The sequence below is a fragment of the Macrobrachium nipponense genome, chromosome 21, assembly GCF_015104395.2.
Source record: "Macrobrachium nipponense isolate FS-2020 chromosome 21, ASM1510439v2, whole genome shotgun sequence".
NCBI classification, from domain to species: Eukaryota; Metazoa; Arthropoda; class Malacostraca; order Decapoda; family Palaemonidae; genus Macrobrachium; species Macrobrachium nipponense.
This window is the reverse complement of record NC_087212.1, coordinates 44,482,935-44,555,023: the sequence shown is the minus strand read 5'-3', so window position 1 is coordinate 44,555,023 and position 72,089 is coordinate 44,482,935. Positions and strand designations below refer to the sequence as shown.

At 38.9% G+C, this 72,089-nt stretch overlaps 2 protein-coding genes across 6 annotated transcripts in view; both read left to right on the top strand.

The window, feature by feature from the left end:
- Positions 1-30,781: 30,781 nt before the first annotated feature.
- On the top strand, positions 30,782-54,944 carry LOC135197988 (uncharacterized). Of its 3 annotated transcripts, none has more exons than XM_064225311.1 (5): positions 30,782-30,803; positions 40,487-40,594; positions 40,995-41,189; positions 41,693-41,839; positions 50,171-53,481. In XM_064225311.1, the coding sequence occupies exons 2-5, from the start codon at positions 40,493-40,495 to the stop codon at positions 50,408-50,410; spliced, it is 684 nt and encodes a 227-aa protein (XP_064081381.1). In that variant the 5' UTR covers positions 30,782-30,803; positions 40,487-40,492; the 3' UTR covers positions 50,411-53,481. The 3 variants fall into 3 exon arrangements, with proteins under 3 accessions (XP_064081381.1, XP_064081382.1, XP_064081380.1); XM_064225312.1 differs by lacking the exons at positions 30,782-30,803; positions 50,171-53,481 and adding exons at positions 31,403-31,553; positions 54,854-54,944; XM_064225310.1 differs by lacking the exon at positions 30,782-30,803 and adding an exon at positions 31,403-31,553.
- Positions 54,945-60,912: 5,968 nt separating this feature from the next.
- Positions 60,913-72,089, top strand: part of LOC135197987 (protein O-linked-mannose beta-1,2-N-acetylglucosaminyltransferase 1-like) — a 29,161-nt gene continuing 17,984 nt past the window's right edge. For 2 of the 3 annotated variants that reach the window (XM_064225307.1, XM_064225306.1), the window contains exons 1-3: positions 60,913-62,389; positions 62,495-62,648; positions 63,298-65,057. The gene's annotated coding sequence lies outside the window, so the exon portion shown is untranslated. The remainder of the gene's footprint in view (positions 62,390-62,494; positions 62,649-63,297; positions 65,058-72,089) is intronic. The other variant, XM_064225308.1, reaches the window with a different exon arrangement.

Here is a 72,089-nt window from a genome sequence, read left to right as displayed (position 1 = left end):
CGTCGTGACGGGATCGTGAGCGCGCACCTCTCACGATCACTCCTAGCTACCTCGCTCTTCCCGGTGTAGCCCGAGGAAGTTGAAGGTAGTGGAGAGACAGACCTGACGCTCCCCCCCGCTCGCTGGCAGGACCAGCGTACGTGGGGGGCTGCAGCCGATCACCAACCCGCGGTGGGGATCGATCTGCAGGCCTGGCCGTGCCGCTCACCTGTGGCGAGCGGCTCGACTGAGCACGTCGACCCCGGTCCCGTGCGTCAGACGAGCTGCTGCTGGTCACCGTATTCGCCCGGTCCCTGTGGGAGCGGCGGTCAGGTGACCTGCAGAGCTCGCTTTCGCCGTGAGACCGGTGAGCGTCCTCGCGGCACGTCAAACCGCTGGTACCAGCCGAGGCTGGTACCGTCGGTCGAGGGGACCTGGGGGACCTCTTCCCAGCCTTAAACCGTGGCCGGTCAGAGACCGTCACGTCCACCCGAGGTACCGGCTGGTCGCTGCGAGAGCGGCCGCTGGCCTGGCGAGAGTCACCTGAGCGGCTCTCGACAGTCTTCTGCTCCGTGCCTCGGTCATGACGCTGAGCGAACTCAGGCGTCCTTTAACTTTGGCTGCACGGTACACCCGAAGGAGATCGTACACTCGGACTTCTCGCGGACGAGAAACCGAGCCGGTACCTGGCTTAGCAGCAGAGCTGCCAAGACCAGGCGAGGGTGTACCCCCGGCCCCCCAGCGGTAGCCAGCACACCCTTGGTCCCCGTTCTTCTTCTCTTCTCAGAAGGGGAGACGTTCCCCACCCGAAGGAACAGGAGGACCGCGCAGAAAACCCCCCGTACACCGGAATGTGACGAGCCCTTCGAAGTTCCCGAAGGAGTCTTCTTAGGGGAATAACAAAACCCGGTTACCAGCTGGTCGCTGCGAGAGCGGCCGCTGGCCTGGCGAGAGTCCACCTGAGCGGTTCTCGCCAGCCTTCTGCTCCGTGCCGTGGTCTTGGCGCCGAGCGAACTCTGGCGCCGAAACTTTGGCTGCACGGTCTCCCGAGGGAGAGCGTACACTCGGGATCTCCCGCGAACGAGAGACCGAGCCGGAACCTGGCGTAGCGGCATCGCCGCTAGCACCAGGCGAGGAAGTACCAGAGCTAACCGATACTCCTCTGGTCCCGTCTATCTCTTCCTTACGGAAGGGGAAGACGGGCCCCGCTCCCGAAGGAGCAGGAGGACCAGCAGAAGGACCCCCGTCCCACCGAGGTGGGACGGGCCCTTAGAAGTTCCCGAGGAGACTTCTTAGGGGGGGGAGGCAGCCTTCTTCTTCTTCGGCTTATGGCCTTAGAAGTCAAGAAGAGGCAGCAACAGACGAAGACGAAGATGACACCTTCCTCTTCTTCGTCAGCTTACGCAGGACAGTCGTCAGGTCCTCCATCCAGGCCGGAGTCGGGCCTATTGCCGAAGCAACACGGCCCGACTGCACCTGTCCGGAAGGACCTGGGACTGGGGAAGACACACCATGGGCAGGACCAGCATGGACAGGCGCAGGAACCAGGAGCGACAGGAACAGCAACCAGCTCAGGAGCGGGCAGGAACAGCGGCAGCGGTAAACACAGAAGGGACAGCCAAGCCAGTAGCGGGAACCACATCAGCGACAGGTACGGCAGGCCCAGCCATCGCCTCGTAGAATCATCGGCAGCCAGCGTGGTACTGGCGGCCGGTCCAGGGGCGAGCTGCTGGAACAGCGGAAGTCTGGGGCAGGCAACACGAAGAAAACACAGGCGGCGGCGGCATACCCCTCCTCGGTACGGCGGCGACCGGCCCTAGAAGCGGCAGACGGCGTCACCGACACAGCAGGGGAGTGTAGACCAGCGGGGGGAAGCAGCATAAGCGGCCGTGAAGGTGTAGTGGAGACCACTCCAAGGTCACCGCCCCAGACCTCGCTAGACTCTGCAGCAGATCGTGGATGCTAGGCACGCCCTGCAGCCGCAGTGGTCCATACCTGTCCAAGGTCGTCTCCCACGGCTGTAGCACCTGCGGTAGCACAGACAGATTAGTAAGAGGGGTTCCCTCTGCACGGGGGGGGGGAGACATGCCCCACCCACCCCGAACGGAAGGAAGACCCCAAAAACAAATACGAGGAAGCTGAGCGGGGGGGCAGGAAAGAAGACGAAGAATCGGATACCAAGGGAGTCGCGGGAGAGCTTTCCGACGACTTCCTGGCAGACCTTCGCTTCCCCTACCCCCGCACAGCAGTGAAAAGTAATATGAAAATGAAACAGAATACTGCACTTGCGATTCACTTCATAGAACTTCTTAAAGAGTGAAAAATCAATTCCCGGTAAGAGCGGAAACTTGATCCATAATAATATGATGCTATCATAAATATATATGAAAATGAACAATACTGCACTTGCTATTTTCACTTTCACAGCAATAAATCGTAAGGATTAATTCCGGGTAAGAGCGGAAATTGATCCAAATTAAATTTGATGCAATTAATAAATGAAAATGAAAAGAAAGCTGCATTGCGAATACCACCTCATTGCATTTCGATTCATACACAAAATAAGAGGCTCTTGCCGAGCGCAATCAAGCTTCTCGGAACGAACGCACAGGGCAAAAATATAATGAAAAAGAGTACTTACATCTTTCAATTACACACTTTCGCCCAAAATACATGACTCGGCGCGAGTGCGCCCGCCCTCGGCACCGAGACATAATTCAAGGGTTCAATTCATGAAAAGAGCGGAAATCGCCGTCTCTACGGCGATAGCTCCATGTTGATTCATAATTAAGTAATGAAAATGAAAACAGTGTACTTACAGTTTCATTTTTAAGTCAAACCAACCATTAGTAGAAAACACAATATAAACAAAGCATACGACGATGAAGCGGGCAGAGAGCGATGACGAACACGTCCTTCACACCCTCCGCGGCCGAAAGCAAAAGTGATTCTTCACTCTCGGTGGGCGCGCGGGCGCTCGCACGATCGGACAAGCAGTTAACTACCGTTCTCCCCTTGTTCGAAGCTTACGACCGTCCCAGCTGCCGCTAGTTACCTTCCTATTGTTAAAGGACCGAGGGTTTGTATTACGTATCGGAACAAATTACACATGAAATAGATGACTCAGTTGTCTCAATTAGAATTAAAGAAACTTGAAAACTTGAACGAGGTTGACGACTATTTTCTCTGCAAGGAAAGGGAGTAGGGAAAAAGACCCCATTTCAGCTCAACTTCAACACCCGACCCCCAATTCGGCTCACAGGAGATAAACCCCATAAGCTTGCTTTTATTTAACCTCACGTGTGTTGACCATTAACGACTCCACGGGAAAGCCACCAAATATTTCACTCTAGTTCAGAAAAGAACCCCAAAATCGCTCATGAAGAGAGTAGGGTATATATAACTCCACGGGAAAACCCAAAAATTCTAAGTCCCTTAACCTAACCTAACCTAACTTAACCCACCAAGTGAAAAAATTCTAAGTCCCTAAACTAAACCTAACCTAACCTAACATCTCTATTCAAATTCAGATAAGCAGCTGATAAGCACCCACAACAGTCACCGTTTCTCTGTCACTCATTGCCAGGTGCACAACATGTCATATCATGTGATAGTATGAATGTGAAAAGATTTCTAAACTCCATCCAAATTCAGATAAGCACCTGACAAACACCCACAACAGTCACCCTTTCCCTGTGACTCAGCTGATAAGCACCTTCACCATTTCTCTGTGACTCACAGCCAGGTCCATATGTCATATCATGATGGTGCGCATTCACACGAGACACACAACATGACACGACTATCACAACTCAATAATCCATCTCCATGTCAAGAGAGTTACACACATACACACACATACACACACACACGACACGATATACCTCTTTAGCAGAACCTTATATGAGGGTGATAAAAGACGATTGTAACCACCTGCACACACATGCACAAATAATTCCACAGGTTTCGCTGACATGAGTTAATCCCCAAGACCTGATGTGAAAAGACATTTACGATTGCTACTGCTGGTATATTAACTCGAACAGCAGCAAGACCCACATCAGTTTGCCAACAAGCTGCTCTACTCCACATTTCCCCAAGCAGACATGGGTGATTCCACCAGCAACAGCGGCGATGAAACTACAAGCGACAGCTCCATTGAAATTCCTTTGCCATGGCATATACATACGGCACTGAAGGCTCGGACTAGCCAGAGGACTGCAGAGTCTGCTGTCAATGTAGAAAGAAGAGGAGCAAACAGGGGTGGAAAAAGACCCGACCCGGGACAATCTTTAACAGGAGGTGCAGCAGGGAGCGTCACTCCCCAGGATGGTGAGAATAATTCTTTTTATTTAGAAGTTTGTCGAGATGTGAAGTGCTGTAAAAAGAAAAAAAATGCTCAATGTCACACCACATTTACATATAAAACAGCCAGTTTATTTTGATTAAATTCTATACTTGTTATTCCTATTCTTTTGCAGGTTCCACCATGAAGGCTGTAACAGCACTACCGAATGGGGAAAATGTAAGGGAAACATTGCCAAGAGGAGGTCGCTGTCAAGTAGGAGTGCCAAACAACAGCAGACGCTGCTCAACAGGGAAGGAGAGGCGGCCAACTGAATTGTGAGTGCTATCACTTATTCAACTGCAGTAGGAATGCACATTGATGTGACATTGGCGCTCAGAATTAACAGAACGCAGCTCACCGAGGACGTCTTGCAAACACTCCAGGAGAGGGGTATAAATTCTGTCATGTTATACCTGTGCATCATCATCACCAGGCAGAGAATGGTGGGTGGCGGTGGTACCACCCGTGAAACGGGTTCTTTTAGCGTTAATATGCCACGTTTTAACATTAGTGGACACAGAGTACGAATTGCTAAACGAAGCTATTGAATACGTGGCGAGCAACCTTGAAGACAGGCTCAACTTACGCGAGGGTTCAGGTTGGTGCATCACGTTGTTACACAGTGTACAAATCAACATCTCACAGCGAGAAATGGTGAACATAGCAAACTTTAAAGAGTATACCGCAGGAGTCAGGGGCGGCAGCCAAGTCGTCAACATAGAATCTGGGTACAACTGGGTCGTTACAGCACTAGAAGCATATGTGCTACTCTGGAAGAACTGCAACACACCAGGAAAAACCTCACCAGGGATGTGAAAAACCGGATAAGGACAAATCAGATCAGCATTAAACACACATCCGAGATGCCACTGAACAGCGACTCCTTCCAGACATTGGAATAAGACAACAACCTTAGCATCTATGTGTACAAATTGTGTGAACTGGTCATGGGAAAACATCGGAAAAAATGATGGACTGTGCATCTCGCTAGAAAAGGGGGTAACACGTCATGTCCCCGACTGGTCACTCTACTGCTAATCATGGATGACCACCACACACTCATCAAAGACATGTTCGCTTATGTGAAGGCATTCTGCCATTGGGTAAAGACAACGAGAAGAGAATACACAATTGGCATGTGTGTGTATCACTGTCTAACTTTGTTTAATATCCCCGCCATTCATGATGCCCACACCTGAAGTTATTCAACCCGAACCACAGTTCTATACCCAGAGCCCAACCAATTTCAACAGTTTGAAAAAGTGAAAGCACTGAATAAAGCCTCACACATTGCCTTCTTAGATTTTGAAGTGTACAACAAGCAGCCTGACATGGATGAAGACTAGAGAGTTGTGTCAAAGCAGAAAGCGTACGCATATTGCTACCCAATTGTCGATGGCAGAAACGATGAATACTGTACGTACAGAGTAGGTTAGGTGAACGTTGTGTCGACAATTTTGTGGTAAAAATAGCCAAAGACTGAGCCAGGATACGTGAGATGATGGTGGCACACAGAATCAGCATGACCTCTGAAACAACCCGCCAGTTTGAACAGGCTACACACTGCAAAAGTTGCAACATTAATTTCACCGATAACACTTATCAAAGTGTGGCATCGCGCGCACTACATACCGACGGACAACTATGTGTGTGCATTATGCAGGAAGTGCAATTTTAATTTGAAATATGCAGACAGAGCCCTACCAGTATTAGTACACAATTTGTCTTAAGATGCAGCACTCATCTTGAAAGAAGCGGCTGCCAAGCATAACTTTGAAATCTTCGAAATGTGATGGGGGTACATTTAATTCGCTTAAAACTGGCAACATCAGATTGATAGACAGTGCCCACGTGATCAGAGGATCACTTTCCAGTTTCGCATCGAGTCACATCAAGCAGAAAGGAGCTTTGGAAATTACACGCCAGAGGTTATCTAAATATCCCGACAAGTGCACCAAACTAGTTTTGAGCGCAGGTAAACAGTACTACCCTTACGGCTACGTCACAGGCTTTGAAGTGTTGCAAAAACCCGGCATCCCTCCCAAAGTGTTTCAATTCCTCACTGACAGGGGAAAGCATACCCTGTGAAGGATATGAACATATCTGCAAAGTGTGGAATGCTGCAAACTGTTCTAACTTGCTGGATTACACCATTTTATACCTTCTCATGGACATGGGATTATTGGGGATGTTTACTTAGCTTGGAGGAAGGCTGGTTATACATAGTTTGGACTGGACCCAGTTTACTATTTAACGTCTGCCTCCCTCTCACTAGATGCTTTTCTCCACACTTTGCGAATGCTCCTCCCACTGATTTCCGATGGGGAACTTACCAACTGATCGCTAACAACATCAGAGGCGGTTTCTGCAGTCTAGTCCAAAGGCATGTCATAATGAACAACCCTAAGTTAAACCCACAATTTAAAGCTGGTGACCGACAATCATATATACTGTACATCATTTTTACCAGTCTTTATCCTACGGTGATGAGCAGATATAAAATGCCTTTGGATGAAATAACGGAGCTCTCCCCCACCGAACTAGAGAGGTTTACCGCCAGTGATATCACATCCATCAATTTGCTGGGGGAACACGGTTATTTCATCTTCCTCGATACTAAGAAGGTTAGAGATGATGTCGCTCTCAGGACGGATGAGTTCCCTCTAGCTATACATCACATGAACGTAACCCTCCAGGATCTATCCCATTACACTAAAAGCTTATTGGAAAAGTTTAATGTGAAGCTCCCCCAAAAAAATGTCAAACTGGTAGGCACACACTTGCCAATAAAAAAACCATTTAATTTGCCTTCCCCTATTGCAAACATTAATAAGACTCGGTCTAGAAGTCGACGTTATAAGAAAAGTTTACAAGTACAAACAAGGATTTTATTTAAGGGAATACATCAGAGAGAGTGCAGAGAGGAGAGCGAAAGAATCAGACTATGACAAGAGGAACACCATCAAAATCTTGAAGTACAGTCTTTTTGGCGTGACGATTAAAAACCCTTTGAACTATTCTGCCAGGACAGTTGTCACCACTGATGAACCCTCACTATTTAGAAATGTGTCTAAACATACATACAAGTCCTTTGAAAGGTTGAACAATCAACGATACATTGTGAATTACTGCAGAGAGACCGTTACAGCAGAATCCGCGAGCTTTGTCGGGTTCAGCATATACTGGACCTGGCCAAGGACATGATGTACAAGTTCCGTTATGACGTTCTTCAAAAACTGTATGGTGATAGAGTTAAGCTCCTGTACACTGACACTGACAGTTTTATCTTCTCCCTGGAGACTGACAACCTCGCACACAAATTGAAAGATGTACTTATACCGTATTCGGATTTGAGCAACTTTCCCAAAACTCACGAAGTGTATGAACGATACGCGCAAGGGGGAACTTGGACTCGTCAAAGTTGAAACATGCGTCGAACTTATCAGAGTTCATTGGTGTAAAAATGTTATAGTCATGATACAATAAAGTTTTATACATACTTACCTGGCAGTATGTCCCAGATAGAAATTCGAATTTCGCGGCACACTATACAGGTAGGTCAGGTGATCTACCGCCCCGCCACTGGGTGGCGGGAATAGGAACCATTCCCGTTTTCTAAGACAGATTTTCTCTTACACCTGTCTCCTGACGGGAGGCTGGGTGGGCCATTTAATCGTATATATCTGCCAGGTAAGTATGTATAAAACTTTATTTTATCATGACAATAACATTTTTATACATTCAACTTCCCTGTCAGATATATACTTAGCTGATTGGCACCTTTGGCGGATGGTAAGAGACAGCTAATTTTACTGAATAGACAGGAAACAACATACGTTGTAGGTAATAAAAATAAAAAACCTTGGTTCCTACCTGTGTTAGCGAAAGACTTCATGGCTACTGCCTAGGAGCCTGCATCGCTTCAAGAGCCTCAGCGAGGTACGTAGTGACCTCATGCTAAGAGTTCTTGATGGTCTGACAAAGGGGTCTTACCCACTTACGCGACAGAATCTTAGGATCTTTGTCCATGGGGTCCTATCCACTTACAAGACAAAACACCTTGCCTAATGGCATTAGCATAAAGCACGACACTGATCCCAATCACCTGATCCTATTGTCGGGTTAGTACTACGATTGAAAGGAGTCATCCCCAAACATCCTTTCAAGCAACCCAAAACTCAACACCAAAATTATTACAAATAATCATAAAAGAAAACAAAAACAAAAATTATTTAAGGATCAGCATCTGCTCCATGTCCCAGCATAGTATCCGCCGATACATACGGTCCAAGAGAAAATTTTTTTCGTATGTTACTTTAACATCCTTTAAATAATGGGATGCAAATACAGAATTACATCTCCAATAAGTAGCTGCTAAAATGTCTCTCATTGACATATTCTTAGTAAAAGATAGGGAAGTTGCAACTGCATGGACTTCGTGAGCTTTTACCCTAAGCAGCTTTAAGGAGTTCTCTTGGCAGTGTCTGTGAGCTTCTGTTATCACGTTCCTGACAAAGAACACCAGTGCATTCTTTGACATAGGTCTCTTGGGGTTTCTTACTGAACACCAGAGACTCTGGCGACATCCCTGAAGTTGTGTCTTCTTTTTTAGATAGAATTTCAGGGTCCTGACTGGGCAAAGAGACCGCTCCAACTCTCTACCTACCAGGGAAGAGAGTCCCTTGACTTCGAAACTTCTAGGCCAAGGTTTAGAAGGGTTTTCATTCTTTGCTAAGAATAGATGTTGAAAAGAAACCACAGCAGAGTCTTTCTTAAAACCCACCCGAGAGTCCAAAGCATGCAATTCACTGATCCTCTTAGCAGTTGCGAGGGCTAACAGGAATATACATTTTCTCGTCAGATCTCTAAACGAGATTTTATCTGGAGGTTCGAACCTGTTAGAAGTCAAAAACTTGAGGACTACATCCAGGTTCCAACTCGGGGGAATAGAAGATCTCAATTTGGAAGTCTCGAAAGACCTAATGAGATCATGAAGATCTTTATTATTTTCTAAATTCAGGCCTCTGTTTCTAAAAACTGCAGAGAGCATGCTCTTATATCCCTTGATAGTCGATACAGCCAATTTCAACTCTTCTCTTAAGAAAAGAAGAAAATCAGCGATTTCGGTCACAGAGGTATTGGAAGAGGACAGCTTCTTCGACCTACACCATCTACGGAAAACTTCACACTTCGATTGGCAGACCCGCAAGGTAGAGGACCTGCGGGCTCTAGCAATAGCTTTTGCAGCTTTCTTAGAAAAGCCTCTCGCTCTGACCAGTCTTTCGATAGTCGAAAGGCAGTCAGGGAGAGACTTTGGATGTTTTTGTGAAACCTCTCGAAGTGGGGTTGTCTGAGCAGATCTGTCCTTTCTGGAAGAGAACTGGGGAAGTCCACCGTCCATTCCAGTACCTCTGTGAACCATATTCGGGAAGGCCAGAAGGGGGCAATCAGAATCAGTTTTGTTCCCTTCGATGCAACAAATTTCCTTAGCACTTCCCCCAGCAACTTGAATGGGGGAAAGGCGTAGGCGTCTATGCCTGACCAGTCCATAAGGAACGCATCGATCGCTATGGCTCTGGGGTCTTCTTCTAGAGAGCAGAAGTTGTCCATCTTCCTGGAGAGGAACGTGGCAAAATGGTCGATCTGAGGTTTTCCCCAGAGGGACCAAAGTTCTTTGCAGACTTCTGAGTGGAGCATCCACTCTGTCGGAAGTACTTGGCCCTTCCTGCTCAATCTGTCTGCTCTTAGATTTTTCACTCCCTGAACAAATCTTGTCCGCAGTATTACGCCCCGTTCCTCCGTCCAGGTCAATAGATCTCTTGCGATCTCGTATAGTGAGAAAGAATGAGTGCCCCCCTGATTTCGGACGTAAGCCAGAGCAGTGGTATTGTCCGAGTTGACTTGGACTACCACTCCTCTGACTTCCGCTTCGAAGTACTCCAGGGCTAGATGAATGGCCAGGAGGCAGGCACCTGTTCCTTCGTCCAGGTACCTGCCACTTCCTTTGGACCTAATGTTGCTCCCCAACCTGTTTCCGAGGCATCGGAAAACAACACTAGGAGAGGGTTCTGAATCAAGAGGGACACTCCTTCGTTTCTTCTTAATGGGGTTAACCACCACCTCAGGTTTGACTTTACCTCCTGGTGAATGGGAAACGAGTCTGCCAAATCTCCTGTCTTCTGACTCCACATTCGTTTGAAATAGAACTGAAGAGGTCTGAGGTTCAATCTCCCTAGGGAAACGAACTGCTCCAAAGAGGAAAGGGTGCCCAATAGACTGAGCCATTCCCTCGCCGAGCTCCGTTCTTTCCATTTTCCACAACCTCTTGGGGTATCTGGGGGACGTCTGTTAGGAGATGAGGAAGCGTACTGATTCTGGTAATTCCTTCTGTAGTTACCAAAGGTCTGTTTCCCCTGTTGCTGGTCCTGGTTCTGAAGCTGTTGCTGTTGTTTCTCTTGTTGCTGGTTCTTTTAACGCTTTGGAGTCCTGGGTCTTTGTCGTGAGGAAGGTTGCTTCGTACATGGTCAGCATAGACTTGGCCTGATGATCAGCTTGGGTGACTACTTCCCAGGCATCCTCATGAAAGAGGTCCTTTGAAAGAGGATCTGAGGAGCTTAAATTTAAAAACCAGAGTATTTTCCACAAAACAGCCCGGAAGTGTGAGCTTCCTCAATTCATATTTCTTTCTAGCGAAGATGTTGTAGGGTGTCCACCATGGCTGTAAGGACATCTTCAACCAAGCGTAGAGAGCTGAAGAGATAGGATCTTCTTAAGGGGTTGTCTGGTTAGTACTTCCGCTAGTTTCCTGGTGGACAAGTGGTTTTGTGCTCGGCTACCCATCCGGTGGCCAGAAGTTGATTCTCGGCTCTACCAACGCTAAATCAGAGAAATTTATTTCTGGTGATAGAAATTAATTTCTCGATATACTGTGGTTCGGATCCAGCAATAAGCTGTAGGTCCCGTTGCTAGGTGACCAGTTGGTTCCTAGCCACGTAAAAAATATATAATCTTTCGGGCCAGCCCTAGGAGAGCTGTTAATCAGCCCAGTGTTCTGGTAAAACTGAGATATACTTAACTTTAGTACTTACACTGCGATAGTCATATTCAACAAGCTGAGGAAGTTCAGATGTGCACCCCGCTCGTCTTGAACAGCATTCTTAGGAAGCAGCTGCAATCTGTTGGAGTTAAACAAGGCCAGTTCCGTGGGAACAAAAATTCTCCCCTTTCAAATGTCTTAACGTATTCCGTAGATGTTACGGGAGAAATATTCTTCTTCTTCCCAGCTTTATCCCTATTCGGGGTCACTGTTTTTAATGAGTCTCTTCCGTCTACCTTCGTCCTGTGTTATTTTCTCCCGTACTAGAGACAGGGACGAAATTCCTAGATGCACGACTACTGCCCTTTCACCCCTCGAATCTGGAGGATGGAAGGGGCTATCTGTCCATTCTGAGATAGCAGAAGGATCAGGTGTAAGACGATCAAAAAGGGCCTCATAAGCCGGACGGACTGGGATGATGCCCTTTATTCTTGGAGGAGCCACATCTCTTTTGAACCTGTGCCTCCTGAGAGTTTCTAATTAATGAAATATTCTTCTGGATAGAGGTGGTGCCAGACAAGGAATCATAGTAGATTTTTAAAAGGATGTTCCTCTAGAGTAACAATCCTCTGTTGCGTATCCATAATTGTGTCAAGGATAATCTAAAAGGTTTCCTGAGAATTAGCCTGAGAGGGCGGCGCCCCTGAGGTGGAAGGGCCTAACTGGGACCAGGAAGGCGACTGTGTAAGGGCGGCAGAGGCAATACATTCTTTTTGAGTCACTGCTGAAGAGATGGGGTCTTTGGACGAGCCACCATTCATAGAACCTTGGGAAGAGGCAGCAGAGGATTTGGATGTCGACTTCCCCTTAAAGGCTGAGAATCCACGAGATCTAGATTGGTGCTTGATGCCGAAGATTTCTTCGGCAGGGCAGCAGACTTAGAATCTTATCGTGTATAGGAGGTTCATTAAAGGCCGCATCAGGTAGGTTCCCAGATGCATCAACTTCAAGAACCACCTCGGAGATAGAGGATGCATGAGAACCCGCAAGGAGGAACTAGGGCTGAGTCTCTGGTGAGGGCGGCAGAGAAGAAGCCCATGAGGAAGCCACATCCTGTGCAACTGCAGATAAAGACTCCTCTTCCTGGTCCTCCATTATCTGCCATAAGAAACACGGGTCAAAGGAAAGTCTTCAGGAATAGTTCAGGTGAACGAGACTAAACCTAAAAAATCAACATTATGAGCAAAGACAGAAAATACCTACCCTCGATTGAGATACAGCAGGAAGAGTCAAATCCTGGTGTGGTATGTGTCTTAAATTCTGATGAACATCATGAACAGTTTTTCCCCAAATTCATAAATTCAGTCACTAAGTGCCTTCAAGGCGATGATGGCGTCTTTAGGTTGGGCCAAATTACGGGCCTTGTCCCATAGTTCATCACAGTTGCCACAAATTGCTTCATGCAAGAGTCGTGGGTTATGTCTTCTGTTGCGTGATTGCGTTCACAGCAGGGCATTCTGGAAGAAGGATTTCCTATTGAGTTTAAATCATCAAAAAATCCTTTGCCGCCCAAGGGTGGCATCCCACTTTAGGGCGGTACACCTTAAGGCAGCAGCGACGCAGCAGCAAGCATTATTGCAATTATAGTCCCACCGCCTCAATCACAGCAAAATGTAACTAGGACAATCCTAGAGTTACTATGAAAAGTGGGGAGGGGGGGTTGTTGGGTGGCAGGGTATATGTAATCAAGGTATTCATTCCCTTCAAAGTCCTGCCGCAATCACGGCAACTGGAGCAAAATGCAACCAGTATAATCCTGCAGCTACTATGAAAAAAGGGGGCGGGGCGGCAGATAAGGCTGATAAATAAACTAGGGCACCAAGAAACCGCAAACATATCAAAGAAAAATAAATATACCCACTAGGAGTCATTAATGCCAACACAGCAGACACTAGCAATCTGAATGTCTGCCGTGTTGCTAAAAACCATTCATGAAATAGTATGCCGCTCAAAGGAAGCGGTCCTGCCGCCTTCTTCCACCTATCCTGAACAGATATCTGGTTCAGGATAGAAGAGGTATATCGCCAACGCGGCAGACATTAGCAATCTGAATGTCTGCCGCGTTGCTAAACACCATTCATGAAATAGTATGCTGCTCAAGTAAATACACCTTCAACTCAAAGGAAGCGTTTCTGCTGCCTTCTTCCACCTATCCTGAACAGATACCTGGTTCAAGATAGAAGAGCTATATCGCCAACGCGGCAGACATTAGCAATCTGAATGTCTGCCGCGTTGCTAAAAACCATTCAAGAAATAGTATGCTGCTCAAGTAAATACACCTTCAACTCAAAGGAAGCGGTCCTGCCGCCTTCTTCCACCTATACTGAACAGATACCTGGTTCAGGATAGAAGAGGTATATGGCCAACACAGCAGACATTGGCAATCTGAATGTCGGTAGATCTAAGCCCTTATTCCGCGGCGAACTAGACTATGCCAGTTGATGTTTTTCTATACAGTTTTACCTCCTGAACAAGAATTTAAGATAATATTTTTTCGGTCGGCTGTAATTAACGTGTAATTTACTTTTGAACTCTATCCTACAGTAAGGGGGACCAATGGGAATGCGGGGTTCTGGGTGGGGTAAAACACTTGGGCGAATTATTCCGTTCAACTGTATCCACGGTAAGGGGGACCGATGGGAATGCAGGGTTTTGGGTGGGGTAAAACACTTGGGGGAAGGTTTTGTAGTGTTATTTCCTCTTATTTATGACATTTGAAACACGAAATACAAGCTTAAATAAAGCGATAAATAAACCAATAATGGAGCCGTTACATAGCCAAAATCCACTTACTGCTACTGCTATTACGACGCAGAATCCTACTACACATGCGCCAATCCTACTGCGCATGCGCCGAGATATAAGGGAGCTTTTAGTTCAGAAACAAAGTTCCTAAGGAGATAAATGATGGGGGGTTTTGTAGGAGGTTACATGTATTTAACCAATCATAATGCATTACTAACCCTACGTTGCAATACGAGACTTTTGGGGAGGATTCATGCATTGTTACATATATTCCTTTTCCTCATTTGTTTTGTAATTGTGTAATATTATTTCAAGCTTTTATTTCTCTTCCGTTTATCATAGTATTGTTTAATATGTGCACTGACTTGTTCTCACTTCATAATGTTGCCTTATATATCTTACAATATTACAATACAATTGAGGGCAGGCCACTGAAAGTCTCCTGAGGGTGGGACTAGAAGGCAGTTTTAGGACGTTTCGAGACCTTTCTGTCAATGACGTGAAATTGATGGTATTACATTTTTTGAAATTGATGGTATTACATTTTTCGTGAAATTGGTATTACATTTTTTCATTTTACAGACATTCCAATTCACACATGCATTTTTTCTCCCTTCTTTTTTCTATATTCACCTTTACGTGCCTGTCTGACCCATAATTTCTTCTTCTATTAGGTTAGGTTGGTTAGGTTACGATCCTAACCTCTATGTTACACTTCTAAGATTACCTTCCTTTAAGTGGGGGGTACGAAGGGGGGGGGCGGAGCCCCCACAGTCAGGCAACATGTTCTACTAGGTTAGGTTAGGTTAGGTTAGGTTATGATCCTAACCTATATGTTACACTTCTAAGATTACCTTCCTTTAAGAGGGGGTATGGGGGGCAGAGCCCCCCGGTCAGACAACATGTTCTACTAGGTTAGGTTAGGTTAGGTTGGTTAGGTTACGATCCTAACGTATATGTTACACTTCTAAGATTAACTTCCTTTAAGGGGGGGTACAGGGGGGCAGAGCCCCCCCCGGTCAGGCAACATGTTCAACCAGGTTAGGTTAGGTTAGGTTGGTTAGGTTACGATCCTAACGTATATGTTACACTTCTAAGATTACCTTCCTTTAAGGGGGGGTACGGGCCAGTCAGGCAACATGTTCTACTAGGTTAGGTTAGGTTGGGTTGGTTAGGTTACAATCCTAACGTATATGTTACACTTCTAAGATTACCTTCCTTTAAGGGGGGGTACGGCCCCCCCGGTCAGGCAACATGTTCTACTAGGTTAGGTTAGGTTAGGTTATGTTGGTTAGGTTACGATCCTAACATATATGTTACACTTCTAAGATTACCTTCCTTTAAGGGGGGGTACGGGCCAGTCAGGCAACATGTTCTACTAGGTTAGGTTAGGTTGGGTTGGTTAGGTTACGATCCTAACGTATATGTTACACTTCTAAGATTACCTTCCTTTAAGGGGGGGTACGGCCCCCCGGTCAGGCAACATGTTCTACTAGGTTAGGTTGGTTAGGTTACGATCCTAACCTATATGTTACACTTCTAAGATTACCTTCCTTTAAGGGGGGTCAGGCAACATGTTCTAATAGGTTAGGTTAGGTTAGGTTACGATCCTAACGTATATGTTATACTTCTAAGATTACCTTCCTTTAAGGGGGGTTACGGGGGCAGAGCCCCCCGGTCAGGCAACATGTTCTACTAGGTTAGGTTGGTTAGGTTACGATCCTAACCTATATGTTACACTCCGCCCCCCCAGTCAGGCAACATGTTCTACTAGGTTAGGTTAGGTTAGGTTAGGTTGGTTAGGTTACGATCCTAACGTATATGTTACACTTCTAAGATTACCTTCCTTTAAGGGGGGTACGGGGGGCTGGAGTCCCCGCCGGTCAGGCAACATGTTCTACTAGGTTAGGTTGGTTAGGTTACGATCCTAACATATTTGTTACACTTCTAAGATTACCTTCCTTTAAGGGGGAGCCCCCCCCGGTCAGGCAACTTGTTCTACTAGGTTAGGTTGGTTAGGTTACGATCCTAACCTATATGTTACACTTGTAAGATTACCTTTCTTTAAGGGGGGTTACGGGGGCCGAGCCCCCCCAGTCAGGTAACACATTCTACTAGGTTAGGGTAGGTTAGTTTGGTTTGGTTACTATCCTAACCTATATGTTACACTTCTAAGATTGCCTTCCTTTACGGGGGGCTATGGGGATGGGGGAACCCACTGGTTAGGTTACACAATTTTTACAATTGTCCTCAACATTTCTTGTTATGTTCAATCACCTCCTGAACTGGCCACTCTGATGCTTGAAACTTGATAATATTCTATTCATTATTCACTAAAATGGTCTTAGACTTGTACTTGATAATTTAAACTTAAGTACCAGATGTGTAAATACAAGATGTAAAAAAAACCCTGTATAGATATATAAGTATATATTTTCATGTATGTATGGATTATTAGTTCTTATGTAAAATATGTGTCCCTACTGTAAGGTTTCATTGCAATATTTTTTACTTTAATAATAATACACGATAACTTTGGCTTCATAAACATAAAAGAAGCTATGTTTGTACGATTTCACTCAACATTTTGTCAAGTTCGATTACCCCCAAACAGGACTCCCTCATTTCCTATATTGTCCACCCATTACAATACAGTGTTCGTGTTTTTTTTTTTTCACAAACGTGAATATTTAACCCCCACCCAATCCTCCCTATTCTGTTTCGTGGTATCCAGCCAACCCCCCCCCACCCCTTTCTGACAAACTTGCCAGTGTCTCACTTCGCTTATCAACCAGCCAGATGGCGGAAGCACTCCCAGGCACCTCCACCTCCTCCGGGCCTCATTACTAACTCGACTCTGCCCCGTACATGTATTAACAGTTTCGTTAGTTATAAGGACATTTCAGCCCATTACTCGGGGCAGTATGAAAGGTTGGTAATATACTGTCAAGATCACAGCAGTGGCATACTTTAAAATCCACTTCCACAACCCCAAGACGAGGCTCCATGCCTTCGTGAAAGCTGCTGCTGAACTCTATCCTCCACCCCTTTAAGGTAAGGTTCCTAATCTTTATGTACTTTGTTATATTGTGTTTTAGTGTTCCAAAGGTGTAGTGCTTTTGATGTCGGTGATATTTATTGGGAATTATTTACCACCATATCCCAGCGTGGGTTTACCAACTTGTACCTCTGCCTTCCTCTTCCGGTACCCCCTCCAACCCTTTACCGGACATAAGGCTCCCTGTTAGTTATGTATCCCACACCCCCTACCAGCATTCAAATATGGCAGTTTGTTTACGTTTCATGGCCCCGAACCAACACTTCGAAGATTGTTCAGTCGAAGTAGACTATGGTAATTGACGTTTTCATGTGTTATTTTGCTTACTTTATAAGAGTTTAGAGTAATACTTTTCCGGTCGACTGTAACTAATCTGTTATTTACCTTTGAACTCTGTAGTTGGTACATCGTACCCCTTGTACTGTCATGTAGTCTTCAGAGGTAAATTACGGTTTAATTACAGTCGACTGAATAAATATTACTTTAAATTCTTGTCCAGCAGGTAAAATAACATAGGAAAACGTCAACTGCCATAGACTACTGTACCGCGGAATGCGGGCTTAGAATTACCTGAATGTCTGCCGCGTTGCTAAAAACCATTCATGAAATACCTAGTATGCAGCTCAAATAAATACACCTTCAACTCAAAGGAAGCGGTCCTGCCGCCTTCTTCTACCTATCCCGAACAGATACCTGGTTCAGGATAGAAGAGGTATATCGTACTGCACCCTCTGTGAGAGCGCTGCTGCGAAGGACGAGATAACTCACGGGGGTTCTCCTACTCACCATCAAAAGGCTGATAGGGGGAGAACCAATGGTACCCTAAACACCCCTGGCCGAAGACCGAGAGGGGAGGGTTACCACCTGGGAAGCACATCTCAAGGAAGGAGGGGGGCGGGGTGGGGGGGATGGTACCTAACAATAGCCTACCATCTCATGAAGGGATAAAAAAACTCCCCGCAAACCAAATAAATATACCTAAACTGACCCTAGGTCATCCTAGAAAACGTAAAACATGAATAAAAAGCACAAAACAAATAACAGAAAAGCCAGGCTAACTTATTTTAGAACATAGGTATATAAGCGAACCCCATAGTTCATTATGGCTGACAACAAATATGGCCGTCGCTTTGGTCCAGATGAGTACACAGTCTTGACAAGCCAATTAACAACGAAATGCGTATGTACTAAGCCAAAGGAAAAAACCAAAATGACCTATGGGCTAAAAGGAATGATAAAAACTCACATTAGGATGAGGATAATAATCCCAAAAAACGGAAATAAACGAGAGTCACACGAAAGGTAAACACCTGTCAAGGCGAAATAGGTGAACATGGTAACAATGGGTGGTAACTGGTAACAGTTGATGGATGGATTGCGATGTGCTTCTCCTTTCATGGAACGGCTCTCCTTGCCTGCAGTAGTGAGGTTTTTGACATTGGAATGGTTGTTTTTGATTAGACAGACCTGAAATTCAAAGTCACTTCTCTCTATATACATGCTTTTAGCCTGTGAGAGAGTCCTTTGGGCGTTTTTGGTCTATTTAGACTTCTTGATAATTATTTCGAGAGTCGCACCCACCTGCGCAGGTGGTGAATAGTCCTCCATGAGTGACCCAGGTCTGTCCTTCGGTCAAAAAAGGTATTTAGCACACCAAGTAGAAATCGAAATGAGTATCTATATATCTCTCCATGATTTCCTGTTCAGCTTCCAGTCTGCATTTTCAAAGGATATATTCGTTGATGGCGTATTTTTCTTCTTTCAGTGGTCAATCCTTATTTTCCATCTTCAGTCTTGGCCACAGTAACAGCTTTTTGACAGGGTTTTTCACATCCTTCACTCTTTAAAAAAAAAAAAGGATCAAGACCGGTGGCTGCCTCTTGAAGATATTTCTAAACGCTGGGAATGGCTGATGAAAGACTGTTCTATAAATGTAAAAGTACTAGAAAATCAAATTTATAATCATACGCTGCAAAGTATTATGAGGATCACAAATTATTTTATGAACGTTGCTTTCTGTTTCAGTCGTGCTTGCGTTCTCACTTGATCGCTCCAACAGTCAAAATAATGCATCTAGTCTTTTTTTTTTTTTTTTTTTTTTTTTTTTTTTTTTTTTTTTTTTTAAGTTGGAATTTTAATGTCAGTTTTCTTGCACTTGAATGTGTTTTTTTTAAGTAAAACCCAAATAGTTAATAACTATTGTATACTGACTTGCAGCATTAAGACATTCTAGGACCAATCAATGGCTATTGCAGTTTACAAGCACAGCTGGCGGGGTTTTGTTGAATAATTATATCTGCAGAACGCCTAAAAGATAACCTAACGATTTAGGCCAACTGTTCACGCTGGGTTAAGTCAGCTTTGGAACCAAACAGATTACTGTAAAATTTGCTTCTACGAATTGCTAACAAACAATGATGTAGGATACGTGAAACCATGAGACTTAAATGAAACTAATTTGGATTTCAGGAGACGGATAAGATGTTTATATTTGTTCGATTCTCACACGGTTAAAAGTTCCATCATTATTATTGAATCATATTTTGATAAAAACTGCACAAGTAATAAATTTTTTCAGGGCTTTTATTTGAGATTTTATCCTCAACACGGCTGCAATTTGCATGAATCTGAGAAGCTGAATAATGTGTACACCTGTGACCTCTCCCGTTACTTTCTCATTGCTCTATTTGCACCCGTGCCACTTTCAAGACGAATATGATGGAATATTATGCTTAGTTTCTTTGTACGGAACAAAGGACTCATAGTGTATATTACCACTTTCATGAGTATTTAACGCCTTATTTTTACCTCTGAGAAAACGCCCTGCCTTGTATGTAGAGGATAAAAAAAGATAACGTAAGCAGTATGCTGCTTTATGTACAGGAAAATACACTAACCAGTAAACTAAAAATTCAGTCCATTTGTTATTATTATTATTTATTATTTTTTTTGAGGGGTTGCTATTTGTGAAGCTGAACCACAATGATTTCATGATAGGTGTCCTATTTGTTTTTATAAGAGTAGTAATTATAACTTGGCCATTACATGATGATCCCCTTGCTACACCTCTATCTGATGGTCAGTGAAATATTTAACAACGACATCTGGGTTCAAGGATGAACCGAAAATTTCAGCAATCAAGCCTGGTTGGAGTGCAGCAGGACTGCAGGTACCTACCATGCTGAATACTGGGTTAATTTTTAAGGTGTTATCGTTATTCTTTGGCTTCTGGACGAAACCAAAAATCCCCAGGATGGTAATTAGCGAAAATTACGGCTGGTATGATTATGATTACTCCACATTGGCTTACATTCCTTTATCAAATAGGTAGTATAGGCCAGGCAACTTCCGGTGACTGAGCAAAATTCAAGACACCGAAGTTCTCACAAGTGTTAAGTTTACCCATAAACGCCGACTGGACGTATTGTACGTCGACTAAACTTGTCTGTCGGGTGCCAAGTGGATGTACAGTACGTTGACTACAAAAAGATTTGTTAAATATTTGCAGAAAAATAGTTATAGTCCTAGTTTGCGAAAGATTTTAAATCACGCGCCTTGAGGGATGCTGGGAGTTCACGGATCAAAGCTGTTCTTTTTTTTACAAGTGTTACCCAGCCGCGCATGCGCTTTCTTTCTTCTCGCACTACAAAGCATCAGCGACGCATCGTCAGAGAGCGATTTCTTGACACATTCGTGTTTTGCAGTTTTGCGAGTGTTAGCGTATTTGTGACGCAACAGGACGTTTGCAGAGATGTCCCAACGTTGTCAGGACCGTGAAACGAGCGTATTGCCTGTTGTTAGTGATTGTGTGAGGCGAGTTTTAGATTTGGATGCTGGAGAGGGACCAAGCACCCAAGGTGACCCACCTTTAAAAGTTTTTCACCTGCATTTCTTTTAGATGTTCGCACCAAAATAAAAAAAATATAATATATATATATATGTGTGTGTATGTGTATATATATATATATATATATATATATATATATATATATCTATATATATAGTATATATAATATATATATCTTATCTTATATATTATATATACTATATATATAAATAAAGTATATTATATAATATATATATATATATATTATATATCTATATATCTAATATATTATATATATCTATTGTATCTATATATGTTATATTATTAATATATATCTATATATATATATTTATATATATATATTTATCTATTTGTATATATCTATATATATATATATATATATAATATACTATCTATATATATCTATATATAATATATCTATATATATCTATATTATATGTATATATATATAATTTATCTATCTATATTATATATATTCTATATTTCTATATATATATATATATCATATATATATATATTATATATATATAGATATATATATATATATATATCTAATATTATATATATATATATATATCTCTATATATCTCTCTATATATAATACTCTAACTATTCTCTATCTATATATAGATATCTATATATACCATATTCTATATATTTATATATATATATATATATATACATATATATATATATCCTATATATATATCTATATATATCTATATCTATATATCATATATTATCTAATATATATTATATATATCTTATATAGTAGATATATATATATATATAGAATATATATATATATCTATATATATATCTATATCTATATATATATATATATACGTATATATATATATATATACCTATATATATATATATATATATATATATATATATTATATATATATAGATATATATATATATATATATATTATATATATATATATATATAGATATATATATAATATATATATATATATATATATATATAATCATATATTTATATATATCATATCTATATATATATTATATATATATCTATATATATATATATAATATCTATATATATATCTATATACTATATATATATATCATATATATATATGTGTGTGTCTTTCCCCATGTGCCTCGGTCGGTTAGACTTGTGACATCCATACAAATGAATGTACATATTCGACACACCCCAAACTGCCCCTGGCAACAGTACAGACAGCCTCCAGATTAAAAATGCATACACATCAGATTCCATCACTCAAGAAGGTTGCCTCTACAGCTCAATCTGTCTCCAAGCAAGAAACGATATGTAATTCACTAACACATCACACACTTGTAAGACGGCTCAGCCACCTATGTCCTTTGTGCACTCCTGTCACACATCACATCAGCAACTAATGCACAATGTATTAATTTGCCACATGATTTAGGGCTACCTCCGTTGCTGGAGCCCTTGTGCCTCGCCGAATGCACAGAAGTTTAAGAACTCCTAGCGCTCAAATTGTGATCAGTATAACACCTTGCATGATCACCATTATTGGAATCATGTAACGTTCATTGATGAAAAGCTCATCCTCGTCAATAGGAAAGCTTAACTCTACGAATAGTCGTGGATGCTGGTCGAGTACGTAAACCAACTCGAAACAACTCAGCAAGTGCCATTATTCAGCGTCTGTGACCCTCGTGAGTGTATCCAACACCCCCTCATCACGAAACTGTAGATTCGACGTTTTCTACTGAAGAAAACGTGGTCACCACCCTGTTGTCAAGGAAATATCCCGTGACTTCCATGCAAGCGCTACTCGCACTCGCCTCATCGAAGATTGTAGACTCCTGATTTATCCCAGAACGTATCCTGAGATGATATACCGAAGACATCTCATCTGTTGCAAAGGCAGTCCATAGAATTGCCATTTGTGTGTAGACTCGACTCAACCTCTGGTACTGTAGAACGAAGTCGTTTCCATCGCCACCATCACGTAAAGTTGGGAATTCTCTAAAGTCATTGTGTGTCCGTATTTTAAAGGTCTACATGATCATAAAATAACTAAAGTCTTGCTTTACCCCACAAATCCGTCATTAATTAATATACTCAGTCTCCTAGTCAAAGATTAAAAATTCCTCACTAAACAAAATATAGTCTTTACCCTCTGAATCCTCACAAATAATACCATATCTGACAAACACACTATCGAAAGAGAACCCATAATGTCTAACAGCAAAAATCCCTTTTATTGTTTATATAACTAACCTCCATAAAATATAATGCCGAACACCCCTTCTATCTAACTCACAAACCCCGACAAATTATATCTCCTATCTAAAATAGAAATGCTATTTAGAGCTTAACACCAATTACGACATCTCTTATAAGAAAAAAAGAAAAAGAAAAAAGGAAAAAAAAGAATAACAACAATAATAATTGAACTTTCCCCCATTACACAGCTCACATAAGAGAAAAAGAAACATATAATTCAATATCTTTCCCAAAACGGAAAATGTACTGTTACGGAATTTGCTACCGCAGCAATCCCATCGACCAGAAACGACCGGAAAACAATTCCCTTATATGATACATTTCCGTGGAATGCCATAGTCAACATCTATGAGAATAGTGCAAATCTCCAAGTAGTCAAATCAAAAGGGAAAAATCAGCAACCGGATTCAGCACAGCATCATTAGCAAAATCCACCTGTGAACACCTCAGGTGCTTCGAACCGCACTACAGATTTGTCTAGTCAGACTTGCAATGCCAGAAACCCTTATTCTCCAAAAAAATTCTATACTGACACCACATAATCACATTCCACAACTTATCATCAAGATAACACCAAGGTGCCCCCCCAAAAAAAAAATTGTCCTTAAATCATACCTCACCACGACATTACCCGAATTATATAAAACCCCAATGTTACCTATTCGGCTCGTAAAACCACAAAAAATCAGCCCCAAATATCATACACATAGGAATAATCACATGTTTATCATCACGTTTCTCAGCTAAAACAAAAGTTTGCCGTATTTCTAACAACTTCCCATGTGATATATTAACCCCAAAACTCCGCAGATTTTTGCATAATAAGAAAAAAAAAACGGTAGAAGGAAATGAAAGGAAAAAAAAAACATTAAAATATTTCACAACCAAATTGCAAAAAAAAAAAAAGGCAGCAATAAAAAAGAAAGAAAAAAATGCAATTGCGCGACAATACATTAATCACCACAACCAATACTTTTCAATTTCAAGATATGTGTTAAACTCGACCGACCTGTTTTTTCCTCCGAGACCACAAATCTGTTTCCAATTTTCTCTTCAATGACTTTAAAAGGACCTTCAAACTTCTGGCCTAATTTGTAATTTAGTTCATTTCTCACGTTAAGTTTTAAAAATACCTTGTCTCCGACATTGATCTTGGGATCAGATGTTTTACTATTACTCTTCTGTACCATATCTCTGGTTGTGGATTCGAGATTACTGCTGAGACAAGCATGTCTCTCTCTTGCTGTGGATACCAATGCCTCGATCTTATCCTCCCCATGATGAGGTATAGTTAGCAAATCAAATGTGCCTCGTGCTGGACAACCAAACAAAGCTTCAAATGGGGACATTTTAATGGAATCACTAATCATAGTGTTAATACTGTGTCTAACAACATTAACATATCTGTCCCAATTCTTATCATCACCACCTTCAGTTTTCCTGAGAGCCTTGAGCACTTTCCTGTTCGCTCGTTCGCACAATCCATTAGCCTCAGGTCTGTATGGAATAATTATTACTTTCTGTATCCCCATGACTTCCGCTAAACATTCCAAGGTTTTGTTCACAAATTCCCTCCCATTGTCGGTCACTAGAACTTTGGGTGAGCCGTATCTGCAAATGATACCATTGAAAAACGCTATGGCTACTTCTTCAGCCGTTTTATGCTTAAGTGGGAAAATTTCTACTATCCTTGTAAGTTCATCTATTATCACTAACAAGTACTTGTTCGCATACCTAGATTCACAAAAATTCCGCTGGATATCCATATGTATTCTCTGAAAAGGTCTACTCGGTATAGGATACGATCCTAATTTGCATGAAGTTATCCTAGCAGGCTTACATGCGTTGCACACCGTACAATTCCTTACAAAATTTTCCACATCTCTCTCCATGTTTTTCCAAATGTATTTAGCACGAACCTCATCATACGTTTTTACCAACCTGCAATGAACTATATCCAAAACCACTGGAATTAGGACTTTCGGAATTACGATCTGTGTCGTATCTCCTTTACTTTCACTGGTTCTTAATTTATATATAATTTTCCTAACCAATAGATTACCTTCTAACTCCAAACCCGAAAAAGGCAACTTATAACGTTTCCTAACTAATTCCCCTCTAAGAAACGCTTTTGCATGTGCTAGAATCTCGTCTTCATCTTGCCTTAGCTCTATGAGAGATATATCCCATTGTATAGCCTCGCTACTGAGAGCATCAGCAACTACGTTAAATTTGCCCTCTATATATTTGAGCTTTGCATCAAAATCTCTGATAGTTAAAAACCATCGAGCTCTTTTAGGCGACAAATCGGGTTTATTAAAAAGATCTAATAATGGCTTGTGGTCTGTAAGAACTTCTACTTTATTCCCCATCAGTAACATTTTAAAATGAACCAAGCTCGACACTATTGCAAAGGCATCTTTATCTATGGTAGCCATTGATCTCTCGTTGCTGCCCTTTGTCCTGAACTTCCTGCTATAAAAGGCTATGGGATGGAATTTCCCATCAAACTTTTGCATAAGGCAAGCACCTATACCTTCCTGGCTTGCATCAGTCACTAATGTAAAAGGTTTGCTAAAATCTGGAAACTTCAAAACAGGGGGATTCATTAGCGCATCCTTGAGCTTTTGAAAACTCTCCGCCTGGGGCTCCTTCCATTGAAATTGAACGTCTTCCCGCAATACATCTATTAGGGGAGCTGCTATATTAGAGAACCCTTTCACAACCTCCTGAAGAAACCGGCGATACCCAGGAATGACTTAATCACTTTCTTTGATCTGGGGGTGCAGAAATTCACTATTGCTTTGACTTTATCGTCATTTACTCTAACCGCTTCCTTAGATATTTCATGGCCTAGATATGTAATTTGCTTTTTCAAGAACAAATCCTTGGCTAGCTTAATTTTCAACTCGACTAATCTAAGCCTCCTAAGTACTTCTGTAAGCACTTCCAGGTGTTGCGCGATCATGTCTGTTGCGACCAGGATGTCATCCATATACATAAAAACATTTTTGCCCAATAACCCGTGCAAAACTGTGTTCACCAACCTGGTAAAGGTCATTGGACTGCCCGATAAACCGAAAGGCATTCGCGTAAATTCATATTGTCCCTTGGGCACTGAAAAAGCGGTATATTCCTTGCTACTTTCACAAAGAGGGACCTGCAAAAAACCCTGTGCCAAATCAATTGAGCTATAAATATTATGTCCCCCGATTTCAACAAAATGATCTGGTATGCACATGACTGGATGGCGGTCAGGGATCGTCTTTTCATTTAAACGTCTAAAATCAACACATACGCGGACTGAACCGTCCTTCTTAGGAGCCGCTAACAAGGGAAAGTTGTAAGGAGACACGCTAGGTCTAATGAATTCTTCTTCCTCCCATCTATTGACCTCTTTCTCTACCTGTTCTCTGATTTTGAAAGGTATGCAATATGCAGGAATATAAATAGGTTTTGTGCCACTCTCCAAATTTGCCTTATGCTCTAACACATTAGTCAAGCCCAATTTATCACCTTGTAAGGCTACCGTATCCCCAAATTCCGCCAAGAGCTCGTTTATCGCTTCAACATGTTCACTATAATCCGCATTAGCTAAATGTTCTCTAAATATCCGTTTCCTTGATTGCATTTCTGCCTTTGAAAACTCAGGTTTCCCCTGTACCAGTATCACGACTCCAATCTTGGAAATCCAATATATATGTATTCTTCTGGTATCTCCTAACTGTATCATTACAGTTTAGTAACTCCAACCACGTGGTCCTATCCATGGATACACTGTTCACCGATGCCATGCTAATAACCCCTTTAAGCCTCTCGCTATTTTCAATAACACACACATCCATAGGTTTTCTCACTTCCTTCAATTTGACTTTTACCATAGTCTTTGAACCAGGTAGTAACACAATATCTTCGGATAAAACACCTCTATATTTGTGGTTAGTATCTCCCCTTTCCACCACCCCATACACATTACCACCCTCAGTATCATCCCCAGCATTGTTAGAATCAGAAATAACATCAATATTAGTATCCACATCACCATCCATAATATCATCACCACAATTGTTATCACAGTGAATTCCGATAGAATCCCCGCAATCATTTCCCATATCACCAACGTGGGTTTTAATATTACCTTTCTCCGTAACACTCGTATCACCACCATTAATATCACCGAGCACATCTCCTTTTTCAATAATCTCCATGTCCTCCGTTCTAATCACGTCCTCATAAAGCAGAAAAACACCAGTTATCCCGACTGTTATCCCATTAACACCCGCATGGATCGAAATCTTGTGTCTCCTACACACAGGATGGCCCAGCAAAAGTCTGTTGCCCAATGCAATTCCTTTCATTACCAAAAATGGTTTCTGTTAGTACTCTGTCACCGAGAGTAAACTGTATTTGAACACAACCCAGGGTATTTAATCTATGGGCTTGCACATCACATACTGTCCCCATTGAGGGTTGCAAAGGGTAATTAGAAAACATGGATTGATACAAATTATAGTCCATTAAATTTATAGACACTCCTGAGTCTATAAATATCGGGATATCCACATCCCCTACTGTTCCATAAACTATAGGCCTGGGCTCTGGGGCGTCCCCCACGAGACCACAATGCCATGTACCAATCACCTGTACCCTTTTTGTTGATCGGGCTTCCAAAAATTTTGCCAATCCCTTTGCCCTCTGGTTTGACCTGCCTGGGAAGTCCTCACATTACAATTACCAGAACCTTGAGGTGTAGGCCTCGCATCTCTCTGTATCTGAGACGGACAAGATTGCCAATAATGATCGGTACTCTTAAACATTCCACAATATTTAACCCTACACAATTTCTTTGGATGCCCTGGTTTATTGCAGTTGAAGCAGAGCAACTGCTGTTGCCTTTGATCGCTCGATCTTTTGTTATATTCAAATTTTGCACACAGACGGGGAGGAGAAAATTCTGTGTCTCTTTGCACCCTATCCCCTGGGCCTGTCCCATTAAGAATTGTACTATCTACAGTGGGACATTTAGACGTATGTTTTTCAATTTGGGCATAAAGTAATCCCTCGTCTGAAGTAGGTTCAATCTTTTCATCAAAACTATTCACTATTGCATCCGGTACATCATGCAAGAGCAGGGAAAAATAGATCAATTTATGAATATTCTCGAGTGAGACATTACTTCCTGTAACCCATTTAGATGTTTTCAATTTTCCTACCCAATCTGCCACTGAGTCAAAAAGTTTTGAACTATGTTCTACGAGGCTATTAGTGCCCTTCCGTAGTTTATAAAGACCCCGAAGGTCCCTCACCATATCTCCATGTTCCTTTGAGCCATAAGCTGTTTTCCAAAATGTTTGCAAATCAGTCTAGGTACGACATTTTGCAAATTGGAAACTCCTGCAACGATGGGAGAGATCGCCTCTATTGAAATCTAGCAAAGCTTTCGCCTCTCTAAACGCCTCTATATCATCCGTTATATTCTCTCCAGCTACAATATTATTCACCCCTTCAATAAAAATTTGCACTGGTTGGGCTGCACACCATCTACCATTCCTCGGAACGGGCTCACGCCCACACTCACGTTCGTTACGTGATGTAGCAGCGTTGTGATACTCTTAGTATTCGCCATTTTTCTCTCTTTCTGGAAGCTCTTTTTTTTCTATAAGATTCCCAGATCTCAATAAGATCAATGTATTTATATACACACAAAACCCTATCCAGAAAAATTAATACAAATTTTCCCCTAATAATGGATAACAAAAAACAAACGTGCCCCCTCGCCCTGTATATCATCCCTCGAAAGCAACAACAATAACAAAAAATGGGAAGGGAATAGAAAAAGGAAAAAAGGTGCAAAACGCTTACTAAGCGATCTGACCCAGCGACACCCTACCCACACACACAAACTCTCGCCTCTCTCTCTCTCTCTCTCTCTCTCTCTCTCAGGGCGGGACTCACAACCAAAACCCTCGCTCACATCATTACCATGTCCGTCGAATTTCGAGAGACATCAAAACAAAAACCCCCTTCGAGTAAATTCGCCACAAACAAAAAGGAATAAAAAATAAATAAATAAATAAATAAATAAAAAGGAGAAAATAAGAAAGAAAACTTGAAAATACACACATCTTCATATGACTGGAAACCGAATTCGAATACATATCGCAAATATGCGTAGCCTGTTCACCACATTCGTGAAATACCTTAATATGTCAAAAACTAAACTTTTTCCCTTCACGTTTTAAAACCCTGGTTTTCGTGAATCACTAAATGGCCAACACTGAGATGCAGAGAGATACCCGATGCTTTCAACACCACACCAAACCATTGAATCAGCAAAAAGAGCCCTGAGTTGCCTGTGACATGATTATAACCCCTTTTCCTACCAAAAAATGTCTAACTAGTCACCAGTCTCTTCGTTAGCGTAGTTACAGCTTATAAAATATATAAAAAGCTTGTTAAACTGCTGCCACCACTCTTAAGGGGGGCTTCCTCTTTGATTTTTGATGAATATTTTTGAAATTTTCAAAATCTGGTTAAATGGCTGTGAGACATGAGCAACACCTCTGTTATCACGTGGCAAAAGCATTTTTTCGAAATATTAAAATTAATGGGGTTTTGGCCCCGCCCCCCTTGTCATTTTGTCCTTTATCTGCCCAATTTATTAATTATTTTGATTTTTATTTCGCCTAATCTCTTACATCTGGCACCAACAATGGCTGATTCCTTGCTGTATGGTGTTCTGAGCGGGTAGCATGCCCAGCAGGGAGCCATGGGAGTCAGTGTGTCCCAGAGTTGCAAAAGGGAAGGTATGCTGCTCTTTACTCTGAGCATTTTTTCGCTATTTACCGTGTTTTTTGCTTGTTTTCTTACATCAAGTAACTCTAAATACAATTTATATACGTTTGTGTGTATACTAGAGTGAAAGTGAGACAATATGCCGAAATGGAATCGTGCAACTATGGCCTGTTTAGCAAATTTTGCTAAAAAGAGACATAGGGTCGAAGGTGGACTGTTTTTTTTTTGTTGATGTGGCAGCGTTGCATTGCCACCACCATTGTTGGCTGATGTATCCAGCGCTGTCCACCATCATCACCACCACCAGCAACACCATCACCACCACCAGCACAACCAACAACAACAACACGAGGCTCTTTTTTGGCTGCTGAAAGCCCCGCCCTCATTGCCTCTACATCGTCTGCTGCGCAGTCATCTGAGGTTTTTTCACCTTCACAGTTACGCTCAAAGTTGATGAAAGTAATAAAGGACAATGAAAAGGGAGTATATGATGACAAATTCTTACTTGCTTGGTTTCATACCAGGCAACAAAGAGTCAGATGGTACTTGATGATAGCCTCACCTCGAGCAAATAATACCCCTTTTTAGGGGGGGGGGGACTTGGTGCCGGAAACCAAGCAAAAAAAAAAAAAACACTAAGAACTATTAGAAAGAAGGAAAGGCATTCTGAACTAAGCGCTAGTGAGTATTTAACATTTGTTTGTATCATGGTTTTGCTCAAAGATCAGTTTTTTTCCACGAGTGCCCCCCCCAAAAAAAACACTTCTTGACCTTTACGGCCGTTTTTCTCAGTTTTCATTTTTTTGCACTTCAAACGCTATTTTTTTTTTATTTGTAGGCCAATTTTAAAGTTAAATATACCATTGGAAAGAGGAAAGAAAGGCGAATATTTTGTTGGGGCTAGATTTTTTCTTAGGTTGACGAGGAACTCGTGATAACCAAATCAACAAAATTTGGGGGGGAAAATTCCCCCTCGCCCCCATCCAAAAAATAAAAAAAATGGAAAAACTGTTCCCAACATACAAACAAATGTACATACTCGACACACCCCAAACTGTCCCTGGCAACAGTAAGGACAGCCTCCAGATTAAAAAGGCATACACATCAGATTCCATCATTCAAGAAGGCTGCCTCTACAGGTCAATCTGTTTCCGCTTCGGCACTAACTCCCGAACGCCATCGGCATACGACAGAAACTTGTAAATAGAGGCTCGGCGTTTGAGGGTTTATATTCGAGATATAGTACTTGAACAGCCAGATAAGTTGTCTCAAATTTTATCTTTCACCAAGATTAGAAGGGTAGGAGTGATATGTACATTTTACCAAGATAAGATAGGTACTGCGAGTGGAACAAGCGTTTACTCGAGTTCGGGAACCAGGCAGCAAAGTGTCGCCTTCCCTTTTAGAACGAATTTTTGGAAAACAGAACAGGTAAATTTAAGTATTCGTTAAAAGTATATTAACAATCACATTTCAAGGTAGTCTAGGTCTGCTAAATGGTGGTGTATTACCTTTTAATGAAAAAACTGCTGTCACTAATTGAGTTGCATCTTTTAGCAAAAAAAAAAAAAATGATATCGCACATCATCATTATTCAGAATAAAGACACATTTAGTAGATTATAATGACCATTTGTAGAAGACTTCACTAGGCTATCAAAGACTGGGCATTCTTCCTCATCGGTTTTAAAACCACCCAGGGAACGTATAGGAAAATTGTTTTTGGAAAGAGAGTATCTTCAAAATGTATACGAGGAGCGTGTGTTATGTCGAGATCTTAGAGGGTAAATAATACCTGGAGGTGGTCGATACCAGAATGTACGTAGTTCAGTGGTTTGGTAACTGTGCAAATTGGACGGGCTTAAAACTTTCGCGAATTTTTTTTTATCCTGATAGCAATACTAGTGTGATGCGCGGCTTATAATTTCCAAAATGGGGATAAAAGTTCAAGAGAAAATGGGATAACATTACACAAGTAAAGAAAGCATTGTAGATTTTATTTATCCTTAATTTTGTGGTATTTAGATATATGTCGTCTTAATTAGCACTAGACCCAATCTTGCTCTTTTAAGATCCCATGAATGTAGTGATATATATATATTATATATATATATATATATATATATATATATATATATATATATATATATATATATATATATATTATATATATTGCTACTGTCAAAATGCATATATCCCCTCTTTGACTGTATAAAATGTTAGAATTGAATTTTGCAACATTTTTTCAATAGCTTAGAGATAGGATGTTTAAAGTGTGTGTTCAAATTTCTGCATTACATATTGTAAAAGAATATATAACATAGAATGTAGAAAAAGAGAGAATATCTTTGTCCGTTCAAAGCTAGAATTGTTTCAGTAACTTTTCATCTCCTCGAGATTAAGGGAGCTCGAGTCTTCGTTGTGTTTTTAAAAACATGTCAGTCTTAATTATGGCTCGACCTCCGTCTTGATCGGGTACGTGTCTTTTGAACTAGTACATATATGAATGTATACTCGTCTCATATGCGTATATCTTTGCTGAAAACCACATGCAGATTTCACATTTTATCTGTGAAGTTGTGTCAGATTTCGAAGCTTCTAGAAAGAATTATTGCCCAAAACGTTTTGTGTCATCTCCACTGTCCAGCTTCCTTAAGGAAGAGAATTTCACTGCATCATAGATACTCAAAGCGTTCACATCCCTCTCTCTCTCTCTCTCTCTCTCTCTCTCTCTCTCTCTCTCTTTGCCTCGTCATAATTGATATTAACATAAAGTAAAATGGCCACTCGTAACTTGTAGATTTCAGATTTGATATTTCTTAGAGTTTATTTAGTGTTATTTAGTGTTTTTGTAGAATATGAACAAACATTTTACAAGACTGTGTAATGGCGCCTATTTTTGTGAAATGGTGAATTTTTTTGAAGAAAGAAGTTGGTATACCAAGGTAAAGTGTGTTATATTTTTATTAGTTGCAACTAATAACTAATATCTAATGATTATGATGGTTTGGTAAGAAACTAATAACTATTGGTTACGATGGTTTAGAGAACTAATAATTAATAGTTACAATGGTTTAGTGAAATTTACATTTTTACACATTGCAAATTTTTGTTTTGTGTTTGTTTCATTTGAAGTGCATTTATCCATTTTCTTATTGAAGTGTGTCTTTTTGTTTTATTTTCTGTGTGATTAGTACTTTTTGCAATTTTGGTATTTTCCACATTTTTCTGTGTTTTCATTTACATTGACAATTTTATTAACATAGTTATTTTCATTAAGTAATCATTGCACATTTAATTGAATTTAACACTAGTGAATCAATTTTCATTTACTTAGAATTCTTTTCAAGTTTTATCATTACTTGTGAATTAATTTCCAAATTTCAATTATTGCCTAACACTTATGAATTTTGATTGACTTAATTTTCTTGAATTTTGTAATTAATTAATTTTGATTTAATTTTACTGAATTGATTCAAGAATGAATTGAACTTTACTTTGTTTTCAAGTAACAGTAATTTTCCCTGATATTGTGAATTTCACATATAAATTTTGAGTTTAATAATAAATTTTTGTATTTAAAATTTTTATAAGTGTTTATTTTCACACCAGCATATAATTATATTTATGATTAGTTTAGGTAGAAACATAGAGTGGTAAGTGATCTGTTTTCCTTCAATTAACTTGAAGTGACTTAGAACCAGGGAAGTACTTAGACTTCTGAAATCAGGGAAATACTTAGACTTTTAAAGTTGTTGATGGAGTGATGCCCTTTGATTAATTTAATTACTTACAAGATTACATCACACCTGTTTTGATGAACCTACTCTGACTTTCTGCAATACTGGTAAGTTGTTAAGGGATCACTGTTGCCTTTAGAGCATTCAGTCGTTTAGTACCTGTGATGAGGGTTCAGGTGTCTGGCTTTTGTGAGGTATCAATTAATGAATGGTAAGTGTAGTAACCAGATACTTGGCACTTCGTCACAATATATATATATATATATTATATATAACTATATGATATATATATATATATATATATTATATATATATATAGTATATAAGTGGTATAACATCGTCTTGAAAAATAGTGGTATCGCTAATCTTGACATCCAAAAGTTTTTTTCTTTTAACTATTGAGATGGCTTTTTGACCGAAGGACAGACCTGGGTCACTCATGGAGGACTATTCACCACCTGTACAGGTGGGTGCGACTCTCGAAATAATTATCAAGTAGTCTGAGTAGACCAAAAACGCCCAAAGGGCTCTCTCACAGGCTAAAAGCATGTATATAGAGAGAAGTGACTTTGAATTTCAGGTCTGCCCAATCAAAAACAACCATTCCAATGTCAAACCTCCCCACTACAGGCAAGGAGAGCCGTTCCAAGAAAGAAGAAGAACAGCGCAATCCATCCATCAACTGTTTCCACCCATCGTTATCATGTTCACCTATTTCGCCTTTTGTGTGACTCTCATTTATTTCCGTTTTTTGGGATTATTATCCTCATCCTAATGTGAGTTTTTATCATTAATCGTTCCTTTTAGCCCATAGTTCATTTCGGTTTTTTCCTTTGGCTTAATACATACGTATTCCGTTGTTAATTGGCTGGTCAAGATTGTGTACTTATCCGGACCAAAGAGACGGCCATATTTGTTGTCAGCCATAATGAACTATGGGGTTCGCTTATATACCTATGGTCTAAAATAAGTTAGCCTAGCTTTAATATTATTTGTTGTGTGTTTTTTTATTAATGTTTTACTTTTTCTAGACTGACCTAGGGTCAGCGGACTCTCTCTATTCTGAGGTTTCTTCAGAGGAGAAACCTAACGATGACAGCGTTTCACGTGGCAGGGGTGATAAATGTTATTACAGATGCGTTATCCAGAAGCCATCAAATACCATCGGAGTGGTCTCTGGATCAGACATCTTTCCACTATGTTTGCTCCCAGTTGGGGATGCCCCAATTAGATCTCTTGCCACGAGAGAGAATTCCCAGTTACCTCACTTCGTTTCTCCAGTGATCGACCTCCTAGCAGTGGAGGACGACGCCCTCACATCGGACTGGAACAGGTGGCAAGTAATTTACCTGTTTCTTCCAAGAAAGATGATCCTCAGTGTGCTCAGTTAAATGGAAAGCTTTCAGGGGAAAAGCAAAGCTAATAGCCCCATTGTGGACTGCCCAGCCATGGTTCCCTCTATTACCAGCAAGGGCAAAAAGAAAGACTCAATTCTGAATCCAGTACTCTCGCAACTAGTTGGGAGGAATCGTTGCTTTTATGTTTCAAAGATTCTCCTCCAACTAGCTTGCTGGATTTTATGATTAAGATTCATAAGTTATACTCTAGTGATTCAGCAAGAATTTTATTTAAATCCTTAAGAACTTCTACCAATAGACAATATCAGACTGTGTGGAAAACTTTTTGTCATTTTATTAGATCTAATAATATTAGTAAGATTTCAGTGGAAACTATTTTAGCATTTCTGAGAAAAATTTTTAATGACAGACATTTATCTCCTACCACAATTTCAACTTATAAGTCTGCATTATCTAATCCTCTTAAGCTTGCTTTCAACATTGATGTATCGGTTCATCCATTTCCAGAATTTATGAAAGCCCTTTTTTAACATCAAGCCCATGATTCCTTGTACAAAATTTCTTTGTCTTCAGATAAGGTTTTTAAACTTTGCATTGTCTTCAAGGTTCCAAGAGAACCCTTGTGTTAAAGATAGTTTATATATTACATTGTTTCTAATCTCATTTACTACTGAGGTCAGATGAATTTCTTGATTTTTCTTCAGAGGGGGTCAGACTGTTTCCTAATCCAAAATTTTTTGGCCAAGAATGAACGTCCTAATTCTATACGTGAACTGATTTTTATCACTAGACTAAAGGATGATTAAGGAGGTCGTCATCCTTTATGTCCGGTGCATAAGTTGGAGAGGTACCTTGTTTAGACTTGCAATACAAAATTTTTGAACAAATTTTTGTACACCCAGAAAACCTTTCTGACATATCAATTAACAAGTTGAGACTATTTATACGTCAATTTATTCGTTGGGCTGATCCAGATTCCTTTCCCAGAACTCATGATTTGAGAAAAGTCGCAACTTCTTTTGCTTTCCTAAAAGGTATGAATAGCAAAAGAATTTGTGATCTTGTTGGATGGTCTTCTATAACGTTTTCAGAAAACATTATTTGAAGGAGATGTCTATTATTTCCTCGTCTTTTGTCGTGCTGGGTTCTGAATCTGGAAGCATATCTTCATAAATTTAATTGATTTGTTTTATATACGTCATTTGTTATCTAATTGTACATAAGGTACTATTTCATATTGCCTAAATATATATTTCTATTATAAGTATATATTTAGATTACAATTTATGTCCCTGTGTTAACAACATAATGGGGTTGATGTCACGGTGTCAACTGGATACCTGGTATTCTACTTAATAAGTATAATATGCATACTTTATCTCATTTTTTCTAGAACCGATACCTATCTTTTAGGTCTGCCTTTATTAATGTTTGAGTTTATGTGGATTATGATTTGGTTAAGGGTTTTTGAGTAAATAACTACTTGTTTACTGCATTTTAGTTTATTCAATTCTTAACAGAGTCAAGATACAGAATACTTATATTTAATTATAGTAATATTGAATATTTCTCATTAATTCGCAATTTCCAATGATATTACCTCAGGTGTATCCCTCTTCCATCATAAAATTCCCTTTTTTATGACTCTTGGTAAATACTCCATGAGTGACCCAGGTCTGCCCTTCGGTCAGAAAACGAGGTTTGACGAAGGAAAACATTATTTTTGACTAAGGCAAACCTGGGTCACTCAGACCCCACCCTTCATGGTTTTCTTTCCTTTTACATTTCACACAGTTCGATAACCACTATATTAACTCAATAGTGAACATGGTAACGATGGGTGGTAACAGTTGATGGATGGATTGCGCTGTTCTTCTTCTTTCTTGGAACGGCTCTCCTTGCCTGTAGTGGGGAGGTTTGACATTGGAATGGTTGTTTTTGATTAGGCAGACCTGAAATTCAAAGTTACTTCTCTCTATATACATGCCTTTAGCCTGTGAGAGAGCCCTTCGGGCGTTTTTGGTCTATTTAGACTTCTTGATAATTATTTCGAGAGTCGCACCCACCTGTACAGGTGGTGAATAGTCCTCCATGAGTGACCCATGTCTGCCTTGGTCAAAAATAATGTTTTCCTTCGTCAAACCTCGTTATTTGTCGGTCTGTCCGGCCTCAGATCTTAAAAACTCAGGCTAGAGAGCCACACATTATTATGTCGATCATCCATCCTCTACTCATCAAACATACCGAATTGCAGCCATCTACCCTCTGTAGTTTTCATTTTATTTAAGGATAAAGTCACCCATGATCGTGCGTCTGGCAACTGTATAGGACAATCCACCACCGGTCCGTGGCTGAAAATTTCATGGGCCGCGGCTCACACAATATTGTATGCTCTACAGAAAATCAATTGCTCAAAAGAAACTTCGGCGCATTTTTTACTTGTTTTTATCTGTAGTAAAACCTTTCTTTGTCATTATGTCATACTTTCAGCATCATATTGTGGCTCATAAGTGCAATGGCGACTTAGGTTTTGAAAATGTAACATCATTCATCTTATTATATATATATATATATATATATATATATATATATATATATATATATATATATATAATATATATGGCACATCATATAAAGTAAAATCGAGCTTGTCCGTTATTGAAGTTGCTTAAGCGGGTGAGTAGGTTACTGGTCAACTAGACCCGTCTTTTAAACATGTTATACAATGAAAGCATTTTAGGGCGACCTCCGACCTGACCAAAAAATTGAGATGAAAAATATTTATATTTTTTATGTGCAAAAAATCTTAGCTTAATGTATGCTTTCCTCGAACCATATGCCTCATAGATTGGTAACAGCAAGAAAATATGTGGCCGCCTAGACTAGACCTACGGCCTTAGATTATTCGTTTTGAAAGGTGCTATATCTTTTAAACCCTTCTCTATGTACAGCCTGTTTTCGAATATACAAAAATAATTTCTGTATAGCAAAAGTTATGAATCCATCTCAGCAAGGGTAGAGTAGCCTTAAAGAATGGTATCTGTAAGGAAAAGAATCTTAACCTAGGAAGTGTTAGGCCTATGCTCATGGATTCTGCATACATTTTTATCGTCCATTACTCCAGATAAGTCAAAATTACCTAATGTCATTTCTTATTTAATTCTTTCTCAGTATCGTTCCAAAGGCAAAGTCTTAAGGGGCATTTACACGGTCAACGGTTTGTCCAACCCGGCGTGCCCAAGTTATTTGTCAATAGGTTTGAAGAGGTGTCTCACGGTGAAACCAAATTTACGCCCAGCTGCCTTCAACCTCAGTTTGAGTCTTGCAGTTGAGAAGCAAAGATGCCTCTAGATCAAGTCACAGTTATCGGTATTGGTCTAGCGGTGTCATTAAGGATTTCGAACGATCTAAGTGGACAAAAGATTTGTAGTTAAAAAGGCACACGAAGTTTTTCAGGCCAACTTGCTTGTTGATTTGAGATTAGTCACAGGACTGGCGCAATCATACGAGAATGGGCGATGCAGCATATTTAGAGCTGTTGAGGCTTATCATTCCTTTTATCAAGCACAAGGACACAAACATGATAACCATTCGTTCTTAAGATTTGTCTTAAGATAAAGTTGTAAGTTCTTTGTTTTTTTTAGGATAAATAAATAATACTAATAAAAAACTTCCTTCCCATTCCTCTATATTGTCATTATTATTTCAAGTAGCTAATGGGGTTTGATGTTTGCCGATCGTCCACACGAGCAAGGTGTTTGTGGACAACTTAAACTCGCCCACAAATGTCAGGCAGCGCCTCAGTGGCGTGATCGGTATGGTCTTGACCTGCCACCTCGGAGTTCGCGAGTTCGATTCTCGGGTGTTCCATTGAGGTGTGAGAGATGTGTATTTCTGGTGATAGAAGTTCACTCTCGTCGTGATTCGGAAGTCACGTTGGGCCCCGTTACTGAATAACCACTGGTTCCATGCAACGTAAAAACACCATGCAAACAAACAAAAGTCAGGCAGAGCTGGACTTCATTCAGAATGTTTGTTGGCGTAGGCCAACCAAATAACCCTTTCACAAAGTCCAATTTCACTTCAAACACGTGTTGGCAAACTGTTTGACCGTATAAATGCCCCTTCAGAATGGAAAGAAATGACTGACAGCCTTTTCTTTCGTCGGTTTAGTTTACAAGACACCGAGTATGATAAAAAAAACACACTTTATATATATATATATATATATATATATATATATATATGATATATATTTATATATGAATATTATATATAAATACATAAAACTAATTATTCAACATATATCAACATTATGTATTTTTTGCGAGGAATATCTAGAATGATTTTTGTTTATAATTACTTATTGTTTGACAATTTTACAACTAATATTTTGCTTTGAGAACAAATATATAATTAATTATGTGCACATAGATTACTGATCGTTCTGTAAGGCAATAAATTTTTCCACTCTGACTTTCTTTATTTTAGTTTGATACAGATGAAAGTACAAGATTCTTTTATGCTAAATTTCGAAATTTATATTAGTCAGAATTTTTTTATAAGTGTAGTATAGTTATTTTTGTGTATATGGATATTGACCGCTTATTAAGGAAGTGTGTTTTTCTAATCAAACTATAGTTGGCTCTCAAATATTTGAAATTACACAGATTAGATTGCAAAATTCTGCACCTCAGTAAACCTCAGACTAGTAATTTATTTATCAAAATAACATTCTTATAATAAGTAAGCAAGAGATGAAAAACAGCAAAGTTGCTGTAGGGTTGGACCAGTGCGTTCAAATTATGGCTGTCCGAGGTCGCACCCTTTGGCAGGGAGCTCGCCAACTCCGTGTTACTGACCCTTCATTGTTGAGACAGTAAAAACAAGTAAAAAGAGCGCTGAAGATTCTTTGGCGCCATCGAGTTTTCTGTATGAGCCGCGACCCATGAAGCTTTCGGCCACGGCCCAGTAGCCAACTTGAACCTTAAATAAAACGTTTTGAGGCTAGAGTGCTGCAATTTGGTATGTATGATAATTGGAGGGTGGACGATCAACATACAACCTAGTGGTTTCTGTAGTTTTTAAGATCTGAGGGGGGACTGTAAAAAAGTGAGGGCAAAGTGCCGGTGGACAATTAAAGTCATCGCAGTAGTTTTCTTTTACAGAAAACTAAAAAGAACATAAAACGATTAAACAATTGACGCCAAAACTAGTAAACTAGGAGTAGCTATGTTTATGAGTTTCACGTGAAGTCGTTATTTCAGGGCGCCATGGAAAGACTTCCCGATCTCACCCTTCACATCTTGACACCGGATGACTTATATGACGTCATGCAACTCCTGCGGAGGACGTTCTTCAAAAGGGAAGTTCTTGTAAGTTAATTCTATTATGAGACCAATTGTATACATACATATATAGTTATATACATGTACATATAACTACATATGTATGGGTATATTTATATACATGTATATATTATATATATGGGTACGTATTTGTTTGTTTTGAAATAACTAGATCCATTCCCTCACTCCTTTTTGGAAATACTAGTCACTTCAGTACCTAGGGTTAGAATAGCATTTAGCCCGCTATGCTATGAAGGCTATAATTTTATATGCATACATACATACACACACACACACACACACACACACACACACACACACATATATATATATATATATATATATATATATATATATATATATATATATATATATATAGTGGATACATAAATTGTTGAACAGATAAAGTAAAAAAAAAAATTTCCAGTCAACTGCCATGGGATGTACCGTAGAGGATCTGGTGAATCAAACTTCCACAATGGTCAAGGAGTGCCTTGAAAATGGCGTGTGCGTCGGTTTGCGGGAAACCAAAACCAAGAGTCTAGTGGCTGTGAAAATCTGCGATGTCCTCACCCGAGACAGAGCAACTACGACAGCTCCAGAGAATAACAAGACACAGAGGGTAGGCCTAAAGACATCGTTTTCAGCAATTTGAATCCAACTTGGAAAGAACTTGAAAAAGTTGTTAACCCGTTTGATTTAAATTACCTATTGAACACGGAATTATTTTACTAAGAGAAGAGGTAAAGCTAGAATTTTTTTTTAGATAAGTATGGAACGTTACTTATACTCGATATTTGGTATTTTTCGAGATGAATGTCTGTATTGCTGTTGATTTTTTATTTTTTATTTTTTTAGGTGTAGGGCACCTACCCACAGCTGCGCACTACAGCAAAAGCTAATGGGAAAGCGACTGCTATAGATAGATATTCATCTCGATAAATACCAGATTTTAAACAGTAAACTTTATTTATCTTAGAAGACAACCTACGATAATGGAATCTCTCGCGCGAGGCGTTCTTCAGCTGTCACTGACGTAACTTGAAATATACCGTTAACGTACGTCGATGATTAACCAACAAATGTGCTTATTATATCCTTTTTTTTTCACGCATTCTCCTGCAGGAAAAAATGGTAGAAGCTGTTTCGAAGAGCATACCTCCCCCGGAGTGTTTGTTCGACGACCCCAATGTTGAGAAAATCCTCTACGGCAGGATAGCCAACATTGATCCGGCTTACACCGGGAAGAACCTCTCTGTAGTCCTTCATGAGGTAAAGGAATTGTACCTTTTTTTGGAAATCTATCTATACGTTTGTCCGGGAAGTTATTGTGCACTTGTAATTACAAATGTTTTTAGGCGGCAGCACGTATGGATGATACATATACTATATATATATATATATATATATATATATATATATATATATATATATATATATTTGTGTGTGTGTGTGTATTTGCTCCATCCTGAAGGCGGATGGTGAAAAATAGGAAAATTTTACCTACGCAGCATCCCTTTATCTCGGCAAGTCTTGAGGGGTGAGACTGCCAGACCCACGTCCTTCTTCTTGTCTCCATCAGATGCTAATGCTTGTATAAGGTTGGATGGCCCATGGGCGGTAAGCCAGGAGGCTGGGAACGAACAGAAGTCCTGGCAAATAGGAGCCAAGAGCTTTACTGCTCAGCGATGGGGCATATATATATATATATATATATATATATATATATATATATATATATATAACTATAAAACTTGAAAAGAATTCTAATTAAATGCATATTAATTCACAAGTCTTAAATTTAATTAAATGTGCAATGATTAAGTAATGAAAATAACTAAGTTAATTAAATTGTGAATGCAAATGAAAACACAGAAAAATGTGGAAAATACCAAACTTGCAAAAAGTATTAATCACACAGAATATAAAATAAAAACACACTTCAATAAGAAAATGGATAAATGCACAAAACATAAAAATCACTTCAATAAGAAAATGGATAAATGCACTTCAAATGAAACAAACACAAAACACAAAAAAAATTGCAATGTGTAAAAGTGTCAATTTCACCAAACCATTGTAACTATTAGTTATTAGTTATCTAAACCATTGTAACCAATAGTTATTAGTTTCTTACCAAACCATCATAACCATCAGATATTAGTTATTAGTTTTTACCAAACCTTTGTAACCATCAGTTATTAGTTTCTTACCAAACCACTGTTCCTATTAGTTATTAGTTGCAACTAATAAAAATATAACACACTTTACCTTGGTATACCAACTTCTTTCTTCAAAAAATTCAACAATTCACAGAAATAGGCGCCATTACATACACTTGTAAAATGTTTGTTCGGATTCTACAAAAAGCACTAAATAACACTAAATAAATTCTAAGAAATATCAAATCTGAAATCTACAAGTTACGAGTGACCACTCAGTAGGTATGAAATTGTTACGTTACTTTAAAATCAAAAGTGCCGTGTGATGGAGAGAGAGAGAGAGAGAGAGAGAGAGAGAGAGAGATCTGAACGGCTCGCGGTTCTAAGATGTAATGAAAATCTCTTCCTTACGCAACTTTACAGATAAAACGTGAAATTTGCACTTGGCATTCGGCAAAGACATACGAGTATAAGACAAGTTATGAACGAGTCAGCTCAACAAAGTCACGTACCCAATCAATTGATCAAAGCAAAAGTCCCTTATCATACGTGATGACAGAATCCCAAAACACAACGAAGACTCGAGGTCTCTAATCAAACGTGTTGACATAATAAGGAAACAATCCTAGATTCGAACGGACAAAGTTATTCTCTCTCTTTCTACATTCTACGTTATATATTCTTTTATATTATGTTATGTGAAATCTGAACACACATTTAAAACATCCTATCTCTAAGCTATCTAGGAATCTGAAAAAATGTTGCCAGAATCTTATACACAATATTTTATACAGTCAAAGAGGGGATATATGCATTTTGACAGTAGAAATATATAAAAAACCTCCCCCCAGAAGATTTTTTATCACGGTGTTGAATCCAACGATTGGCACTAATGTGCTGCACTCTTAAGTTATCTTCTTGAATCTTAATCTCATGCTGGGTCAGATCAGTACATCTAGGCACATCTGCAAAAATTTCTGGATAACTTCTAATTACTTCACTTTCGTCTTCACCTTGTTCAACACTCAGATGTTTCAGTTTATCCTCCAAATTATCTAAAATTGAAGAATTATTCATATTGCTTTCAGCTTCCAATTCGTAGTCATCATCATCTTCTGTAGATAAAATTGTTTGTGTTACTGACACAGCTTCAGTTTTAGTTTCTGAGAAATAAGGTTTCAAGAGGTTGACATGTATCTTCCTTTGTTTTCTTCTTCTTTCTGGTGTTTCAATCACATACGTTCTCACTTAACTTCGGAATTATCTTGCAAGGACCTTGAAATTTATTAGTGAGGGGAAATCTCTTGACAGGTAAGAACACTAACACTTGTTGACCAACACTAAAACTTCTTAGATTAGTCTTAGCATCAAATCTCCTTTTCATTTTCTCTTGACTCACTTTCAAGTTTTCTAAAAAGAATTTTCTAATTTCTTTCAACCTTTTCCTTAAGTTCTTTATATATTCACCTTGGCTTTCCTCTTGGTTTTCTTTCCAATTTTCTGTAAGAATCTTCAACGGCCCTCTAACTTCTCTTCCAAAAATCCTTTCATTAGTTGAACATCCCATACTTTCTTGATAAGCACTCCTAACTTCAAACAACATTAATGGTAAACCAACATTCCATTCTCTTCCTGACTCAGAACAATACTTTGTTAGCATACTTTTCAATGTCTGGTGGAACCTTTCTAAGGCACCTTGAGTCTCTGGATGATAGGCAGTGGATAACTGTTGTTTCACTCTTAACAAATTCATCACATCCTGGAATAACTTTGAAGTAAAGTTTGTTCCTCTGTCACTTTGTACTATTTCTGGTATACCAAACTTTAAGAAAAACTCCATAAGTTTTTCAGCAACTATCTTGGCAGATATGTTTCTAACAGGGATTGCTTCTGGATATCTTGTCACAGGGCACATTAATGTTAACAAATACTCATTTCCTTTCTTTGACTTCAGCAGCGGTCCAACCATATCTATAATCACTTTGCTAAAGGGTTCTCCTCTAACTTCTATAGGTTGTAGGGGGGCTTTCTGGATGGTTTCATTTGGTTTTCCAGCTATCTGGCAGGTATGACACTCACGACAGAACCTGCTAACATCTTTGTGAAGTCCAGGCCAGAAAAAATATTTCATGATCTTCTCCACAGTCTTCCTGATTCCCATATGTCCAGACTCATGGGCGACTGCAACCACTTACTTCCTCAATAGATATGGAATCAAAATTTGATGATATTCGCCCCATACAGCATCTCCTGGTATATCTGTAGGTCTATAATTCCTCATCAGCAAACCTTCCTTCAGATTATAAGAGGTAGGAGTTTGTTGCACCTCTTCTCGATCAACAACTCTGAAGAACAAATCATTTAACGAAGCATCCTTCTTCTGCAAGTCCATTAGCTTCTCTCTTGTTACTTGGCCAATTTCCAGTGTTGAATTCTCAATATCTGCTAACTCAGCTACTGTAGTTTCACTACTGTCTTCAGTAACACGTTGACTACAGTCTCTTCAGGAACATCAGGTTCTTCTTCGTCGTCGTCGTCTTCTTCATCTTCTTGGGAAATCTCTTCTTGGTCAGCACTATGGGAAACTTCCCTTCCCTTGAACAATTCTTCTAAGCACAAAGATCCTTCACTTGATCCTTCTTGGGTGGGTAAATCCTCAGTTTCTTCACTTGCAGTCGTAGTCCTCTTCATACTTCTGGTAGTTACACAACTAGGAAACAGGTGGGGGTTATTCCTCTCCAACTCTACTGTAGGACTAATCCTCAATGGTTTGTCTGTTACTACAGGACAAGGAATAAATGGCACACCACCAACTTCATTCCCCAACAGAACATGTACACCTTCTACAGCCAGTGAGTCCTTTACAGCAAACTCAACAGTCCCTGTCACCAATTCACATGACAGGTGTAAGTGGCATATAAGAGTTACTTTCTCTCCTCCTATACCCCTCAAAATAACTGAATCTCCTGTGAGACTCTTCTCCAACTGAGGGTGAGAACCATGTACTACCATACTATGGTTACTCCCTGTATCATGTATATCTTGACTGGTACCTGCACACTTCCTTCTTGAGTTGACAGCATACCCTCAGAGCATACCCTCATAGATATATGGCTTAAAAGCCTCCACACTGCTAAGCCACTCACTGCTAGAGGTAACATTTACACTGGTTGCTAAACATTCAGCTTGTTTAGTTTCATTCTTCTCTGGAGTCTGATTCTTTCCCACACTGCTCTTTGTAGTTTGTTTCACCTGGTCACCTTTCACAACTTGACCAACTGGCTTTGACTGCTGTTGATTCCGGTAACACTCTTGACTGTAGTGTCCTAGTCTTCCACACTTGAAACAGACAACATTAGGTTTCTGTAACTGTCTTGAAACTGGATGAGGATTTCACATTAGCATGCTGAGTTGTATTACCTTGTGTACTCTTGGTAGTATCACTTGTAGGTTTCCCATTAAATTTGTTCCTGTTATTTGGATAAGACTTAAAACCTGGGCGTTGTTGACTCTGGTACTTGACATTGTAATTACGTTTACTACTAATTATATTGTAATCTTCACTCAGTGTAGCAGCTTTGTCAAGTTTCTTCATCTCTCTCTCTCTCAAATAGGCTCTTATATGTTCAGGAATTCCTTTAAGATACTGTTCAAGGACAAGCAATTCTTCTAACTCATCAAAAGTTTTAACTTTAGCAGCTTCTACCCAACGTTTAAAACACCTAACTTTGTACGCATAATCTAAGAATGTTCCCTTCTCATCTTTTCTTAAATTTCTGAATCTTTCATTGCAGTACTCTGGGGTCATCTGGTAAACTTGTAGCACACTGTTTAAGTACCTTGTAGTCTTTACACTGATCAGCTGTTAAGGCTAGATAAGCACTTCTCCCTTTACCAATCAAGACACTTTGTAGCAAAACTGACCATTTATCTTCTGGCCATCCCATACCTGAAGCCACTTTCTCAAAGTGATCAAAAAACTCATCTGGAGCTTCTTCAATAAACTTTGGGATTAACTTCTGTACTCTTACTACATCAAACACAGGGCTTGATTACCTTGGTTAGGGTTAGACAGTGTTACAGGTAAAGTGGATCTAGCTCTTATCAGTTCCATTTCCCTTTCATGTCTTGCAATTTCTCTTTCCTCTTTTATCCTTTCTCTTTTCTCTTCTGCTGCTTTTTCTTCTTCTCTTTCTTTTCTTTCTTGTTTTTCCCTGTCTATTCTTTCTCTTTCAGCTTGCATTTTCAGCTTAATCAAATTCTCTTCTGCTTCAATGCGTCTAAGCTCTAACTTTGCATCACTTTTCTCCTTCTTTTCTGCTTGCTTATTCATAAGATAAGCACGGGCTACATTCAACAACTCTTGAGCCAATTCTAACTCATCTTCATCAGTTATTCTACCACAGTCTATCAATGATTTCATAGCAATACATCTTATTTGAGCCTATACCATACTAGTAGACACATAACCACCACATGCCACTGCTAAAGCGCTCCACTGTGCCTTAGTCAGAGTGGTTTCAGATAAAACTTGGATGGAAGGGGCTGCTAAAAATGCATGAACCTTGAACTGAGCCATTTTCCTCTAAGTTATCAACTTGCAATTCAATACAATAAATGCAAAACAAAAGCTATATGGTCACTCTCCTAACAAAATATATCCCTAACACCACCAGTATATACTCGAGTGATAATGAAATCTGCTTTCCCGGGTCTCTGGGCACCATTAATACTTGTGACGAAGTGCCAAGTATCTGGTTATTACACTTATCATTCATTAACTGTTACCTCCCAAAAGCCAGACACCTGAACCCTCATCACAGGTACTAAATGACTGAATACTCTAAAGGCAACAGTGATCCCTTAACAATTTACCAGTATTGCAGAAAATCAGACTAAGTTCATCAAAACCGGTGTGAGGTAATCTTGTAAGTAATTAAATTAATCATAGGGCATCACTCCATTAACAACTTTAAAAGTCTAAGTATTTCCCTGATTTCAGAAGTCAAAGTACTTCCCTGATTCTAAGTCACTTCTAGTAAATTGAAGGAAAACAGATCAATTACTACTCTATGTTTCTACCTAACATAAATATAATCATATGCAAATATACTGGTTAGAAATGAAAACACTTATAAAAATTTTAAATACAAAAATTTATTATTAAACTCAAAATTTATAAGTGAAATTCACAATATCAAGGAAAATTACTGTTACTTGAAAACAAAGTAAAGTTCAATTAATTCTTGAATTAAATTAAGTAAAATTAAATCAAAATTAATTTACCACAAAATTCAAGAAAATTAATTCAATCAAAATTCAAGAAAATTAATTCAATCAAAATTCAAGAAAATTAATTCAATCAAAATTCAAGAAAATTAATTCAATAAAAATTCAAAAGTTGTAGGCAATAATTGAAAATTTGAAATTAATTCACAAGTGCTAAACAACAATAAAACTTGAAAAGAATTCTAATTAAATGGAAATTAATTCACAAGTGTTAAATTTAATTAAATGTGCAATGATTAAGTAATGAAAATAACTAAGTTAATTAAATTGTGAATGCAAATGAAAACACAGAAAAATGTGGAAAATACCAAACTTGCAAAAAGTATTAATCACACAGAATATAAAATATAAACACACTTCAATAAGAAAATGGATAAATGCACAAAACATAAAAATCACTTCAATAAGAAAATGGATAAATGCACTTCAAATGAAACAAACACAAAACACAAAAAAATTGCAATGTGTAAAAGTGTAAATTTCACCAAACCATTGTAACTATTAGTTATTAGTTATCTAAACCATCATAACCAATAGTTATTAGTTTCTTACCAAACCATCATAACCATCAGATATTAGTTATTAGTTTTTACCAAACCTTTGTAACCATCAGTTATTAGTTTCTTACCAAACCACTGTTCCTATTATTTATTAGTTGCAACTAATAAAAATATAACACACTTTACCTTGGTATACCAACTTCTTTCTTCAAAAAATTCAACAATTCACAGAAATAGGCGCCGTTACACACACTTGTAAAATGTTTGTTCGGATTCTACAAAAAGCACTAAATAACACTAAATAAATTCTAAGAAATATTAAATCTGAAATCTACAAGTTACGAGTGACTACTCAGTAGGTATGAAATCGTTACGTTACTTTAAAATCAAAAGTGCCGTGTGATGGAGCGAGAGAGAGTGGGAGAGAGAGATCTGAATGCCTCGTGGTTCTAAGATGTAATGAAAATCTCTTCCTTGCGGAACTGGACAGTGGAGATGACACAAAACGTTTTGGGACACAATTCTTTCTAGAAGCTTTGAAATCTGACGCAACTTTACAGATAAAATGTGAAATTTGCCAGTGGCATTCGGCAAAGACATATGCATATAAGACAAGTTATGAACAAGTCAGCTCAACAAAGAACGTACCCGATCGATTGATCGAAGCAAAAGTTCCTTATCATACGTGATGACAGAATCCCAAAATACAACAAAGACTCAAGGTCTCTAATCAAACGTGTTGACATAATAGGGAAACAATCCTAGTTTCGAACGGACAAAGCAAATCTCTCTCTTTCTACATTCTACATTATATATTCTTTTACATTATGTTATGTGAAATCTGAACACACATTTAAAACATCCTATCTCTAAGCTATCTAGGAATCTGATAAAATGTTGCCAAAATCTTTTACACACTATTTCATACAGTCAAAAAGGGGATATATGCATTTTGACAGTAGCAATATATAATAATATATATATATGTATATATATATATATATATATATATATATATATATATAGATATATATATATATATATATATATATATATATATATATATATATATATATATATATATATATATAGCAAAGTTAAACACTGTATCCGTGTTCTAATATGTTGTAGGAAGCCCACTAAAATTCGGAAAAAATTGAAAGTAGGGCAGTTATTCTGATACAACCATATGCTTGTATGTTATTTCTTTTACCTTGACCGTTGTTTTCAGTTTATGTAACTTTTATTTCTCTTTCTGAAAGAGGGAGAGAATGTACTCTCCGAAAGCTTAAATAAAAACTTTCAATTTTTTCCGAATTTTAGTGGGCTTCCTATATATATATATATATATATATATATATATATATATATATATATATATATAGATATATATATATATATATATATATATATATATATAGATGATATATATACACATCTATATCTATATCTATATCTAATATCTATATCTATATATATAAGCCAAATTGAGATTATTATAAAAAATAAAAAGTTAAAATCTCTAAACTGTGCAATATAAAAAGGAAAAGCAGTGTTCAGATTTCTCTGAGTAACTGGCAAATGAAGTGTCAGTACTGGACAAGATAGACTAAGAACAGAAGAGCTACCTCCAATCTTCTTCTTCTTCCCAGGCGAGCGAAAGAGCCGGCATCGAGGCAGGGTGTCAGCTGTTCTATTCCCAGGTTGCGAACAAGACCCTCCTGAAGAAGATGATCCAGAGCGGATGTCACGTCCTCCAGACGAACAGAGTCAAGGATGTCTCACTGGATGGGCAGCAAGTTACTGTGAAATCTGACGACGAGGATATTTCGATATCAGCGTTGGTGAAGGTTCTGATTCCTGGGAACTATAGGGTAAAAAGTTCTCTGTAATGTCGACAATAACATGGTATATGTGCACTTTTCGTCATAATACTAGCTTAGTCTATCTTACCTGTGGTTACGACGAGTTATTGATGTATATGGCAGCCCTGGTTGTAGATAAACACGCTGTGAAATGGTCTGGGTATTTTCATAAAATTTCAAGAGAATTAGATCGAGTGCTGCTGACGTGATTGTGCTAAAAGACGCGTTAATGTGTGGTGCTTATGTACAAGGCCAGAAGTGAATTCAGTGTATGTTGGACTTGGTTGTATTTGAAGATAAATAAAGGCTGAACGGTGGTGAATACCCCTTTCAAGTTCACTTCCATTTTTGCGCATGCGCACTAGGCCCTAGCAACCCACAGCGTCCTTAGCAACGAAGGACAACGAAAACGTCTTGGTGACAGCTGTCAAATACACCGGTAATGGCCACATCCACCTTGCCTGTATCATGAGGACTTTAAATGATCTTAAGAAACTACATCGTTCGCAGCTGAAAGGCATTAATAAAGATGAACTGATAGAAGCTATTTTAAATTCTACTGCTGTTGATGGAGATATCCATGAGAAATTAACAACAATCGTGAATGATTTAGCGGAGATGAAATTGTCTATTGTTTCTTCTGATGCAAATGTGAATTCCAAGATTACTGAGATGCAACAGAAACTAGACAAGAAGTCAGAAATAATTATAGCATAGCAATTATTTTTGGAGAAATTGGATCGTAGGGAGAGGGAGAAGAATTTAGTCCTTCTTGGCGTTTCAGATGAACGGGTAGCTCTGGTGGGGTTGAATGATGAAGATTCTAAGATCCAGAAGATATTTGACATTCTTCAGGTGACTACTCCGATTCTATCTCATAGGAGGTTGGGAACTCGCAATGAGGATAATACACGTTCCTGACCTATCCTTGTCAGATTGGGCTCGAGAAAAGAAAGCGATGCCATAGTTGAAAAGCCAAAAGCTTTAAAACAATGCCAAGACCCATTCAAGAAGATTTTTGTTAAAAAGGATACCCACCCAGCTGTCAGGATGGAATGGAAAAGACTGCATGAAGCCGAAAAGAGAGAGAAAGAGAAGCCAGAAAATCAGGGATGTGCAATTAGGATGGACTACAGGGAGAGAAAGCTCTATAAAGATGATGTGGTGATTGATTCATGGAATCCTCACCCTCTTTAGGTAGCCCACGGAAACATCTTAAAATAATCTCGTGGAACGTTAATGGTGTTAGGACCAAGATTGAGACAACTTTTGTAGAGAATTTATTATTGGATTATGATATAATTTGCCTTAATGAAGTAAAAACCTCGTCACCAATTAATTTCCCTGGTTATGTATCTTGTATTAGTCGTAATAGGAACGCAGAACACCGCGGAGGTACTACATGTGTTTTGATCCGTAGGTGTCTTTTTTCTTATGTTGTGATTGAAGATATAAGTAATATATTAGTGATCAGGTGTTGCTCACAATCAGTTGTGTGCCGAATGTGTTATTTAGTTTTTGTTATGTCCCCCCATCTGATTCACCTTATTTTGACATGTCCTTGTAAAATACAGGAGAAAGTTAAGTCTTATGTAGGTGGTTGTATGGTGATGGATGATTTAAACGGTGAGAGGGGATCTACCTAGCTATTCTTACCCTACTATCCCGGATGCCGTACCTAACCCTAATGACAATGGGAGGATGTTACTCGGGATTTGTGTGGATGAAAAACTTTTGGTTGTTAACAACCTTCAAACGTCTTGCAGGCAATTCAAGGGAGGTCTTACTTATAGGCAGGGACAACTGTGGGTTCTGAGCTTGGTTCTTGTTTGATATCTCATGAGTACTTACACATTGTTAAGAGTTTCGATATAATCCAGGATTTGAGATTACCTTCTAATCATGAACCCTTATCCTTAGACTTTATATGCCCTGGCGTCGGTTTAACTCATATACAAGAAAGAGCGTCTCAGCTCGGTGGTCATACCGTGTTGCAAAGTAAAGCTACTAATGAATATGTCACTCCGCCTATAATGTCAGAACAAATGAATCAAGAATTGTTTGTCTGTGAGTTGGCAAAACATAGAGAACCTACTTTTGATGAAAGTATTGACAATTTTGAAGGTAATCTGTGAACTATATTCTACGAGTGCGCAAGTAAATCGGTAGTTAGGAGACCCGCACCTGGTGTTGATGTTACTGTAAATAGGTGGAAACGTCTTTTAAGTGAGAATGATAGTGCTACAATTTGGCGTGGAGAGTTAAAAACCAATTCAACTGACTTTGGTAATGCTTCCTCACCATCAGATCAGGAATTTATTGAACACTTCACACAACTGTATGACCACTCGGGGGATACTACGATTGAGAATCTTGATGGCTTACAAACTGATATATATGTACCCATTTTGGATGATCCTATTTCATACCATGAAGTACAATCACAAATCAAGCGTTTGAAGAGTGGGAAAGAGAGCAGACCTGATGGAGTGCCCCCTGGATTATATAAAATGTTACCTGTGTCTTGGATTTTATGTGTAGTAGCCTTGTTTAAAAATATATTTATGTCCTCATTGTATCCTGTATCGTGGATTAATGCAAGGTTGTTTACTGTCTTTAAACGTGGTTCAAGGTTATTGGTTAAAAATGATCGGGCAATGAATGTGATAAACTCAATAGCTAAATTGTATGATGCAGTTCTGTGTGCCCGACTCTCTCTTTGGTTTACTCCATGCAGGGAGGGAGTAGGCGGGGTCGCAGAGGGGAAGGGGCTGTTTGGAGCATATCATATCTTTACGATTGTTGACTGACCTTGCAAAGGGGAAAAAATTCAAACTTTTTGTGACATTTATTGATTTCCAACAAGCTTATGACAGAGTACCAAGGCGTACTTTATTTTTGATATTGAAAAGACTGGGATGTGGATCTGTAATGATAGCAGCACTTGTTTCGATGTACAAAATTACCAATAGTATTGTTGGGACAACTCTAATTGCTTCGACAATTGGTGTTCGCCAGGGGTCACCAACCTCATGTCTATTGTTTGTCATTTTTGTGAACGATCTTATAAGATTAATTAAAAATAATTGTGGTATTAATGGGTTTTTGGGTTGGTTACACATCCTTGTCCTTATGGATGACACGATATTCCTTTCAACAACCAGGCGTGGTATGATGGAAAAGTTAAATTTACTCAATCAGTTTTGTAGCTCTCATGGAATGAAAATAAATAGTAGTAAGACTAAATTTTTTGTGATAAAGGCCAATGGATGCTATAAGGAGCCAATGGTTGTAGAGAGTATTGTTGTTGATCCCTGCAAGCAATATGTATATTTAGGATGTATTTTTACTGCTGATGGCTCTGTATCATCATCAGTGAAAGCAGAAGCACAAACTAGAATGTGTCATGTTTTAAAATAAATTTCATTCTTAAATAAAAATAATGATGTTCCTTTCTACATTAAGAAAAGGGTTTTTCATTCGGCTTTGTTACCAGCATTAATATATGGAAATGAATCTTGGATTAACGGTGATTTGAGACCCACGGAAAAATTATATTTATGGTGCATAAAACAACTGTTAGGTGTAAGGAAAACCACTATAAATTCTCTTTGCTTAGTTGAACTTGGTCTTGTTGATTTTCGTTCACTGGTCAGGTCAAAGCAGAGACAGTTTTTAGCTAAAGCTTGGGTGGAGCGTGGTACAATGGGAGATGATCCGCTGGGCCATGTAATTAATCTAATTTTGGAATTTAATACCCCTACCTCAAGTCATATCAGAGACTTGTTATATAATGATATTGACGATGTAATGCAAGCATCTGAAAGATTGAAACATGAAGTAACTACCTCAAACTCAGGTAGATTAACTTTCTATAAAAACATCAATTCAGAATTTAACGTTCATGACCTTCATAGTAAAAAAACCAATGTAAATGAGTTGGAGAGAATGGAGTGGACAAGATTAAGACTGAGTTCCCATTCACTTGCTATTGAGGTTGGCCGTTGGAACAGATGAGGGAGGGGCCGGTTACCTGTAGAGGAGGTTGTGTGTGTGGCCAAATACAAACTGAGCAACATGTAATCGAAGCATGCCCCAGGACCTACCAGATTCGGACCCATTTTGATATCTCACCAATGAGCGACTTGATGGTAGAAAGATCAGACTATGCAAATGTTTGTCATATCGCAAGCTTAATTTTGAAGGTTTTCAAATAATAAGATGCAAACTCTCTCATTGTGCCTCGCCCAGCTGACTTCATTTTGTGTTACAATTTTAATGGATTTCCTGTCTAATCTGAATGTGTGATGTTTATTAGTCTATATTATATTATTGTTGCTATGTGATATAGAACTGGATATTCTAAACAGCTCTCGATATGATCTCTTTTGTTATTTTAAAAATTAATTTTAATTATTGTTGCCATTTGTTTTGAATACAGTTCTTTTTAATTTTCTTTTTTCTTTTTAGGAAATGTAACTTGTGAAATGAGTTTATGTATTTGGACCTTTGTGTAGTTTCATAATACTGTATTTGATGTTTCTATGGAGAATGGTCAATAAAATATCTATCTATCTATCTATCTATCTATCTATCTACAATCATAAAGTATGTAAAAAGAAAATGTACTGTTTGAACTTCATTTCCAAGAGAAGTAGTCAATGCGACCCTTTCAGATCCCAGTGCAGTACTCTCTCAGATTGACACTTTCCCAAGAAGATGCAAAAAAGATTCAGAACTTGCATTCTACACAGTGATGTTTAGATTAACTGAAAAGCATCCATAAATTAGTCATCGGAGTCGAAAGTATTGTATTGGCATTAATTTAAGATAGAAATTATATCCTTGATTGAAATGCCAAAATCACCACTGACTGCACAAATACCTACCTGCAGGATAACCTACCAAAGTTATATCCGAAGAAGTTTTATTTTAAAACTTTTAAAATTGGCTAAGACTCCAAAAATAGAATTTCCTTTTGAGGATTATCATCTTTCTTAACTAACTACAGAACTCCATTTGATTTATAAAGTACTTCCTCTTTAGAAACTCAGAAGCACTAATATAACTCTTCTTTGCTCTCAGAAATTGAAAGGTACTGTATTCTTGTGCCCTAGACTGTCAGGAGTTAATACCATTGCAATTGGTATGGCATCTTTTTGATGATATTCTAAACTAGCTGAGTAAAAAGCTGCAGGAATAATGTGGAAGTATGACAAGTTCTATAATCTATAGTAGTAGTGTTTGACACAATTCGTAAAATGTTCTGTACTGTTAAACCATGTAACAACAGAAAGTGGCGCGATAGAGAAAATAAAAGGACAGACCTGTGCTGTAAGCATTCACTAGCTAGTCAAAGAGGACAATGGCAAGCTTGCCAGAGAGAGTTTCTTTCCATGGCCAGAGGTAAAATGTTGAAATCCATAACCTCAAAGAAAACCCTGAAGATTCAGTCATGCAGGAATCCTGGCAAAGATCCCTGAGAATTCAGGTCGAGAATGCATCCTATGCTCACATATTTTGGCTGTTTAAAACAAGTAACAACACTCGGAACATGATGACGCTGATTTTGGGAATTAACATCGTTGATGGCCTTTTATAATGTGTTGATTTATGAAAATCTGGCTGCAAAGCCAAGCACTGGGGTACTTGCAGCCATTCAGTGCTTAAGGCAGTGGAAAGAGGGAAGTTGGATGGTTGGACAGAAAAATTGAAGAAAGGAAACTGGAATGGAGGTAAAATAAAAAGGACATAATGTCGATGAAGCTACGGGCCAAAGGGACGATGCAAACAATCTTCAGTGAGACCTATATTACAGTGCGCCGCGCAAGGGGACTTGTTTGTGTAGAGACCTGTCAAAAAACGTGTACCAATGAAGGCTGTGACGGTGTAGGATAAATAACACTTTTGCAAGGATGATGTGAATAAACACACGCTGTGACTGCTTCACCCTTCCAATTGAGAGAGAGAGGATGAGAAGGCGGCCTTACGCAATCACAGGACTTATAAATTGTTTTCAAGGTGCAAATTCCCTGATTTATGACAATGAATTCGGGTAAACTTACCTGAACACGAATCCTTATTCCTCAAGATAATATTGTATTATGTAGTCTTTGTAAAGAGACGCATATACGTACAGGTTACATAGAAATATATTTTAAGTTTATTTTTGAGGAGCAAGTTAACATTCTGGTCAAATTGGATGGATACGACATTGTGCACAAAAATATTTTATTTTGAGGTGACATGATCACTTTGTCAGTCGATCGAATGATGCATTGTTGTAAAGAACGCCCATTCCTGACATGTATAGTTAGTTATCAGTGTATGGGAAATAATGGAAGTAGATAAATAAATTTAAGTTAGGGAATCCAACTGTATACCTTGGACCTATGTTGCTTCCTTAACTTAAAGCTGTTTTATAAGTCACTAGCAGCTATACCCGCCCTTTGGACGTGATATCGACCGCACATTCACTTCTAAATGACAGAACGCACATGTTTCCCCAGCCAGTGCTGCTGCGTCACTAACCGGCTCAATCAGGCACCGTCGGCCGATGGCAGGCGCATATATGTTGCAACAGGTTGCTTGGGAAAGATTTTCATTGATAGAACTCAGCCTATGGTTGATGTTAAATGCTTGTAGTCATTTATGTTAACTCATGGTACCAAATTTTAATAAGTAGGCCTATCTTTGACCCTTTGGGCCCTAATTCTCAGAGGGGGGCCGGGTGCTGTGCCTGCCCCCTTATTGTGGGGAGCCAGTTTGTACCATTAGAAACACTTCTCTATAGATGTCAACTTCGAAAGTTGTAAAAAATGAGTGGGTATTTAAATAGAGGTGTTATGACCCCCTTAGAAACTGCTGTCGAATTTCGGATTTCGACTGAAACCTTCTCGGGAAGGAGGGGAACCTGTGGTAAGAATCTGGTAGGCCAAGCTGTTAACTCTGAAAGTTGTAAAAAATGACGGGTTGTGAAAAAGAGGGGTGATGACTCCCTTAAAAACGGTCATCGAATTTCGGATTTTGACTAAAACCTTCCTTTGAGGGAGGAGAATCCACGGTAAAAATTTGACAGCCCTAGCTTTCATAGTCTGTGCGTGCATAGCGAACAAACAGAAATTGCTTTCTACATACATACATACATACATATATATTATTATATATAATAATATAATAACATAACAATAGAAATAATCTATAATGTATGTATATAAATAATTATATATAGTATATATATATATATATATATATATATAATATATATAGATATATATATATATAATATATACTATATATATATAATGGGAAATGTACTTTTCAACATTGTAACAACGAGATTGTTCTCTCTTTTTTATGCGTGATATCAGTTTAAGCTCTGAAAATAGCTGGAGTTAAAGGAAAAAATATTTTGTCTCTTCCGGTGGAAATTATTGTCAGACAGGATATGGTCTTCAAAACATTCCAACTTTTCCACGCTGTAAATGGCGATGAGTAGAGGTGGACATTGTAGTTCTTAAATATTATCAAAACTTAAATAATATATATATTCCCAGGGTTTAGATGTGGATCATTTCCTCATCTAAGAAACACTAAGTTTCTGAAGTTGTCATTCGTTCGACTTCCTTAGAATGGGTTAATAGTAATATACCACTCAGCTCGACTCATTCTCTCTCTCTATCTCTCTCTCTCTCTCTCCGGTGCTCCTCACGTGGGGCATTGCAGGCCGTACTTGTTTGTTTGTTTGCATGGTATTTTTACGTTGCATGGAACCAGTGGTTATTCAGCAACGGGACCAACGGCTCTACATGACTTCCGAACCACGTCGAGAGCGAACTTCTATCACCAGAAATACACATCTCTCACACCTCAACGGAATGCCCGAGAATCGAACTCGCGACCAACGATGTTGCACGCCAACATCATACCGACCACGCCAATGAGGTGCTGCAGGCCGTACTGAAAGGTGTTCACGGCGTTCTTTCGGCCCCTAGCTGCAACTCCATTATAGCATTTTACTTTATATACCTCCTTTGCTCTTTCTTTCCTCCATCTCGCTATTCAGCCTCTCTAAGTATAACTTTTAAAGCAACTTTTGATATTTTTACCACTTTCGTCTTTAGATACTTATATTTCATCTTTATTTCCTTGATCTCGTCCTGTCCAGCCTCTCAAACTCCTTTTTCTCGCCGTCTCAGGCGCTGCATGGCTGAGTGTTGTAGTTTATGGGTCTATAGCCTAAATTTCATGACACCTTCATACACTGCGTAACTGAGAAGTAACGAAAGTCTTTCGTAACTTCAGTTTTTAATAAAATCACAATTCTTCCTGGAATAAGTTTCAGCAGTTACTGAACTAATTAGGATAAATCGAATGCTTCAATTGTGCTTTAAACCAGTTGCCACCAGGAAACTGCCAAACGTGTTTTCTGATATGACCGGTTTATACTTTTCGAGGCTTGACAGAAATAGGCTCAGAACGTCGTGTTGTGAAGTGTTCGAAAGATCGCCGTTAGAATAATAGATACACATATTTTCTGCATTCAGTCTTTGTCATTTCTAATGGTCCCATAAAGGTTATTTCCTCAAGTGCCGTTGTAATCTCTAGAGCCATGTATAGGCCTAGCAGGTGCAATGTATAGGCATTACTTGAGATTCTTTGCAGCGCTCCGTCGGCCCCTGGCTACAACCCCCTTTTATTCCTGTTACGGTACCTCCATTCATATTATCTTTCATCCATCTTATTGGCCACGGTCCACCCTCTCGTAACAATTGATTCATAGTGCAACTGCGAGGTTTTCCTCCCGTAACACCTTTCAAACCTTTTCACTATCAATTTCCGTTTCAGCTGTGAATGGCCTTAATTGCCCCAGTGCTTGGCAAGCATGCCAAAAGCCTATAAATCAATCAGTCATATAGGCTTAATAGATAACACATTACTTGTGTTTATCGGCCAAGCATCCGGTTTTAAAGTTGACTATTCAGAGCTTTTTTTTTTTTTTTTTTTTTTCTCAAAGGAATGAAATGGTCGATTGACAAGTTCTTGCTCTGAGAACTTGTGGATATCAGACTTTATCAGATTATTCAGAAAGTCCCTGTTATTAGAGTCCTTCTAAGGAAGGTGTACTATTTGTGCCAGTGTTGCCAGGTCATTATTCCCAGGAAATGTACTGTTATCAAAAACAGTCTTGATATGAAGTAAAACCTTTAAAAAGGCTACAATAACCAGTTTATTCATATACACTATGTTATGTTGTCTTTACTTATAATTAGGATAAAACTCTCAAACTGAACGTTCAATCAGTATTACTTTATTAAATATATTAAAAACAAAACAGGTCACCGGTAATTCCTATATTTTAGGAAAATTTTAGCATTGCCTGCTTCACTTTGAATGTCGCCTCAGTATTTTTTAGACTTTAAATAACTATTTTACGCAGTGTGGTATTAGACTAATTTACTATTTTATGCAGTATGTTATTAGACTTTAAATGACTATTTTACGCAGTATATTATTAGATTCTACGTGACTATTTTACGCGAACAACTGAACGATGTTCAGTAGTGCAAACAAAGGTTTCTACCGAGTCTGACATATGTCAAGGATCAATGAACACCGTTAACGTATTCCCAAAACACAGTCCTGCGTATGTCTGGAAAAAAGACATTCACTTATAACAAAGATGAATATGTCCCGATCTTTGGTCTCGAAGGAATAAAACAGTATTTATCTTTGTCTCATATTTGTATAGCAACTTGTATAAAACATTAACATTCTAGAATGCGAGACGAATGGCGGTTCAGTATCTCTGAATATTGTCCATAACCTTCCTGGATGGGTGGTGTAGCTACGACACGTATTTGACTGCATAATTATAGTAGATTCACATCAACCGTGCATTTGATGTCTAGGTCCGTCCCCTACGACGCTCCTGATTGGCTGTTGATAAGCCAATCACAGGGCTGGAAACTCTCAGTCTCCCGAGAGAGTTCACATAGGCAGGATGTACGTTCCACCTCCCCTGAGGGATACTTTTGAAAGACTTATCCCTCAGAAGAGGTGGAACGTACATCCTGCCTATGAGAACTCTCTCGAGAGACTGAGAGTTTCCAGCCCTGTGATTGGCTTATCAGCAGCTAATTAGGAGCGTCGTAAGGGACTGGCCTAGACATTAAATGCACGGTTGATGTGAATCTACTATAGTACTACATGATCCATCACACAATAATACAAGGACATTGAAAGTTCGTTATCCTTTCTGACTAAGGAACTGAAGAACTACACCAGCAGTGTACATTATTTTAACCTTTACAGCGCCGAGGCATGGAGAGTAAAATTGCAGGCTACGCCTCCTGAAATGCCAACCGCCCTCTTGATATATTTACCTTACATCTGGAATACGGGATTTATGTATGTGCACATTAGAACAAGCTACGTAGAATTGCCATCGTTGTAAATTATTATTATTATTATTATTATTATTATTATTATTATTATTATTATTATTATTATTATTATTATTATTATTTTATAAAATAAGAGAAGAGGCTTAAAAATCTGTCATTTCCGATCAATCTGCAGATCTGGCATCACTAATAGTGCTGTTAGATTGAGGTATAAAGGCCCTGCCCCAATTAGAAATAGTCCAACAACAACAACAACATAAACACTAATGTTGCAACGCATATTCGTTTCGTGAATTCATTGTGACTCACATCCAGGAGGAAAAAGGGCCAGAGGACTAACATCCACATCCTGTGGCAGGGGTTGGTATGGTCTTGGCCTGCTGCGATTCGATTCTCGAGAATTCCATTGAGGAGTCAGATATATGTATTTCTGGTGATAGAAGTTCACTCTCGACGTGGTTCGGAAGACACGTAAGGCCCTTGGTCCCGTTGCTGAATAACCACTGGTTCCATGGAACGTAAAAATACCATACAAACAAACAAACATCCTTAAATAAAATCGGGAGCGTTTCGACCTCTAGAACCATGCATGTAGTAGCTATATCATTATCAACTTTTCGATGATGAAGTCATCGTCATTTCGGTTTCTGTTTGTCAAGACATCCCACCGCTTCTGACCGGATGAACTTCAAAAGTGGCACCGAAACGACCGAATCAACTAGATAGATACACGACTTGGCCAGCCAGGGTCTGTTCAGAGGTGGGCAGTGGCTTCCTCTCCGCCGTGGCGCTCATTGAAGTGTTTCTTAGTGTTCGACGAAGCTTCTCTTAACTCGAAAATTTGCCGTGATACTTCTAGACTGAATGGAAGAAGGGCGAGAGAACATTTGTGAATGAATTTTCATCGTATTCACGGAACGGAAGAAGCCGTCTCCGTTTACGGAAAAATACCTGGATATTTTAATGCTCTCTGGGCGTGGCAGTCTACTATTTTTGCGAGAAAAGGTGAGATAGTATAACCTTTATCTTGAAGAACTCATCTGTCTCCCTGTGTTAATGTAAAAGTTGCCAGAAATTTCTCTCGTGAGGTGACGTCACTGCCACATGAGACAGTCACGGAATGAACAGTAGCTACGATTCAGAACCATTTTCGACCAGTCTGTCCATTCTAAGGGCATAAAGCACGAAACGGAAAAATTTAGGCTATATTTCAAGCTTTTTAATTATGCCAAGAACTTCTCTCGAGCACTTGGGGTTCTCGAGGTATGACGTCTTAAAGTTTACCCAGCTTACTGCGAAATCATGAATAGGAATCCCTCTAAGCTGGCGAAGTCTTTTTATTCCCTAATAGCTTCTCAAGATAAAGATATCAAGTCTGTTATCTATATCTGATAAGGCGCAGTCAATGTCAATATGTCTTTGACAGGCTCTCTTAATTTAATGCATTATATATTCGTTTTTGGGAAAAGGCCATAATGATAATGATGATAATGATATTTCTCAACTGTAGCAGTATTAACAGTTGTAAGTTGCACTAGGAACAATGGCATCTGGTTACGAAGTCAGCAGCCAAAGGAAACTATCCGTCAACTGAGGACAAGTAAGTAATGATGGCTTTCTCAACAAGAAAATCACACCCTGAAATATCTCATTTCATTGTATTCCTATCTTATACAACGCTAAATTGTCCTTATCTTGCTTACAGAACCTATGAATAGCATCACACCGGAGCCTACTTCGAGTTAGAGTTGGGACGCGCTCACGCCCCAGCTTCCGTCCTACCTCTTGATTGTCTTGGTCGTCGCGTCCTTCTCAGAGTGATGGGTAACACCCTGACTTTTTCCTTCAAACGGAAAAAGGTAAGTTTGTCCCAATTCCTACATACAATATCTAATGTGCAAGTCAGTGTATGTCAAAGGTTGCTTGCAGCTGGGAACATTTGAGGCTGAGTGAGCAAGCAATCGCAACTGTTAAGATCTATGGATCTGACGGCGTGATTACATAGCTGAAGTGTTATTCTGAACTTTATTCTTAACACGGAAGATGGCTTCCTAAACTTTGTAACACGGTAGTTTGTTGACTATACGTATTTGCTATGGAACAGTTCAGTAAGAAGGAAAAAGCTGTCTGTTGCAGAGAAAACTCCAGCAAGAATCGATAAAGATGTGGTATGGGTGGTGCTGAGGATATGTTATGGAATATAGCTTGTTCAGAGTGATTAAATATTAATATGCTTGCAGTGAAGCAAGTCTAGGACACTGTAGATGAAGAGTGTCTGGTCTGGTATAAAAGTGGTCTGAGGTTGCCCAACAGTTTGACAGATGGAGTGATATGGGGATTTAGAGAAAGAATATTTGATATAGGAGCAAAGTTATAGAATGAGAATTGAATTGAGAATGGAGTTAGGAGTGCTTGATGTTTGCTGATGATACAATACTGATTGGGGAACGTGAAGAGAAACCTCAGAAAATTGTGTGTATGTATGTATATATATTTTTTCCTTTGTAGAGGTCTGCATCAACCAAAGAAAAACCGGCACTAGCGGTCCGGCCGAGTAAAGAATTGAAGGGGGCTTCCTCTCTTCCAGCTCCCACTCGCCAGTGGAGTTCTTCCAGGAGCAGAAATGATCGCTCGACGGCGCCTCCTGCTGGACCGCGACGCATCGCCACTCCCTCGAGGCCTGAATCTAATATCTACGTGGAAGCCAATCCCGTCAGGCGTTCCGCCGTGGATTATCTGGCCAGTAGGAATATCATAAGAGGGAACGTGGTTCTCCAGAAGTAACTGTGAAAACGAAAACGATGCTAAACCGAGTTGGGAAGAAGTTAATCTTCGTTAGTCTATTAAGCTGTCAGCGAACACGGTCTAGGTATATCTAGACCGTGTCAGCGAACACCCAGTTTCTGGGCATTACTTCAGCCCTCAGCTGCAGCCTCTTTCACTCCTTTTACTGTATACCCCCGTTCATATTTTCCCATATAACTTTCCACCCTCTTTGACTATTGTTTCATAGCGCAAATACGAGATTTTCATCCTGTTACCCGTTTCAAACCTTTTTTACTGTCAATTTTTCCCTTTCAGCGCCGAGTGACCTCATAGGTCCCAGCGCTTGGCATGTGGCCTAAATTCGACATTCTATTCAACGCCCAGTTTCATTAATATTCTACTTAGATTTCATGAAAGACACCAAGTGAATCTCACGTTATGTCAGAATTAGAAAAATTTTAAAAGTGGGTCAGTTGTGATAAGATGTCTGAAGTTTCGTCCATTCATATCTGACAAATTGGTTTTAGGCAGGTGCTTTAGAGGCATCGACATTCCATTGTATGTATATATATATATATATATATATATATATATATATATATATATATATATATATATATGTGTGTGTGTGTGTGTGTGTGTGTGTGTGTGTGTGTGTGTGCGTGCATAATAATCCTTGAGCTTACATTTACAGTGTTTGTTACTTTTATGTATTTTCATTCCTTTTGTATGAATAGTTTCATCCTACATTTTATGTATGCTTAATATGTGTGTTTTCTCCGGTCATATTTTTGATTTGTATAATTATGTATGCGTTGACGTTGTGCATCGCAATTTTAACTCACATATGTCGCCGCTGATTGCTCAAAAGTACCCCTGTGTTTGGCTTGACGGCCCAAGTTTCATGAACTCAGATGAAATGAGTGATTTTCGTGTAATTCCCGTTTGTTTATGCACATCTCGTGTGATCATATGTGATTATGGTTTATGTGGAATTCTCGATTGACTATGGCTCCTCAATCTGGCGTCACTTTTGTGGAGGAAGTGCAATGAAGTGGTACTTTAACCGTGACAATTTATCGAGCACGATTCTTGAGCACAGAGCACTGATCTGGTACAGATATTTGCTGCCTAGAGCGATCTTTGGAACTAGGAAGGAAGGATGCTAAAAAAAGAAAAATAGCTAGAAAGTGCTATAGTGTTTCCTGTGACACCATCTTTAATATGTCACGCATATACATTTTTATGTCAGCTCATATTATGGCCTGTGTCATACCTTGAAAAAGCCACATGAGCGTAATTTGAACCTATGATATGTGCGCACGTGACACCCAGTCGACTACATTTTGAGATCAGAAAACGTGCTCATATGACATCCACTTTTCAAACTGCCACACATCACGTCATTTTTGCCAGAAAATTAACTCTTGTGACACCACTCGTGGAAATTACGATATATTCTGCTGACAAATGCGACTTCTTGAGTCGCTGAGGTATTTGTGGTAAGATATGTTTGTTATTTTTGTCGTATTAAAAGAAATTAGTAGAACTGTCATTATTCTTTACTAGCTAGTTCGCTAAGTGGTTCCAGGGGTAAATCTTACAAATTGATTCGTAAATTCTGTTCAGTACAAACTTGAATAAACGTAGTTTTAAGTAAGCCTTTGTTCATCTTTTATTTTTTTAATCCATTTTATCCATCCACCGCAATGTTTTATCTGCATACCTACGATGGGCTATGAAAGTAATAGTGTGAAAGGAAGAAGGATGCTTGGTGTGGACCTCCAGATTCTGCGTAACCAAGATGTACGGTATACTAAAGGTTTACATAGAATTTGAAACACGCAACTATAAAACCACGATGAAGACAATCTAAGGGGTCCATCTTTTTCTTAAAGGGAGTAAGGTGCTAGTTGTGGACATAATGGGCTTTGACCAACCAACATAAAAGCCATCTATTTAATTTATAGTTTTTGCCTTTCGTTCTTAACAGTCGGCGAGGAGGAAAGGTAACATTAACCCCCTGTCGAGTTGCGTCTAGTAAACCAGTTTTTCCTAAACAGAAAGATTACAGTATTCTTTTTATGTCTGATTCCAGTCATTCTACGACCTTTACATTGTGAACTTCAATATTAACTCCTTGTCCACGAGTATACTGAGTTACAGAGAAAGATTCAGGATGGTGTAGTTTTGGCAAAGTATAGAAGATGGAAGAATTAACGGTGGTCATGGTCAAGACAGCTAGCTAACGGGCTCAGTTAGGCAGAAATACAAAAGTTTAGGCAAGAGAAAGACCTGGGTAAACATGTAAGTCTCCACGCATTAGCACTAAGAAACTTAAGTAAATATGCCTCAACCTGGCGTTGCACAATGGCAAAATAGACCACCAATGCGTAAAAATAATTCGATGAAAGCGAAATGTTCAGTCATGCTTTCGCAGGCGGCGCTGATTCGTACTAGCTAATTGGCCTTGGTACTAGCTAACACCGACCCAGTCGTAAAAGTTTGCATACCTAAGCGGACAACGGTACCGTGAAACAGGACATTTTTCCTCCGAGAACTGATCCAGCTTCCTACTGGAGAAAAGAACTCATCCAGGAAAAAGGTTTATTATTCGTCCAAAACTTTCCTGTCTCACCAGTTTGCACTGTGACAGGTTGGCCTGCGTAGCATGTGCGAGTTTTCACGATATATTCCACTTTTAAAATGGTGTACATATGCACAGTTAGTTGTTTCATTTTAACTTTTGTAATGGCAGTGCCTGTATGTATTGTCAAAGGATACGTTAGTCTTAACACGACGTTAGATCGATACAAAGGAGAAGTAAGCGAGAACGTCACAGCGATTGGCAGTCCGTCGACAGATATCGTGGCTGAGTCGACCACTTCAGGACCAGGTAAAAAAGCATAAGAATAAAAATAAAAATTAAAAATCTTCAGGACTAGGTACACAGGCCCAGAATTGGTGAATTTTACGTGAGGGCCAGTTGTTCTTAATTTCTTCTGAGATTCGGACATTCTTCTGTAAATGTTAGACATTTCCAAAGCTTATTGGAAGCTGAAAAGAGTACATGCTGAAAGAACTTTGTCTTTATACCGGTAATTATGATTAAGCTGGTATTATATGTTACGTATGATTATCGTAAATGGTTTATACACGCAAATTCCCCATCCCTTGATTCTCAGTTTGGACACATACTAAAATAAAGAGAAATTCAGCAATGGATCCGTAGTGCATAGTGTTGACATAATCAGTAAGCTATGTAACCTAGTAGTTAGACGATTGTAGTTTGGCAAACCAGGATTTAGGTTAAGTATTTATTAGGTTAACCAGAAAACTGAGCTAACAGCTGAAGGATTAAATGTTTTTACGTGGCTAGGAACCAATTGGTTACTAACGGGACGTACAGCTTGCTGTGGGATCCGAACCACATTATATGGAGAAATTAATTTATAATCACCAGAAACAAAGTCCTCTAATTCCACGTTGACAGATCACCCGTCCAACGAAGAACTTACCAGGACTTGGGAACATGACATAGTAACATTACCTTAATGAGAACCAGATGACTAGATATACACTTTATCTTTTCTTTGGAAAGTGCTTTTAGGGTTAGGGGTGAGGTCGCAAGACCCTTGCCTTTTTTCTTAAAGTAGGCATGGGTTAATGCATAGACCTAGCAAACGTGATTTGAGCTTTGCACCATTCAGTCATGGAGATATATAGACTTACGCATTATATATATATATATATATATATATATATATATATATATATATATATGTATATATATATATATATATATATATATATATGTGTGTGTGTATGTATGACAAAGGGACCTACATATGGTATTCATTGACCTTGAAAAGGCTTATGACCGAGTCCCGAGACAAGAGGTATGGAGGAGTCTGAGGGAGAAGATGGTGCCAGAGAAGTATGTGCGATTGATACAAGAGATGTACCGGAATGTATTTACCAGAGTAAGGAGCAGTGTTGGGGAGACAGAAGGTTTTGAGGTGAGAGTAGGATTACACCAGGGGTCGGCTCTGAGCCCATTTATCTTTAACATAGTGATGGATGTTATAATAGAGGACCTTACCTTACCCTACCTTACAGACCTTACATGTTGTTCGGGTTGCCCCAGGTCCCTCAGTGTGAGGCACCTCTAATGTCTACCAGAGAGTTGCTAGTACATCTTCCGGTATATTTTGCATCTTCCAATCTTGGATGGTCTGGGATGCAGTTTAGATATTTGTCGAGCTTATTCTTAAACACATCTACGCTCACTCCTGATATATTCCTCAGATGACCTGGCAACGCATTGAATAGACGCTGCATTATCGATGCTGGTGCGTAGTGGATTAATGTCCTGTGTGCTTTCCTTATTTTTCCTGGTATAGTTTTGGGCACTATTAATCTACCTCTGCTTGCTCTTTCTGATATTTTTAGTTCCATGATATTTTCTGTTATTCCTTCTATCTGTTTCCATGCCTGAATTATCATGTAGCGTTCTCTTCTCCTTTCTAGACTATATAATTTTAAGGATTGTAGTCTTTCCCAGTAGTCTAGGTCCTTAACTTCTTCTATTCTAGCTGTAAAGGACCTTTGTACACTCTCTATTTGTGCAATATCCTTTTGATAGTGTGGGTACCATATCATATTGCAATATTCAAGTGGACTACGAACATATGTTTTATAAAGCATAATCATGTGTTCAGCTTTTCTTGTTTTGAAGTGCCGTAACAACATTCCCATTTTTGCTTTACATTTTGCCAACAGAAATAAGGCTATTTGATCATTGCATAACATGTTCCTATTCATCATCACACCAAGGTCTTTAACTGCTTCCTTATTTGTGATTGTCTCATTATTAGGTCCCCTATATGCATATAGCTTTCCTTCTCTGTCTCCATAATTTATTGATTCAAATTTATCAGAGTTAAATACCATCCTATCTACCTCTGCCCAATCATATACTTTGTTAAGGTCTCTTTGTAGAGCGTTCCTATCTTCATCACAAGTAATTTCTCTACTTATTCTTGTGTCATCAGCGAAACTACTCACTACCGAATCCTTAACACTACTGTCTATGTCTTCAATCATAATAACAAACAGTATTGCAGCTAACACCGTACCTTGTGGCACACCGGATATTACCTTGGTTTCATCCGATTTCTCATCGTTTGCAATAACTATCTGTTTTCTGTTGTGTAAAAATTCTTTTAACCATCACAATATTGTGTTTTCTAATTTTCTTCGCTAATATATTATGGTCTACTTTGTCAAAAGCTTTTGCAAAGTCTAGATAAACCACATCTGTTTCATTTCCGCTTTTCATATTTTTGAATATTTTCTCACGGTGGACTAACAGTTGGGTTTGTGTACTTTTTCCAGGTACGAAACCGTGTTGTCCTATATTAAACAAATTATTTTTTATTAAATGTTTCATAATATTTTTCTTCATTACCCTTTCATACACTTTCATAATATGTGATGTTAGACTCACAGGCCTATAATTACTTGCCTCTAGTCTTGATCCACTTTTGAAAGTAGGGGTGATATATGCTAATTTGTGCTCATCATAAATCTTGCCTGTATCTACACTTTGTCTTAATAATATTGCAAGTGGCTTTGCGATAGAATGAACTACTTTCTTTAACAAAATAGCAGGGACTCCATCAGGCCCTGCAGCAGCTCCATTTTTAATTTCATTAATTGCCTGCACAATATCAGCTTCATTAATTTCTATGTCAGCTAAATATTCACTATTTTCGTTCCTTACTTCTATATCATTATCTTCATTATCTATTCTAGGGGTGAATTCTCTCTTATATCGTTCTGCCAGTATGTTGCAAATTTCCTTTTTTTCATTCGTTAATCTCCCTTCAATTCTTAGAGGGCCTATTTCTATTCTTCTTTTATTCATCTTTTTCGCGTATGAGTATAATAGTTTGGGGTTTTGCTTGATATTTATTAGGGTTTTTTCTTCCAAGTCCCGTTTTTCATTTTCTTTTGATTGTATAATCTTTTGTTCTGCATTTTCTATCTTACTTTTTAGTTCTATAACTTTCCATGCATTTTTTTCTTTTTCTTTTACAAGACCTTTTTTCCACTTTCTGATTTTCTGGAACAAGATCCTTCTGTCTCTTGGTATGCATGACTGATGTTTACTTTTCTTCTTCGGTATATATTTATCCACTATTTTCTCTAATATTTTATATAATATCTCCGTATTTACCCTTATGTCATCACTTACGAAAATGTTATCCCAATCTTTGTTTAATTCTTCATTTATTTCTGACCATTTTATATTTTTACTGTAAAAGTTGTATTTTCCATATCCTTCCCACTTTTTCATTTCTTGCTTATCTCTGTTTTCACTTGCTTTGGAATGAACTGTTAATTCTATGACATTATGGTCTGAAATACTCGCATTATAAACTATTATTTCTTTAACATAATTCATCTCGTTCACAAATACTAGGTCTAAATTATTTTCCTTTCTTGTTGGCAGGTGATTTATTTGTTGAATGTTGTATTCTAGTAGCATATCTAATAGCTTTTCGAATTGCCTCTTATCTTCTGCACTACTATTACTCTCTTTTTTAATTGTATAAGTACAACCACAATCTCCTATTCGTTCTTTCCATTCTACGAAAGGAAAGTTGAAGTCTCCAGATAGGAGAATAGTCCAGTCCTTGTGATTTCTACATATATCATCCAATTTTTCAATTATTAAGTCAAACTCTTTAGTATTAGGAGGTCTATATATTACTATGTTCATTAATTTTTCAGATTCAAATTCTACCGCTATTAGTTCACATTCTGAGTTACTATATTTCTCATATATCTTTCCTTGTTTTTTGTCTTTCCCATATATTGCGGTTCCCCCTTGATTCCTATTTTTTCTATCTGATCTATAAGTTTGGAACCCTTTTATTTGATCATCATTCCCTGTCTCTTGGGAATACCAGGTTTCACTTATATTCATTATATCTATTTTCTTTTCAATTTGGGTTAGTTCTTCTAAGTACTCTATTTTTCTTTTTGAGTTACTCGTAACTAAACCCTGCGCATTCATCACTATGATGGTTTGCGTGTTTTCTCCTTCATTTAATATTGGTAGTAATAAGGATTTTCCCATGTCTCTTTCCTGTTCTGGTATGTTGTTCTTTTTTTCATTTCCAGAAATTCTGACATTAAAAAATCCAACTTTTCCATAATATTTGATCTTCCTTCATCATAATTATTCATTTTGTGTCTGAATCTGCAATTTTCTCCGTTTCTGCAATATCTTCTTGCATAATAAATACAGTTATTATCTCTTGAGTAGAATTTTGGAGCTGATGCTTTGAAAATTTTTGCTGACACCTCTGCATATCTCGTTGGTGGCTTGCTTTTTTCTTTTACCTGATATTCTTTATTTCTCTCTTTATTTGTTTCTTTCTTATTTTGGATTTTATTACTTGGTTGGTTATTTATTTGATTATGTTTCATGGCTACAGGGTGCATATATTTACATTTTTTGTCGAACTTACATCCTTTTCCTTCTTTTAGGTTTTTGCATATTTATGGATGCAGATCTCTGCAATCATCCCCATAGCCATCTAGGTATGCACATTTACCATATATTTCATAGTTGTGACATACCTAAGGATGTTTGTAGTAACATCTTTCTCCAAATCTGCAATTCCCTCTTTTCAAAAGGTTGCAGATTTTGTCTTTTTTGTCCATTTTTTCCTCTTTCCCGTCATTGTGTAGATCTGGGTAGAGCCTCTTCGGGATGTGCTTTTGTGTTGTCATATCGTAATTTATTTCTTCGTAGGTATGCTGCTTTATTGCCTCATATGTAGTATCAATGAGTATCTCTGCATCCATACTTTTATCTTGTTCTTTGTTTTCCTTATTTTTTCTGTCATTTCATTTTTGTTTACTTCTCTTCCGTTTTCTCTTCTTCTTCTTCTTCCTCTTCCTCTTCTTCTTCATCCTCAACTATTTGTACATTCAATCTTGATTTAATAACATTGTCTATCCATGATAGACATGTTGAACAAAATATTCTTGTATCTTTTCTCATATCTTGCATTACCTCAGCACACTGTGGATGGGTCGGAATGTTGCATGCAGCACATTTTCTGATTAGGTTTTGTGGATTGACTATGCTATACCAAACCTTACACAGTTTGCATGCTTTTGGCATTCTTTTTCCTAATGCATCAATTAGGATATTCACAAGGTTCACCTTATTCATTTTCTTTGTCGGAATATGTTGGTTTATGTATATTTTCTTTATGAGTCTCTTGACCACTTGGATTTTATTTGGAACTTCTTCAATTATTTTCAAGATGTTTTCATTAGATTTGTTCCAGTTTGAAGGATTATATCCTTCTAATATATCTATGAATGCTTTTGTATCTTTTTGGTTAGGACTGTTGCTGATCTCATAGATGAGAAATGCCAGTTCCCTTCCTGCTACCTCATTGTATTGCGAATCCGCCAAGCAAGCTAAATTACGCCATTTCTTCCCGCAG

Excerpts from the sequence above, each read along its gene's own strand:
- LOC135197988 (XM_064225311.1), top strand. The coding sequence starts at position 40,493 with ATGGAAAGACTTCCCGATCTCACCCTTCACATCTTGACACCGGATGAC. Across the intron at positions 41,190-41,692 it reads AGAATAACAAGACACAGAGG|GAAAAAATGGTAGAAGCTGT; the intron begins GTAGGCCTAAAG and ends ATTCTCCTGCAG. Across the intron at positions 41,840-50,170 it reads TCTCTGTAGTCCTTCATGAG|GCGAGCGAAAGAGCCGGCAT; the intron begins GTAAAGGAATTG and ends TCTTCTTCCCAG.